Below are 72,089 nucleotides of genomic sequence, written 5' to 3'. Positions count from 1 at the left end.
CAAAGAAGAAAGTGAATGAGATAAATTTGCTTTTAGAAATACCCGAAATTTGTAATAGGCAGATTAAAATCCCCTGGGTCTATCTTTAAAATATATAAATGGGGTCCTTTAGTGAAATATTGGCTAAGCTGCCACATTGCTAGTTTCAGATGGTTTAAGTATGTTGAGAAAGTACGAGGAAGTTTGCTAAAGTGAGAAGGAGGAATGAATGGTTAGGAAGCTGTTTGCTAGCCTACATGGTCTGCCCTGTCTGCATTGACAGTGTGACCAGGGGTATGAGAGTGAATAGTTGGGATTTTTGAGAGAGAGAAAGAAGGAAAGTAAAAGGAGAGAGAGAAGAAAGAAAAGAAAGCCCCCCTTCCCTTTCCCCTTTTTCTGCTGTGGGGGAGGAGAGAGCAAACATCTAGTGTATATCTATCTTGAGATCTTCTTGTAGTGGAGTACTTTAAAATCAGGAATTATTTGTAATGTGTAAAAATTTCAAGGAAAAATACTTTTTGTGTGTGTGGTTTCTAATCATTGAACCACACTGCCTAAGTTCAGTTTTTGGCTTGAAATACAGGATAGCCATCAAACTATTTCTAGGGGCTAAGAATGTCTCAGAGTAAAAGGTGGAGGCATAGCTAATTTAGCAAAGCCTCTTTGAGATCTGTTGCATTGCAAGTGGTTAAGAAATATGCTTTTTAGGGGCAGCTAGGTGGCACAGTGGATAGAGCACCGGCCCTGGAGTCAGGAATACCTGAGTTCAGGTTTTCTATCTTATTTGTAAGCTAATTTGTTGCAATGGCAATTTGAAACTGATAACTATCATGTTCAAACCTACCGTGAGTTGTGAAATTTTTAAAAAGAGCTTTCTGGAACCCACACATTCTCCCTATAATACGCCCAGACTTCCAGTCAGGAGATCAGATGGAACATACAGGCAGGTACAAGATTGGAGAGAAATTAATAAGATAGTACTCCCCTCACACCCTGCAGTACAGAAAGCCTTCCATCTCCTTGTTGATACTGACAAAGGAATAGCACTGTGAATTTTGGCCCAGGTTTGGGGAGGATAAAAGAGGCCGGTGGCCTTTGTATATAAAACCTTGGACCCAGTAGCCCAGGGATGGCCAAACTGCATTCAAGCAGTCGTAGCCACTGCGGTTCTAGTGGAAGAAAGCAGGAAATTGACTTTTGGGGGAGGGTTAATCGTTAGTGCCCCCGCCCCCCACTAGGTGCGGGCCATCCTGAGTCAGAGGGCTGGGCGCTGGCTGACAGATACAAGGATTTTAAAATATGAGGCTATCCTGTTGGAAAAAGATGATTTAATTATGAACACAGATCCTAGTTTGAACCCTGCTGATTTCCTCTCTAGTACCCAGGATGCAGGGTCAGAGAGTGAGCATAATTGCATGGAATTAATAGATTATCAGACAAAAGCACGAGAGGACCTTCAGGAGTCCCAAAATTCCAGGGGGCATTAACCTTTTTGTGGATGGGTCCTCCCGAGTGATTGAAGGGAAAAGACACAGTGGATATTCTGTAATTGATGGGGATTTTGCCTCCGTGGTAGAGGCTGCAAGACTTCCTGATGCTTGGTCAGCCCAGACTTGTGAGTTATATGCATTGAACCGGGCATTGCAAATATTGGAAGACAAAGAGGAGCAAGCTTTTGCAAAACAAATCGGGTCAGTGTGGAAGAAAGACAAAGGCTGGGAGATGCCAGACAGGAGAGTAGTATTGCCTGCTCCTTCTATGAGAGATTTTTCAACAATTACACCAAGGGAGTCACTGGGATGTACAGGGTATGTGTGATGTGGTATTAAGAAATTGGATGTGCAAAGGGGTGTATGTCCTTGCTCGACAGGCAGTTGGAGCCTGCTTAGTGTGCAGGAAACAAATAGACAAAGTGGAAGTTTGTTATTGCAACATTGAAACAATTGGTTATTGAAGTAATATTAGAACATCTAAATAACTAGTAAGCTATGAGAAAGATCTTGCTATTTTGATCTGAATTTATTGGTGCTAAGCAATAGTTAATTGGCGCCTGAACTTGTCATGTATGACATGTTAATGAACAATAAGTAACTTATGAACTATCTTACATCACTTTAATGAGGAATCTGAAGTTTTACTCATGTTGTTAATTAATTGGAATTAGAACCTGTGCAGAAACACATGCAAATTTGTTGTCACTTTAAAGATGTTCCCATTGTTTAGGGGAATTCTGAGGACAGGATCTTATGTTTAACATCTAAACCCACTTTACTATGTGCTGTTGTGTGGGACATTTTCTAGTTTGTTCCCAGTATGCAATTTGGGATTGCTTATACTCATTGAAACCATTGCTTGTTACTGAGCATCTCAAAGCAGATTCATTTGTGTAGTGCTAACCTAGGGATGAAAAGAAAAACCTATTTAAGTGCAAGTATAGTTAATACTTCTTATCTAGGATATGTGATCCTTGAGAAGTGAATTCACTTTTAGTGCTGATTATTGAGACTTGCTATTTAAGAGGTTATAAGAATATTAACCATTATTGCTCTGAGTCTGACTCCAGTTGTGACTATCAAGGAATGGTGAACCACATGATCCATGATACCGGCAACCCTATAGGGGTTTACACGTGTGCACTGCAGGTGGAGTTCTCTTGGGAAAAGATGGGAGACCGACTGTTTGTAAAAGGCTGAGGTAGGTGTATCCTGACTCGGTTTCCCCAAATATTACAAATGGAATGTAAACTTTTCTACCCGGCTGATGTTAAATCTGGTATATTACATTGGCTGTGTACAAAACTTCTACTGGGAGTTGGGAAGTACCTTTCCCCCAGAGCTTTGTTCTTTTTCTTTTATGGCAAGTTCCTATAATCATGTCACTTGATAAGCATGAACACAATATTGTCTCTTCATCCCTAGATTAATACCGTAATATCTGGGTGAGATGTAGGTTTAAGATTCAAGCTATTTGGCTTAGAAATTCTAGTCCCTTTCAGAATCTAAACAACTAGAATGTATAAGCATTTAGCCTTGTCATCTGTCTGTTATTAGTTATGCATGTTAAAACTGAACCAGAGACATCTCAAGTCCATTTCAAGAAAATAGAGGAGGGTAAATTATAGAATGTTTTGTTATACCTATGGAGAGGTAAACTATAAATTTATTGTGTAATGTAGAAATAATATCTGTCTGTAGAGCATGTCCTGTAATACAAACATGGTTTATTATGGACAACTTATTTGACATGCACTGTTTTGAAATTAATTGGTTAAATGCCATACTAAGTCTTTTATTAGAATTGAAGTTAACTTGGTAACTCTTATGTAAGTTTGTGGTCATCTTCTTACAAAGGTATTTTGTAACCTAAGCTTTATGTGAGGATTAGATCTTAAACAATTGAATGAAAACTTTTGGAGAAATGGAGTGAAATGGATATATATGTAATTTGGAAAGATTTAAGGGTTTTGCCTTCAGTGGTATTTTGAAACATTTAGGTTATATGGCTTACATGTAGCAGGGTAGTGGTAACCCTTTTGATCTGTTGTTAATAATGTCTGTCAGATACAGAACTAGGTAAAGCTTCGAACAGCATGGGGGCATTTGTGAACAGTTGTTCGCTCTTGATGCAGGATCCTGGGGTTCCTGCATTCACTCTTTTTAGTTTGCCCCTCTTCCCTATCGTTGTCCTTTTAAATTTTTGGCCTTTGTCTCTTTAACCTCTTGAGAGTTTGTTTTATCTAGGCTCAAGGCTTTCGATTTTATGGTAGCAATTCCAGCCTATGTACCTCTTCACCATCTGGACCAGGTCTGCAAGGATTTTTGCTCCTTCTACTGCCAGCTCTATACACACATTCAGCTGAAGCAGTTACAGAAGATGAGATCTTCGCCCTCTTTTCCCTTAGCTATTGGAAGAAGGGGTGGGGAAATGTCGTGGTAGCCTGGTGGGCCTGAGTCTAGATGGGGATGCTCAGACCTAGAAGGGGTCAATTAGAGATTTCTCTTTCCTTGGATAAAGTTGGGAAACAGTTGTATTTGCTATTAAAATTTCCTTTATAAAAGATTCTAATAGGGGCATCTGAGGTCAAAGATGAAAACTGCTAAGTGAATGGACACTGGGAGCACATCACTGAAATCACAAAGAGGCTTTAAACCATGTTTGTTGTTGTAATATTGGTAGTTATTGACACCGGTTCTTTGTGTTATATCTGGGGGGTTGTTATAGAATATGTCAAGGAACAAAACCAGTCTTGAGAGGACACTATTGGATTTGTGACAAAAACTGCTTACATGTCTTCCCAAAAATTGGACAAGTATATGGTATATTGGGATAATTAATTAGACCCCAATTTTCCCCCTGAAAGATACCTATGGGACAGGATTAGGTATTCAGTTGTAAGTTTTGGAGTTCCCCTTATACTTGTCCCTGTTTAGTCCCTTGCTTTATAGGTTTGATACAACGTGCAGTTCAACAGAGGCAGCTTGACTGTGACAGGAGAAAAGGCCATGGTCTTGAAACTTCACAAAGGAGAGACTGGTGATGAGCTGGACGTGGACTGGCGGGCTGAAATCCTGTATGGCTGAAGGACTCCACGACAGTGACTCAAATCCAGAGTAGGCTCTCTGAGCATAAAAGACAAAGGCGGGAATTGTATGGGATAATTATGGATTTGAGTCAGATTGAACTCTGAGGATAGAGTCTGAAAGATACCTAGCCCCCCACCCCCCAGAATAGCTAGCCTCTCGCTTTGCCTAAAAGTTAATTGCTTGTCAAATTCTCACTGTCTCCTTTAAGTTTTACTGTTGAGATAATGGACTTGGGACAGTTCTGTAAACTTTGGGGATGGGGTCTGGGAGATATCCAGTCCCCCAGTAAGTTTTATTACTTGTTACAGTTCTACCAATTAGCACTATTTACTTTACTTCTGCTTAGTTCCCACATGCCAGCTACACCTTAGTTTATGGCCTGTAATAAAAAACTCCCCTCTCACATGTCAGAATCCCAGTCCCTGTCATGGCAGATAAGGGATTGATTTCTGCTTCCCTCTTTCTTTGACATTCCTCAGACTTTTACCCTTTCCCCTTCTCCCCTTTGTTCTTGGACATGTCTCCATACATGGATCACGAGCTGGGCACGCACCTTGGGTGAGACAGGATTGGATGTTAGATTGTGAGCTCACCCACCCTAGGTGTATGTGGGGACAGTCCTTTTCAAGATTACTATAAAAACCTAGAGGATTGGGCATATCTTTGCCAGACTTCAATGTGTAATTGGGTTTTGCCTGTCCTCATGAGGATGTAATAAATCTGTCTCTGCTTGACTTGGTGGTCTCCTAGAGTTATTTGGGTAAACTGAGGCAGTTTGTCCCAAACATACAGAATTAAAATGCAGAGTTGTAGAATTTATTATGCTTCAGATGATGCAAAAAAAGGCAGGGGTAGCAATTGTGATCTTAGACAAAGTTATGGCTAAAATTGATTTAATTAAAGGAGAAAAACAGGATAACTATCTTTTGATAAAAGGTATTATAGACAATAAAGCAATATAAATATTGAACCAAGATGGACCAAATACTGTAGCATCTAAATTTTAAAAGAAAAGTTAAATGAATTACAGGTGGTGACAGATAGTAGTACTATAATAGTGAGTGGGACTGTAGTCTTCCCCTCTCAGAATTAGATAAATGTAACAAAAAAAATAAATTAGCGGTTTGGAGCATTTTTTCATGGGTTGGGAACACTTGACACCTCTTCTTTTAACAATTCATTGCTAACCAAAAAAACAAAAAAGAAGGGGGGGCAGCTAGGTGGTGCAGTAAAGAATACTGACCTGGAGTCAGGAGGACCTGAGTTCAAATCCGGGCTCAGACACTTGACACTTACCAGCTGTGTGACCTTGAGCAAGTCATTTAACCCTCATTGCCCAACCAAAAAAAAAAAAAAGAGAGAGAAGTCATTGCTTATATCATTTGACCATTTATGTATTGGAGAATGGCTGGTAGTCGTATGCTTATTAATTGTTTATCTATCTTGGATACCAAAACCTTATTGCAGGAATTTGATACTAAGGGTTTTTTTAAATTTTATTTTCCCATTCAACCACTTTCTTATCATGGATGGTTAATGTTGTCTATGCAGAAGAAGATTTTCAGTTTCAAGTACTAAAAGTTTCCTGTTTCATTTTTGTGATGGGCTCTATGTCTTGTATGGCTAAGAATACATCTCCTACCTGTACCTGTTTATATGATCTGTTTCTCTTCTAATATATTTTTTTGTCTTGTTTTGTTTTTGTTTTTTTTAGTGAGGCAATTGGGGTTAAGTGACTTGCCCAGGGTCACACAGCTAGTAAGTATTAAGTGTCTGAGGCTGGATTTGAACTCAGGTACTCCTGAATCCAGGGCTGGTGCTCTATCCACTGCGCCACCTAGCCGCCCCTTCTAATATGTTTTTATAGCCCAAGTTTTCATATTAAGGTCACAAATCCTTAGAGAAGGGGTAGCTAGGTGGCACAGTGGATAGAGCACCAGGCCCTGGATTCCAGAGGACCTGAGTTCAAATCTGGCCTCAGACACTTGGCACTTACTAGCTGTGTGACCCTGGGCAAGTCACTTAACCCTGTGTGCCTCAGTTGCTCATCCGGAAAATGAGCTGGAGAAGGAAACTGCAAAGCACTCCACAATTTTATTCAGCCCTGTTCAATATTCCCTTCTTAATTTTATTTTTTTTGGTTGCTCTGTCATAGCCTACTCATTATGACCCTGTTTGTGGTTTCCTTGTGACAAAGTGAAATTTAGTCTCCCTGTTTCCAGAGCTAAGGCCCAACAAGCAAGCTGTGCCTTGAGCTTAGCAGGTCAACAATCCTTTTCCATAACCCTCTGGATGATCCCACCCTCTGGGCTAGTCACACAATTCACCAGGGGTTCTCTGGTCAAAGACAAACACTGGAGAAAGTCAGAACGTCCTGCCATGAATCCAACTTTCACATGCTTGTTGCCCCCTTGTTGGTAGGGCTACAATTCACTGAGCAGTCACTAGTATAAGTATTGAGATCTGCCCCACTATCTCAAGATGTGCAAGCCCCACGTGGGAGAGAGAAACAAGACTTCAGCTGCATCTGAGGTCTTTCCACATTTATTATATTCCTAAGGTCTCTCTCCAATTTGGATTTTCTGATGGTTAGCCAAACTGGAATTATTTGTGAAAGTCTTCCCACATTGATTACATTCATCAGGTTTTTCTCTAGTGTAGATTCTCTGATGTACGACAAGCAGAGAGTTCTGTGTGAAAGCCTTTCCACATTTATTACATTCATAGGGTTTCTTTCCACTTTGGATTCCCTGATATTTAAATGATTTGAGTTCTTTGTGAAAGCTTTTTCCATACTGAATACATTAATAAGGTTTCTCTCCACTGTTGACGCTCTGATGTTCAGTAAGATTGGTGTGCTGTGTGAAAGTGTTTCCAGGTACATTACATTCATAAGGTTTCTCTCCAGGGTGGATTCTCTGTTGTTTAGTAAAACTGAAGGTCATTGTGGAAGATTTTCCACATTGATTGCATTCATAAGGTTTTTCTCTAGGGAGAATTATCTTATGTAGAGCAAGCATAGAGTTTTGTTTTAAACCCTTTCCACATTGATTACATTGAAAAAGTTTCTCTCCAGTGTGGATTGTCTGCTATAGAACAAGCCTGGAGCTGCCCCTGAAGGTCTTTCCACATTGATTACATTGATAAGGTTTCTCTCTACTGTGAACTATGTGGTGTCAAGAAAGTTTGGAGTTGCATCTGAAAGTCTTTCCACATTGATTCCATTCAAAAGGTTTCTCTCCAGTGTGGATTCTCTGGTGTAGAATAAGACAAGAGCTGCACCTGAATGTCTTTCTATATTGATTGTATTCAAAAGGTTTTTCTCCAGTGTGGATTCTTTGATGTAGAGCAAGATTGGAGCTCTTTGTAAAAGTCTTTCCACACTGATTACATGCATAAGGTTCCTCTTCAGTGTGGATTCTCTGATGTTCAACGAGATTGGATCTACTAGTGAAAGCTTTTCCATGTTGATTACATTTGTAAGGGTTTTTTTTTCTGTGTGAACTGTCTGATGTTGAGAAAGTTTGAAGTTCCATCTGAACATCTTTCCACATTGATTACATTCATAAGGTTTCTCTCCAGTGTGGATTCTCTGATGTATAGCAAGCAAATAGCTCTGCATTAAAGTCTTTCCACACCGGTTACATTCATGAAGATCCTTATCAGTGTGAATTCTCTGACGGATAAGGAAGGGTGATTGTTCACTACAAGCGTTACCACATTGATGACACTGATGTTGTTCCTCTCCATTTTGAATGTTTTGATAGTAAACAAGGGATGAATGTTGACTCATGTTTTTACCACCATGATCCCTTTCACAAGGTTTCTCTCTTGTGTGGATTCTGTGAGGTACAGCAGAGATTTGTCTCCCAGTGAAGTCACAGGGACCATCACTCATGAAGCTTTCCTTGGGAGTTTCTTCCACAGGAATGCTGAGCTTTGCAGTAACGTCTCTTATTGCGGGTCTACTCTCTCCTTCTGCAAGAAACAAACAAACAATAAATAAAGAGACACATGCACACACACAGGAATTAAACTCTTCTACATTCTGTTTCTAAGTCTTTGGATTTGAATGGGCAGAACCAATTATTTGGGAATGCCAGGAGCTCACATGCCCAGGATGATGTAACTTACAAAGAGCTTCACCCATAATCCCATTGGAGCCTAACAACACACTATGTCACAGGCAGGCCCAGCATTCTTATTTCATTAAGTCAGGACATGAACTCAGATGGGCTGAGTGACCTGATCTTCAATCCAGCAGCTGATACTAGAAACCTCTGATTGGACATGCTGTGTCCAGAGTAGAAAAATTATTCCTTGAGAACATGGAAGGGGTTTTCCCTTCTTTTGTATCCCCAGGGCTCTGTCCAGTGCCTAGAATATAGTAGGTGCTTCATCAGTGTTTGTTGATTGACTGACTGGGCCCTGGGGCTGACACTAGGCCCCACAGCCTCTCCCTCAATCCCTGTCTTTGGCCAAAAAATCTCCTTTAATCCCATCCCTGTATCTGGCTCCTTCTGGCACCTTATCCTCTGTACTGAGTGCCTAATTTCTGCCATAATATCTTCCACTTTTCCCAGCAGTTTTTGTCAAATACTGAATTCCTATCCCAGAAGCTGGAGTCTTTGGGTTTATCAAACACTACATTACTAATGTCATTTACTACTGTGTCTCCTGTGCCTAGCCTATTCCATTGGTCCTCCACTCTATTTCTTAGCCAGTACCAGATAGTTTTGATGACTGCCGCTTTATAGTAGAGCTTCAGATTTGATATAGCTAATCCACATTCCTGTGCATTTTTCATTATTTACCTTGATATTCTTGACTTTTTGTTTTTCCAGATTAATTTTGTTATTATTTTTCTAGCTCTATAAAATAATTTTTAGGTAGTCTGATTGGTATGGCACTGAACAAGTACATTAATTTAGGTAGAATTGTCATTTTCATTATATTAGCTCAGCCTATCCATGAGCAGTTGATATCTTTCCAATTTTTTAGATCTGATTTGATTTGTGTGATAAGTGTTTTGTAATTGTGTTCATAGAGTTCCTGGCTTAGTCTTGGCAAGTAGACTCCCAAGTATTTTATATTATCTATCATTACTTTAAAAGGAATTTCTCTTTCTATCTCTTGCTGCTGGACTTCGTTAGTCATGTATAGAAATGCTGATGATTTATGTGGATTTATTTTATATTCTACTACTTTGCTAAAGTTGTCAATTGTTTCAAGTAATTTTTGAGTTGATTCTTAGATTCTCTAAGTATACCATCATATCATCTGCAAAGAGTGATAGTTTTGTTTCCTCCTTGCCTATTGTAATTCCTTTAATTCCTTTTTTTCTCTGATTGCTAAAGCTGTCTAGTACAATATTAAATAATAGAGGTGATAGTAGACATCCCTGTTTCACCCCAATCTTATTGGGAAGGCCTCTAACTTATCTTCATTACGTATACTGCTTGCTGATGGTTTTAGGTACATCTGCTTATTATTTTAAGGAAAGCTCCACCTATTCCTAAGCTCTCTAGTGTCTTTATTAGGAATGGGTGCTGTATTTTGTCAAAAGCTTTCTCTGCATCTATTGAGATAATCATATGATTTTGGTTAGTTTTCTTATTGATGTGTTTGATTATGTTAATAGTTTTCCTAATGTTCAACTAGCCCTGCATTCCTGGTATAAATCCCACCTAGTCAAAGTGTATTATCCTGGTGATCACTTGCTGTAATCTCCTTGCAAATAACTTATTTAAGATTTTAGCATCAATATTCATTAGGGTAATTGGTCTATAATTTTCTTCCTCTGTTTTTGCTCAGCCTGGTTTTGGTATCACCACGATATTTGTGTCATAAAACAAATTTGGTAGAATTCCTTCTTCATCTATTTTTCCAAATAATTTGTATAATATTGGAATTAATTGTTCTTTAAATGTTTGGTAGAATTCACCTGAAAACCCATCTGACCCTGGGTTTTTTTCTTAAGGAGTTCATTAATAGCTTGTTCAATTTCTTTTTCTAATATGGGCTTATTTAAGGATTTTATTTCCTCTCAGTTAGCCTGGGCAGTTTGTATTTTTGTAACTATTTATCCATTTCATTTAGATTGTCAAATTACTGGCATGGAATTGGGCAAAATAGTTCCTAATTATTGCTTTAATTTCCACTTCATTGGTGGTAAAATCACCCCTTTCATTTTTGATACTGGTGATTTGGTTTTCCTTTTTTTAATCAAATTAAACAATGGTTTGTCTATTTTATTGGTTTTTTCATAAAACCAGCTGTTAGCCTTATTGATTAATTATATAGTCTTCTTGGTTTCAATTTTATTAATTTCTCCTTTAATTTTCAGGATTTCTAATTTAGTATTTAATTGGGGATTTCTAATTTGTTCTTTTTCTAGCTTTTAAAGTTGCATGCCCAATTCATTGATCTCTTTTTCTTTTTTATTCATGTAAGCAGTTAGAGATATAAAATTTCCCCTAAGCACTGCGTTGGCTGCATCCCATAGATTTTGGTATGTTGTCTCATTATTGTCATTCTCTTGGATGAAGTTATTGTTTGTTTCTATGATTTGTTGATTGACCCACTCATTCCTTTTCTTTTTTTTTCTTTTTTTGGGCTGGACAATGAGGGTTAAGTGACTTGCCCAAGGTCACACAGCTAGTGTCAAGTGTCTGAGGCCGAATTTGATCTCAGGTCTTCCTGAATCCAGGGCCGGTGCTTTATCCACTATGCCACCTAGCTGCCCCAAACCCACCCATTCTTTAGAATGAAATTACTTAGCTTTCAATTGATTTTCAGTCTACCTTTCCATGGCTCTTTATTACATGTCATTTTTAATGCATCATGATCTGAGAAGGATGCATTTACTATTTCTGCCTTTCTACATTTGACTAGGATGTTTTTGTGCCCTAAGACATGGTCAATTTTTGAAAATGTGCCATGTACTGCTGAAAAAAAGGTATATTCCTTTCTATCCCCATTCAATTTTCTCCAGACATCTATCATGTCTAACTTTCATAGTATTCTATTCACCTCTTTCACTTCTTTCTTGTTTATTTTGTGGCTAGATTTATCTAATTTTGAGAGGGGAAGATTCAGATCCCCCACTAGTATAGTATTACTGTCTATTTCCTCTTGTAACTCATTTAACTTCTCCTCTAAGAATTTGGATGTTATACCACTTGGTGCATACATGTTTAATATTGATATTACTTCATTATCTATAGTACCTTTTAGCAAGAAGTAGTTTCTTTCCTTATCTCTTTTAATTAGATCTATTTTTGCCTTTGCTTTGTCTGAGATAAGGATTGCTTCCCCTGTTTTTTTTTACTTTACCTGAAGCATAATATATTCTGCTCCCACCTTTTACCTTTAGTCTGTGTATATCTCACTGCTTCAAATGTGTTTCTTGTAAACAGCATATTGTAGGATTTTGGTTTTTAATCCACTCTCAATTCACTTCTGTTTTATGGCAGAGTTCATCCAATTCACATTCACAGTTATTATTACTAGCTGTCTTATTCCCCTCCATTCTATTTAGCCCCTTTGTAGTTTCCCCCGTTTCTTTCACCTATTCCTCCTCACCAACGTCTTGCTTCTTACCCCTGCCTCCCACAATATGCCCTCCCTTATTATCACTCCCCTCCCTTTTCTTTAGCCTTTTCTCTCTTGCTTTTGCCCTCCATTCTGTTCCCCTCCTTTCCCCTTACCCTTTTACTTCCCTAAAGAATAGGCTTAGTTTCTTTATCCCAATGAACATATCTGTTATTCCCTCTTTGAATCAAATCTAGTGAGAGTAGGGTTGAAACGATGTTCACCCCTCCCTTCTTTCCCTCTATTGTAATAGGTTTTTTTCACCTCTTCATAATGTAATTCACCCCATTCCACCTCTCCTTTCCTCTTCTCTCCATAAACTCCCCTTTTAACCCCTTAATTTCCTTTATGTCATCACATCAAAGACAGTTTATATTTATACCCTGTAACGATTGGAATAATGCCACCTGCTGGAGAGCTACTGTAGGAAAGCTCAGCCATGAGGAGAAGGCATCTGAGGGCAAGCCTTGTGGTCAGATCCTTGGTGTCAGGAAGTGACGTTTGTTCGTGGGTATTGTCTATCAAGGCTACCAGCCAATCAACTTGAGGAGCCTCCCATTTATGGGAGGGGGACACGAAGTAGGAAGTGGATGCTGGAGGAGGGGTTCTTCCTCTTTTGGTTCCTGACCTTGCCATGTTGGGTTGGATGATAGGGTCTCTTAGAAATTGTTGGATTTTTACCTTTCTCTCTGATCCTAATGCTCTTTAATACATACTTAAACACTTAAATAGTCTTGCTAAATCTTATAATTTATTGGCGACCACTCATTAGATTTTAGATAGTATAGCTAGAATTTTAGCCCCTTACAACCCTCTGTGTATAATCCTTCTGTCTGCCCAAATACATATACAGTTCTCAAGAGTTATAAGTATTATCTTCCCGTGTAGGGATGTAAACAGTTTAACCTTATTGTGTAACTTTCCACCCCCCTCCAGTTTACCTTTTTAAACTTCTCTTGAGTCTTGTAGGTTGAGATCAAATTTTCTATTGAGATCTGGTCTTTTCATCAGGAAACCTTGAATGTCCCCAATTTCATTGAATGTCCATCTTTTCTCCTGAAAGAGAATGATCAGTTTTGCTGGGTAATAGATTCTCGTGATCCTTTAATGTTGAAGCTGCCAGGTCCTGAGCAATCCTGACTGTGACTCCATGATATTTAAATTGCTTCTTTCTGGCTGCTTGGAGTCTTTTCTCCTTCATCTGATAATTCTGGAATTTGGCTCCAATATTCCTTGGAGTTTTCATTTTGGAGTCTCTTTCAAGAGGTGATTGGTAGAGTCTTTCAATGATGATTTTATCCTCTGATTCTATAATATCAGGGCAGTTCTCCTAAATGATTTCCTGGAATATAGTGTCTAGTCTCTTTTTCTGATCATGGCTTTCAGGCAGTCCATTGATTCTCAAATTGTCTCTCCTGGATCTGTTTTCCAGGTTGGTTGTCTTTCCAATGAGGTATTTCACATTTTCTTCTCTTTTTTCATTCTTTTGATTCTGCTTGACTGATTCCTGGTGTGATAAAATAATGGGATTTAGCAGATACTGAAGGCCCCCTTGGAGATTAATCTAAACTGATTGAATTAAGTGAGAGGGACCCTTGAGGATGCTGTTAAAGCAAGGCTTGTAGAACCCCTTAAGGGCCCCTCAACCTTTGTGCTTAAGCAAGGCTTGCACAAACATGCCCCTTCCTCTTTGTTATTTTTACATTCCAACTCCTTATACATCCTGTTTTCCCAAGCCCCTGCCCCACTTGAGCAAACACCATTGTCCTGGAATTGCCACAAATGAAGTATCGCTCACATAGCCCTCTAGTATTTAAGCAACATGTAGACCCTCAATAAAATTGCCTTCTTTGCCCTCAGCAAAGAATGCCCTTCTGATCCCAGCTCTGACTCTCTCTTTGTTTTCTGTTTCTTCCTGTAGCAGCTTTCTGGTTCTGAACCTTCATAGCTGGCCTCTGAGGGAGGCCGCGGCTCGCAAGTGGCACCCGAAGAGGGACCTGGAAGCTGACCATCTAGGACCACAGCAGGTAAGACCCCCCTCCCACATAACCATGGGAATAGGTGTTAGTGTCAGGGTGAAGAGTCAGAAGTAAAATATGGGACAGGCTAATTCTCATGAGCAAGATCTTTTCACCCAGGTTCTTAAGCATATGATTAATACCAAAGGAGCTAAGGTATCACTTTCTCAGTTGTGCCATTTTCTTGATCACATCAATGCTCAGTGTCCCTGGTTCCCCCGGGGAGTCTCTGTAGACTAAGACAATTGGGAACACTTCAGTAAAAAGCTTCGTCATCACTGTCTTGCAGAAGGACCCTCTAGTATGCCCGTAGATACTTTGTCTCTTTGGAATCTTATCAGGGATTATCTAGACCCTTCTCACCCTGTATCTAAAGATCTTCCACTCAGTCCCAATTCCCTTGCTCCCTCGAAAGAACTTTCTCCTGGAGATGCCAGACCAAAAGTAAAAACTGCTACGCTGGAGGTTCAGCCTCTGTGCACACCTTGGGATCCTCTAAAGATCTATCCTTCTCTCGCCCTACATCAGACCACACTCCCTTCTCCTCCTGAAACTGGAGAACCTCCGGCTGACCCATCAGCCCCTAATCTGATTGACCTTCCAAATTCCCCGGAGGATTTTCCTCCTCCCCCGCAGGAGCCGCTTCCTCCTATCAGGCTGAATTAGGCCAAGAAGCAGTCCAAAATCATCCTCCCATCATTACTTCTCCTGCAACAGGCCCCTCTATCGTGAAACCACCCCCTTCAAGCCACACTTTAGGGATCACACTTACCCTACACGCCAGCGTCCAGTTATTTACCCCCAGCCCGCTCCCCCTGATCATCCCCAAAGATAAAAATTCAACATTTGGCCCAAGAAATAAAGGATGAAACTGACCCCATTTCCACCTTGTGTCAGCTTCTTACAAAGAGCTCACACCAGAGTCCTCTGCATACCCAGTCTCCCCTGTCCAGCAAGCTTTTTGTCACCCCGACTATGCAGGCGAGTTTCACACTTCTAACCTTTCTGCATATCCGGTCACCGAGCAAACTGACCCACAAGGGAACATTATAAGAGCCCACACTCCAGTCCCATTTAAAACGCTTAGAGAACTAAAAACTGCTCCGGTGCAGTCTGGACCCACCGCTAGGAAATGAGGCCTTGCCCCCTGAAGACTGGAGGACTACTGCCAAGGCCTCCCTTACAGGAGGAGACTGTCTTCTCTGGAAATCAGAATATCTAGAAAGAGCTAAAGCACAGGCGGAGAGAAATAGGAGAGCCAATAACGGTATAACTTATACTTACAGGAGAAGGACGTTATGCAGAACCTATCAGGCTATGACAGCCAGGCTTATCGGCAAATCAACATCCTAGCCACCCGAGCCTGGAGAAAGCTCCCTACTGCTAATAAAACAGTGGAGCTCAGCAAAATAAGACAAGGTCCAGAGGAGCCTTACCAGGATCTTGTATCCCGGCTCCTCCAGACCGTATCTCAGCTAATGCAAGATCCTGAAGCCGGAACCCTTGTGGTGAAGCTGCTGGCTTATGAAAATGCCAATTTTGCATGTCAAGCTGCCATCCAACCATTTAGGCATCAATATTCCTTAGAAGACTATAGAAAGCTCTGTGCTGACATAGGCCCAGCTTGCATGCAGGGAGCCGCTTTTGCGGCGGCTGCACAAGAAATGGGACTGTTTCCAGCACAGGTTGCCTCTGGGCCATGTTATAGATGCGGAAAAAAGGGACATTTTGCTCGAGAATGTACCAGTATCCAGGGAGCCCCTCAAGCCAATAAGACTAGAGAATTTAGTGGCAGACCTCAGACGAATTGCCCCCGCTGTTGTAGGGGAAAACATTGGGCCGATGAATGTGAGTCTAGAACCGATATCGCTGGAAAGCCTTTAGCCCCTCTGTGAGGAAACTTGAGGCGGGCCGGCCTCAGCCCCGCCGAACAACTGGGGCAGTGTCAAATCTCTTATCCCAGTATCCCAGTTATTCCCGAGCCACTCCTAGAAGTGCAGGACTAGATCCATGTTCCACCATATATATTGTACTCACACCTGAACTGCCCCCACAAAGAATCCCACCCAGGGTGAAGGGACCCCGTCCCCCTGGGCATTTTGGATTACCGGTGGGTAGAAGTTCTTTGTCCATCAAAGACCTCATGGTATTTCCTGGGATCATAGATTCTGATTATACAGGAGAAATACAGGCCATTGCCCAATCCCTTAAGTGTAGTTCCTATCTTACCTCAGACCAGATTTGCTCAGCTCCTCATCATCCCTTACAACTCCGTAGGGTGCCCCATAAAAGAGGACCCCAGAGGACAGGGAGAATTTGGCTCCTCCAACGTCTATTGGACCACAGAAGTCAGAAAAGAAAGGCCTATGTTAGAACTGGAAATAAATGGGAAAAGGTTTGAAGGACACATAGATACTGGAGCAGATATCTCTGTTATCTCTCACAAATGTTGGCCAAAAGGCTGGCCTGTCAAGGACTCTACCATTACATTAGAAGGTGTAGGAAGCGTTAAAGCCCCTCTGCAAAGTGCCCAGGTTCTCACCTGGGTATCATCTACATCTCAGAGCCACTTTCAACCACACATCACACCTGATTTGCCCCTCAATTTATGGGTAGAGACATAGTATTACCGATGAAGTGCCTGAGTATTACAGATGAAGTACCTGAGTATTACAGAAGTACCTGAGCATTACAGATGAAGTGCCTGAGTATTACAGACGAAGTGCCTGAGTATTACAGATGAAGTACCTGAGCATTACAGATGAAGTGCCTGAGTATTACAGATGAAGTGCCTGAGTATTACAGATGAGTACCTGAGCATTACAGATGAAGTGCCTGAGTATTACAGATGAAGTACCTGAGTATTACAGATGAAGTACCTGAGTATTAGAGATGAAGTGCCTGAGTATTAGAGATGAAGTGCCTGAGTATTAGCGATGCACGTACCTGAGTATTACAGATGAAGTGCCTGAGTATTAGCGATGCACATACCTGAGTATTACAGATGAAGTGCCTGAGTATTACAGATGAAGTGCCTGAGTATTACCGATGCACGTACCTGAGTATTACAGATGAAGTGCCTGAGTATTACAGATGCACGTGCCTGAGTATTACAGATGAAGTGCCTGAGTATTATAGATGAAGTGCCTGAGGATTACAGATGAAGTACCTGAGCATTACAGATGAAGTACCTGAGTATTACAGAAGTACCTGAGCATTACAGATGAAGTGCCTGAGTATTACAGACGAAGTGCCTGAGTATTACAGATGAAGTACCTGAGCATTACAGATGAAGTGCCTGAGTATTAGCGATGCACATACCTGAGTATTACAGATGAAGTGCCTGAGTATGAGCGATGCACGTACCTGAGTATTACAGATGAAGTGCCTGAGTATTAGCGATGCACGTACCTGAGTATTACAGAAGAAGTACCTGAGCATTACAGATGAAGTGCCTGAGTATTAAAGATGAAGTGCCTGAGTATTACAGATGAAGTGCCTGAGTATTACCGATGCACGTACCTGAGTATTACAGATGAAGTGCCTGAGTATTACCGATGCACATACCTGAGTATTACAGATGAAGTGCCTGAGTATTACAGATGCACGTGCCTGAGTATTACAGATGAAGTGCCTGAGTATTACAGATGCACGTACCTGAGTATTACAGATGAGTACCTGAGTATTACAGATGAAGTGCCTGAGTATTACAGATGAAGTACCTGAGTATTACAGATGAAGTGCCTGAGTATTACCAATGCACGTACCTGAGTATTACAGATGAAGTGCCTGAGTATTACAGATGCACGTACCTAAGAATTATACGACTTTCCCCTCTGAGGACCACTGACCAAAGCTTCTCCCCCTCAACATGCAGACAAAATCACCTGGAAAACTACTCAACCTGTTTGCGTGGATCAGTGGCCCCTTCCTTTAGAGAAGCTGGAAACTATTCAGAGTTTAGTTAATGAACAATTGCAGGCAAGCCTTAGAGAGCCCTCCACGTCCCCTTGGAATACCCCTATCTTTACAATAAAAAAGAAGTCTGGAAAGGGGCGTCTCCTGCAGGATTTTAGAGCTGTTAATTAATGCATGGAGATTATGGGTCCTCTCCAACTGGGCATTCCCAGTCCTTCTGCCATTCCTCTAGATTATAAAATAATAGTTATTGATTTGAAAGATTGTTTCTTTACCATTCCCTTACACCCCAAGAACTGTAAATACTTTGTCTTCAGCTTCCCATCTCACAATTTTTTTTTGTTTTAGTGGGGCAATTGGGGTTAAGTGACTTGCCCAGGGTCACACAGCTAGTAAGTGTTAAGTGTCTGAGGCCAGATTTGGACTCAGGTACTCCTGAATCCAGGGCCAGTGCTCCATCCACTGCACCACCTAGCTGCTCCCCATCTCCCAATTTTAAAAAACCTATGGAGCAATATCAGTGGAAATGAGGAAGAGCTCACACTGACAGAGAGAGGTCAGAGTGAGGAGCAGAGGAAGACAAAGACCTAGATCACTATTGATCAGAGAAATGCAAATTAAAAGCAGTCTGAGGTATCACCTCACACCTATCAGCGACAAACAACAAAAATGGAAAATACTGGAGTTGGAGCGGATATGTGAAAGCTGGGACTCTAATCCACTGTGGGTAGAGTTGTGAGGAGATCCAACCATTCTGGAGAGGGATTTGGAACTATGCCCAAAGGGCTTTAGAACTGTGCATACCCTTTGATCCAACAATATCACTTCTGGGTTTGTATCCCAAAGACATCCCCAAAAAGAGAAAAAGACCTATTGATACAAATATATATATATATATATATATTTCTAGCAGCTCTTTTTGTGGTGGCTAGGAGGGGAATGGCTAAACCATCTGTGGTACATGATGGTGATGGAATATTATTGTGCTATGAGAAATGACAAGCAGGATGTTTTCAGAAAAGCTTGGAAAGACTTGTATGAACTGATGCATAGTGAAGTGAGAAGAGCCTAAAGAACACTGCGCAGAGATGGCAATATTGTTTGATGAAGAACTTTGAAAGACTTAAGAATTTCCAATACAATTATCTAAGGCAATCCCAAAGCACTATTCATGAAACATACTATCCACCTCCAAAGAAAGAACTCATGTTGATGAAACACAGACAGAAGCATGAAATTTTCACTTCCTTTTATTCAAGTTTTCCTGTACAAAATGAGTAATGTGGTCTTATTTTCCATAATTGTACATGTATAACCCATATCTGATTGCTTACCACCTCAGGGTGGGGTGAGAGTAGGGAGGGAAGGATGAAAATTGGAATTCAGAACTATAAATAAAAATTGTTTTTATTTTTAAAAAAAGAGAGGGCAAAGAGACAGTGACCCAGCATGGCCAAGAATTTTAAAATTTACTTTCATTCATTCATTCATTCATTCATTCATTCATTCATTCATTCATTTGTGCATTCCTTTGCTTGCTTGCTTATCTATCTATCTGTCTGTCTATCTGTCTCTCTCTCTGTCTGCCAGCCTGTCTGTTCATACAAAATCATAAATGATTTTCAAGTTACACGTAAAGGCAGTTTTCAACATTTGTTTTCTTTTTTTTTCTTTTTTCTTTTTTCTTTCTTTCGTTTTTTCATTTTTTGGTGGGGCAATGAGGGTTAAATAACTTGTCCAGGGTCACACAACTATTAAGTATCAAGGGACTGAGGCTGGATTTGAACTCAGGTCCTCCTGAATCCAGGGCTGGTGCGCCACCTAGCTGCCCTTTCAACATTTGTTTTCATAAGATTTTGAGTTCCAAATTTTTCTCCCTCTCTCCCTTCCTTCCCCCCTTCCCAAGACAGAAAGCAATTTGATACAGGTTATATATGTACAATCACATTAAACATATTTCTGCAGGTGGCTAAGGCCTGATTTACTGGCAGAGATGACTTTCAGTCAGTCTGGAGCTGCAGCTGTACCCTGACAGTCTTTCTGCTCTGAAGGAGGAGGAGCCGAGTCTGGGAGGGAGGTGGTGGAGGCCCTGGAGAGGAGGAGCCCTCAGAGGTGACCAGCAAGGTGGGTGGTGCCCCAGGTGGAGTTTGAGCACAGGGGTGGAGATTGGAGGCCTGGGAGGAGTTTAAGGCAGGAGAAGGGATCATTGGAGTGAAGGCTTTGTAAGTGAGGAAGGGCAGGGCTTAGGAAGGGGAGGCAGTCAGAGTGCTTGAGTTCTGGTCCTGGGTGTGATTGGAGGAAAGGGTTCATCATGAGGACCTCAGGGGCTGGATTGGGAGGTGCTCTTGGGACTAGGAAGAGCCTTCCTGAGTGGGTTGATGGGAAGCTGGAAGTCTTTGAGCTGAGATCCCTCTGCCTTCCACATGCCCCCTTTGTGCTTGCAGATCCCAGGTAGGTCGGAGCCAGGGCCCCCACACACACCCTGGCTTTTGCTGGCTGTCCTTGCCATTGGGTCTCATTCTCCAGGTCTGCCAGAAGCACGCCTCCCTCCCAGGCCTGGCTACTCGACCAGCTCCCCCATATCTGTTCTAGACTCCCCATCACTTTCTCAATATCCTCGCGGACCCTCCTGAGATTTCCCATTGGGTCCCACTTTTCCAAACTTCAGCCTTTGCCCTTAGGGACCAGGTGTCCTGCTCAGGCCTTCCCAGCAGGACTCAGGTGTCCTTTCTCCCTGACCCCACTTCCTGAACAGATTCAGTTGTTCTGCCCTCAGACCGGCCCCCATCAGGATCCACAAGTCCCACCTTCCTGTTCCCAGGCCCCTCCTTGGATGCAGGAGCCAAAGCTCTTTCCTGGCTCCCTTTATCTGAATTCCTGGCTCTTTGGCTGGTTCCCCTGAGGCATCCAAAGCCTGAGGACTAATAGAGGGACCCAGGAGACCTCAGGACAGAGTCGTCCTGCTTTCCCAGGCTCAGCTGGGCACAATAGTCCTGTCCCTCCAGTGTCCCTGACCTCCCTGAGCTATACCACCCAGCCCCTCCCTCGGCCCCACTGCCCCCACCCTCCCGTTTCCCTGCCCCCACTTCTCTCAGGGCTCTCAGGTGCCCTACAAGGGGCTGAAGCCCAGACAAGTTTTCCCTCCCAGTCTCAGACTTCCTCTGGTCATTCCCTGGCAGATCCATTCCAGAGCCCTCCCTGTCAACTTTCCCTAGCTTCCCCGCCCACCTCCACCAAGCCCTTTATTGTCTAGATGATGCCTGTGTGTTAGCTGGGGAGAGTGGATGCTGGGAGGGCAGAATACCAGTTGGATGGAGAGCTGGGACTCAGGGCCATTGAGGCTCTGACTGGTCTCATCCCATCTAGGGGTGGACTCCTGCCTACCTGGTATCTGCAGAAGGGAGTGTTTGGGGGGACCTAGGGAGAGTAAGAGAGGGGAGGGACTTGTCTTCCTTTTCAGACCATCTTCATTTGCAAGCCTGACCCTCCCAGCTCCTGCCTTCCCTCCATAGGCTGCAGCATCTCCCCTGTAGGCCAGGCCTCGGCCTTTGTAAAGCTTAGGAGATCTCACCCAATGTAAATCCCCAAAGGCCAGCCTCCTGCCTTGGAGGAGAAAGGAAAGACCTCTCCCCCTCTGGGATTCTTCTCCCTCCCCAGCTCAGTCTGCAGAGGACATAGGACTGACCCAAGTGCAGACTCCAATGTGGGAGAGGAATTCGAAGTTTTGTATAAGTTAGTGCAGATAGCAGTACCCCAGACTATGAGCCCAGAGGCAGAGATTATGGGGTGGGGGAGATGGGCTTTTCTGTGCTGAGCCAAAGAAGTGGGGAGGGGCTTTCCAGGTGTCTCCCTACTGTGTCATGGGTATTAAAAAGGCATAGATTTAAAACGTTCCATCTGGTAGTAAGAGCTTTGCTGTTTGCTACCTTGGGGGGCCATAAAGGGTCGGGGAAGCTGGTCCCTGAGGTGGATAAGAACTAGGGAGAAGATGGGGGACCTTTATAAAATGGAGTCACTTTGCTAACTTTGCTCCCCACACAGGATTGAGAGAGAATGGCTCCTGGGAGCAGCAGACCCCCAGCCAAGGTGAGTGCGGCCCATCCCCAGCCATGACCAACATCAGTAATCCAGGCCATTTCCTTAGACTTGGGAGATTGTCTGCAAAGCTGGCAATTCCTTACTTATGCATCATTTCTTTACACAAACAGGCAGGAAATTGAATACAGTAACCACCCTGCCCTGCTCTCATCTTCCTTATTTTAAGCAGAATCATTGGGACCCTGGTGTCTTGAGCATTGCCCTCCCCACCTACCCACCCATGCTGCCCTCTCCTGTTTGTTTTGAAGGTTCCCCTCTTTACAAGTGACTGACCAGGGTGACCACTTCACTCATTAGTCTCTATTACCTAGGGACTATGTCATTGATGTGTTTGATTATGTTGGTTTTCCTAATATTGAACCATCCTGGCATTCCTGGTATAAATCCCACCCATTCGTAGAGTATAATCCTTGTGATAAATTGCTGTACTCTCTTTGCTAATATTTTATTTAAAATGTTTTATCAATATTAATTAGGGAATGTTCTTTCTCTGGTTTGGCTCTTCCTGGTTTAGGTATCAGTACCACATATGTGTCATAAAAAGAATTCACTAGAACTCCTATTTTTTCAAGTTGTTTACATAGCTTAGGAATTAATAATTATTTAAATGTTAAGGATTCACCTGTAAATCCATCTGGCCCTGCAGATTTTTTCTTAGGTACTTCTTTGATTGCTTGTTCAATTGCTTTTTCTAAATTGGGGTTATTTAAGCATTTTATTTCCTCTTCTGTTAATCTGGGCAATTTATATTTTGGGGAATATTCATTCATTTCCTTTAGATTGTCAGATACGCTGGCATGCAGTTGGGCAAATTAGCTCCTAATTATTACTTTAATTTCCTCTTAATTGATGGTGATTTTACCCTTTTCACTTTTGATACTGGTAATTTGGTTTCCTTACCATTATTTAATTAAGTTAACCAAAAGATTATAATTTTATTTGTTTTCTTTCATAATACTATCTCTAGTTCTATTATTGCTTTCAATTTTGTTACTCTCCTTTGATTTTCAGAATTCCAATTTGGTATTTAATTGGGGATTTGTAATTGTTCTTTTCCTAGCTTGTTTAGTTGCATGCCCAGTACACTGATCTCTTTCTGTATTCATGGAAGCATTTAGAGATATGAAATTTCCTCAAGCAACTGCTTTAGCTGCATTCTATAAGTTTTGGTTTGTTCTCTCATTGTCTTTCTCTTTGATGAAATTGATTGCTTCTATGATTTGTTGTTTAACCCATTCATTCTTTAGTTTCCAATTTATTTTTAGTCTATCTTTCCATGACCCTTTATGTACATGCTTTTTATTGTATCATGACCTGAAAAGGATGCATTTATTATTTCTGCTTTTCTGCATTTGACTGTGAGATTTATATGCTCTAATACATGGTCAATTTTTGTGTAGGTGCCATGTACCATCGTGAAAAAGGTATATTCCTTACTATCCCCATTCAGCTAAGAGCCTCCTGCTGCCTTTCTCAGACACCTTCTGTGCTGTGAACAACTACCCTTCTACCCCAGTGAAACAGACCTTTCCTCAAGTCCTTCTAAATTATCCTAAGCTGGAAGATTGTTTCGCCCCGTCTTTGTGTAGGTTCTGTAACTCCAGAATCTGTTTAGAGGCTTGATTTAATATTATCTCTGAGGGAAACTGGGGAGAGAGAGCTCAGACAACTTCCTGGCTTCTCTTTGCCATCTTGGCTCCCTCCTGTCCCTTTCCCAACTCTTGTGCTTTGGTGCTGGTGTTGCTCATGTCCTTCTGCCTCAGGTCACACAAGCCTTCTAAAGTTTCTCTGAATCGCTGTCCTTTTCCAGTTCTTGGATAAAGTCAATAAGCATTTTAGAAAGACCCTAGCTATGCGAATCTCAAATTTCTAGTATAGAAACCTCTGAGGACATCTCACTGTTTTTGTGTTTCTAGGTCCTACCAAGGCACCATGACTAAATGATGGAAGGCATCTCTACTGCTCCAAAGAGGCCACTGGGATTCTCATCCCTGCCTCTGTTGTTCCCGGGCACAAGACTAGCTTAACCTCATGCCATGATACTATAGAAATTTGTCTTCCTGGTGCTATAATTTGTTCTACCCTGGGCAGGGTGCCATGTACTGCAGAGACCATAAGCATGGCAAGGAGAAGAGGAAGGCCTGAGAGACTTGTTAGTGTGTCAGGGGCTTCAGACAGTTTCTTGGCAATGTTGATGCTGCTCTAGGCCAGAGCAGGTCCTGGGTTGACCAGAGCAGGGAGTAATGGATGGAACCACTGACTTAAGCCAATACTCACTTTAGATGTTAAACAAAAACCAGGCATTCCATTTCACAAGGAAAAAGAGGTTTATCCAAGTATAGCATTAAAAGGACATTCCATGAGGATACTGGAGTTCTTTCACTTGACTAGAAAAGTTTCCCCTCACTTCCATGTAGGCGCTCATCTGGTTAGCAGAGCAAGGTGTGGCAATGGGCCTTTCTGGGAAATCTGTTGTCTGAAGGACCCTGACTTCCCGTGGGTAGATTTTTATGCCTTTAGGTTGCCAGGCAGCCACATTCATTTGTCCAGAGACCCTCAAACTACTGCTTGAAGGGAAGCACATGGAGTTCTAGGTGTATGTTTAGATCATTTATTTCTCAAAGAAACTAGAAAAATTTTTCTGATGGATTAGCTCAAACAAAACCGAAGTTAATTAAAGATTGCTTTTTTTAAAGCAATAAGGGGACCCTCCTTTCTGCATTGTTGTTCAGTGATTTCAGTCATATTCAACACATAATAAACCTATTTGGTGGTTTGTGGTATTTTTTGGTGGGGGTGGGAAAGGGGGTGGTTTGCAAGGCAGTTGTTGTTGTGACTTGCCAAGGGTCACACAGCAAGTAAGTTTCTGAGGCCACATTTGAACACATAAAGTTGAATCTTCTTGAATCCAAGCCCAGTGCTCTATCAACTGTGTCACTTAGCTAGTCCTTTTCCATCCTCGTTACTCTTATTACTAAGTAACTTTATAATTAAGAAATATCTGCTGGGGCAGCTAGGTGGCCCAGTGGTTAGAGCACCGGCCCTGGATTCAGGAGGACCTGAGTTCAAATCCGGCATCAGATACTTGACACTTACTAGTTGTGTGACCCTTGGCAAGTCACTTAACCCCAATTGCCTCACAAAAAAAAAAAGAAAGAAAGAAATATCGGCTATAGACAAATGAGCACAATCATAAAGCAAAGGCATAAACTCTTTTGCCTATACTATAGCATACCCAGAGTGACCTCAAGTCCTCAATGTGATAACAGATAAAGCTCCTTCACTTTGCTGGAAACCATCTCACACCACTCAGTGCAGTCCAGATTCTGATGAATATCTCTTTAGAATCTTATTCCTTCTTTCAAACACAGAAGACTATTTCAGCCATTCAGGAACATGTGTTTTAAAACTTTATTGTCTACTAAGTGATGAAATTAAATGTTTTTTCCCCCAGAATGCAGTGTACCTGCCAGCTTCTTACAGACGTTTCTTTAGAATATATAATTTTTTTATCAGTTCTGGATAAGTAAGAAATTTCCCATCACCCTTTCTCTTTCTCCTCCACAGGTGCTCCTTCCTCACAGATAGTACACAAACTTTCTCCTTGACTGCAAAGAGAGACAAAATTCTTAGTAAAATATTTCTCACCTTTATTCCAACTGACGATAAAAATGCTTTTCTTAAAGTTGCATCAGGCTCTGACTGACTGGTTTCAAAGGTTGATTCTGACAGTCATAAAGGGTTTGACCTTTGAGAAAATCCCTTGTCTGTGCTTCAGCTTCCTCTCTCTAGTTCTGAAGTGTCTTTCAGCTCTTTGTCCTCTGACTTCTGATGATTTAGGAGTCAGTGACATTCAAGGATGTGGCTGTGGACTTCACCCAGGAGGAGTGGGGGCTCTTGGACCCCCCTCAGAAGGAGCTGTACAAGGAGGTCATGCTGGAGAATGCCTGGAATCTGCTCTCCCTGGGTAAGAACACTTTCCCTGCAATCAAAGGGAATATCCTTATTCCCTCCTGTGCAGGCTTTGGAGCATCTATGACTTATCAGAGAGGGAAGAGTGCTGGTCTCCTGTGTCCCAGAGACAGGCTCCTTCTGCTTTCTGGTTCTCCTATAGAAAGTCTTTGCATTGTGTGATGGGAACCTGAGGGTTTCCTTGGTTGCTATTGAAGCTGCCCCTTAGCAGTCCTAGGTAGCTTCAGGTTAAAGATCAAATCCATGTGGAAGCATCTCAGACATGGAACTAATGTCAGAGGTGACTTAGTCTAACCTCTCCCTGGACATGAGTTTTATCTGCCAAGTCTCTGCAAACTGCCCAGGCAGCTTTTCCTTGACCCCCCCTTCCTTTTGGGAGGGGTCTAGTGTTTGGAGTATTCTTCTCTTCAACAAGCATACACTGGTCACTCCCAGCTCTGGTTTGTGGCCAGTGTAGCAGGTGTGTCCTTCAGCTTCCTTCTTACTGCCCTAACATTCCAGCAGAGACGGTTGGAAAGAAAGGGAAGGGAGGAAGCATTTCTATGCACCTGCTACTTGCCAGGGGCTTTCTCTCCAATATTGTGGTACTTCAGCCTCCCAATAATCTTCCAGGTTCAGTGATCTTATTATTATCCCCCTTAGTCAGTTGAGGAAATTGAACCAATCAGGTTAATTGAATTGACCAGGGGCACCCAGCTGGTAACCGTCTGAGGCCAGCTTTAAGTCCAGGCATTCCTGACTCCAGGCCCAGGGCTCTCTCCACTGCTGCTCTATCAGCTGCCTCTAATGTCTAGAGAAGGGAATCTGAGCAATGAGTCCATCCTTCTAGGAAGAAGGTGTCCTGAGACCATGATGTTCCTCCCAGCCTCTCCCCAAAGTTCCCTAAAATAAAGGCTATGGAAACGATCCTTCAGGCATCCTGGGACCTCTCCTGTGGTCCTTGCTTGTATGCCCCTGTCTTTGGCAGGAAGACGAGACTGGAGGAGAAATAGAATTTGGACCAACTAGGGCTTCTGGAGTTTGCCAGCAGGAGACTCTCCCCTGGAGAGGCAAACACCCCCTGAATGAACAGCCCCCAAGGTTTACAAAGGTTTCAGGGAGTGAGGAGCAGGGTCGAGGGACAGGCCAAAAGCTCAGTCATCAAGGTCCTTGTAGCTGGGGCTGAAGGCTGCTCTGGCACCATGTTAACCCTCTTACCCAGTTTTGGGGTTAGGGGTTTCTGAGAGAATGGAAGATGACAGAAGGGGGCAGGGGGTTTGGCTGGTTCTCAGGACAAGTTGACCAAGAGGATAACGTGGCACATCCTGTTTTGGGTGACTTGCTTTATAAGCACTGAGGGGTGAATACAGACTCATGTCTGAAAATAATGGAGTGATTCTCAAAATGGAGCAGCTGTGTATCCACCCCCTTTCCCTAGAGAGAAGCAAATCCCCAGGTTCTCTCCATGCTCATCCCCAACTGGTTTTCCCTGCCCAGGGCTTCCCGTTCCCAGAGAAGATGTGATCTCTTATTTTGAGCAAAGGGAAGCACCGTGGATGCTGGAGCAGGAAGGCCTGAGGCGCTGCTGTGCAGGTGAGTGAGGTGACAGCAGGTATAGGAGACTCGTGATGACAAGAGGCTTCAATGTGTTATGGTGAAGCAAGCACTCAATTTGGGGGCAGGAAGACTTGCCTTGGATTTCTTTGTCAGACATTTTTAGCAGTGCCTTCCTGGGCCAGTCCCTTGAACCCCCAAGCCTCAGGTTTCCCATCTGTACAATGAGGGGGTTGGACTTCATGGCCTTTCAACTCCCTTCCAGGGATCAAGCTGTGATCCTATAGGAAGTCACTGTTTGTAATTTGGGGCATGAACCTCTCCTGAAAGTGTAAAGGGGCTAAGGCTTTTCAGTTTGAGCTCTTTCTTAGGCCTTCAAGTCAGCAAACACAGAAGGGCCTGCTGCATGCCAGGCCCTAAGCACTGGGGTCCTAAAGAGATGCCAGGGCTGTCCCCATCTCCCATGGAGCTCACAGCCTGGTGGGGCAAACAACTCAACAACAACTATGTAAGAGCCCACTATGGACAGGACAAGTTGGAGCTGGTCAAGAGAGGGAAGGCCCGGGGCAGCTAGGTGGCGCAGTGGATAGAGCACCAGCCCTGGAGTCAGGAGGACCTGAGTTCAAGTCCGGCCTCAGACACTTAACACTTACTAGCTGTGTGACTCTGGGCAAGTCACTTAACCCCAATTGCCTCACTTAAAAAAAAAAAAAAGAGAGGGAAGGCCCTAAAGTGAAGGAGGGCTGGGAAAGGCTGAGTGTGGCAGGGGGCTCTAGCTAGGGCTTCTGGGAAGGCAGGGTGGGCCTTCTAGCCAACAGGGAGGGGAGGAAAACCCAGGGTGTCAGGAAGTAGAGTATCCAGTTCACAGAACAGAAGGGAGGCCCTCCCCACTGGAGTCTAGCATATCTGGGGGAAATAGGGTGAAAGAAGCTGGAGGAGTAGCAGAGGGGTAGGGGATGAAGTGCCTTAGCAGCCCCAGAGGGGTTTATATGGGATCCCTTTGCTGGGCAGCCACTGGGGGTTGTCCAGTAGGTGGTGACTTGGTCAGGTGAGAGCTTTAGGAAGATGAACTTGACAACTGGGGGGAGGAATGACTGGACTGGGGGGAGATGAGGCAACCAGACCCACCAGCAGGCCCTTAAGGACCTCAGGTGTGAGGTGAGTGGCACTTGGACCCAGACAGGGACAGTTTGGGGAGAGAAGGGGCTGCCTTGGAGACATGGTACACAGCTGGGATCACAGGACGTTGGAACAGATTGAACATGGGGGTCGGGAGTGTGACTGTGGGGGTCCAGGCATTCAGGCAGTTACTTTGTGAGCCTGGGCTCTGGGGAGGATGCCTCAGAGATCATTAGGAATGTAGCAGGAAGGAGGGTAGGGGGAAAGAGGCTGAGATTCCTTTTGGGTAGAGGAGAAGCAAAAGATGGATGACAGGATGGAAGGAGAGAATTTGCACCATTTAAAGGGATTTGCTTCAGCGAGCAGAAAGATGATCTTGTTTTCTGCTGCTGTGGTCAAAGAGGAAAAGGAGAATCTGATGTGAGATGAGGAGGAGGAGATAGCTCTTGGTAAAGGTCCAGTTTTGTCAGTGAAATAAGAGGCCAAATTCTCAGGTGAGAAGGTGGGGGAGGGGTGGAAGCCAGCCATAAGGGAGCTTTGGGGAGGATTGCAAAGATCTGGAAAAGCTGCTAGGGTGAGTGGCATAGGGCATCAGGGAGATGGCAGAGCATTGCCAAGCCACAGTGGGGACTACAGTGGATCCTGCCAACCTTTGCCCAATTGCCCAATAAAGGTTTGACAAACAACAGACAAACAAAAAATATCCCACACTTATTCAGTCATTTTTCAGTCTTTTCCCACTCTTCATGACCCCATTAGGGTTTTGGGGGCAGAGATCCTGGAGTGGTGGACCATTTCCTTCTTTACCTCATTTGACATGTGAGTAAACTGAGGCAAATAGAGTTGTCACTTGCCTGTGGTCCCACAGCTATTAAGTGTCTGAGGCCAGAGTTGAACTCAGGAAGTTGGGTCTTTCTGACTTCAGGCCTACCAAATAGTTAGCTTTTACATAGCACCTACTCTGTGCCATGTAATAGATAAACATTATCTCATCTGATCTTCATAACTCTAGGAGCTAGGCACTATTATTATGTTCATTTTACAGATGAAGAAACTGAGGCAAAGAGAAGGCTTGGATCAGGGTCACAGTACTGGCAAGCTTATAACGAGAGATTTTCACAACATGACTAATGTGGAAACTTGTTTAACATGATTGTACATGTATAACCTATACCAGATTGCTTGCTCTTTAAAGGAGGGAGCAAGAGAGGGAGGGAAGCAAATTTGAAACTGAAAACCTTAGAAAAATGAATGTTGAAAAACATCTTTACATACAATAAGAAAAAAGACTATGAAATGCAATCAACCTTCAAATGTGACCTTTTCAAATGGTTGATTCTACCCATTGAAGTTTGTAGACTTTTCTCTTTGCCTATGGGAAGAAAAATATAAATCACTTTATGTTCTGCCAGTAGGGTGAAGGGGATATAATTATGTATATGTGACTGTATGAACATTTATTTGTTTCTTTTAGGAGAGATCATGCTTGAAATGAAAGTGACTCCTGCAGAGATAGGCCTTCCTGTGAAAGAAACTCACCAGCAAACATGCATAAATAATGATCCCTCTCACTTTGATAGGAGAGAAATCTGTGCTGTAACACATCAGAGAATTCACACTGTGGAGAAACCTTTTGAATGTAATCAGTGTCTAAAGACTTTCACAAGGAGGTCAACTCTTGTTAGACATCAGAGAATCCACACTGGAGAAAAAACATTTGAATGTAATCAGTGTGGAAAGACTTTCACATCGAAGTCACATCTTGTTCACCATCAGAGAATCCACAGTGGAGAGAAACCATTTGAATGTAATCATTGTGAAAAGACTTTCACATGGAAGTCAGCTCTTGTTACCCATCAGAGAATCCATACTGGAGAGAAACCATTTGAATGTCATCAGTGTGGAAAGACTTTCACATGGAGGTCAGATTTTGTTAAACATCAGAGAATCCACACAGGAGAGAAACCTTTTGAATGTAATCAATGTGGAAAGACTTTCACATGGAGGCCCCACCTTGTTACCCATCAGAGAATCCACACTCAAGAGAAACCTTTTGAGTGTAATCAATGTGGAAAGACTTTCAGATTGAGGTCCCACCTTGTTAACCATCAGAGAATCCACACTGGAGAGAAACCTTTTGAATGTAATCAATGTGGAAAAACTTTCAGATTGAAGTCCCATCTTGTTAGACATCAGAGAATTCACACTGGAGAGAAACCTTTTGAATGTAATCAATGTGGAAAGCCTTTCAGATTGAGGTCCCATCTTGTTAAACATCAGAGAATCCACACTGGAGAGAAGCCTTTTGAATGTAATCAATGTGAGCAGACTTTCACATGGAAGTTAGCTCTTGTAAAACATCAGAGAATCCACGGTGGAGAGAAACCTTTTGGATGTGATCAATGTGGAAAGACTTTCACATGGAGGTGCCGTCTTGTTAGACATCAGAGCATCCACACTGGAGAGAAACCTTTTGAATGTAATCAGTGTGGAAAGACTTTCACATGGAGGTCCCATCTTGTTAAACATCAGAGAACCCACACAGGAGAGAAACCTTTTGAATGTAATCAATGTGGAAAGGCTTTCACATGGAAGTCAAATCTTTTTAAACATCAGAGAATCCACACTGGAGAGAAACCTTTTGAATGTAATCAATGTGAGCAGACTTTCACACGGAAGTTAGCTCTTGTAAAACATCAGAGAATTCACAGTGGAGAGAAACCTTTTGAATGTAAGCAATGTGGAAAGACTTTCACATGGAGGTGCCGTCTTGTTAGACATCAGAGAATCCACACTGGAGAGAAACCTTTCGGATGTAATCAATGTGGAAAGACTTTCACATGGACATCAGATCTTGTTCAACATCAGAGAATCCACACAGGAGAGAAACCTTTTGAATGTAATCAATGTGGAAAGGCTTTCACATGGAAGTCAAATTTTTTTATACATCAGAGAATCCATACTGGAGAGAAACCTTTTGAATGTAATCAATGTGGTAAAGCCTTCATCGTAAAGTCAGCCCTTGTTTCTCATCAGAGAATTCATAGGAAATAGGAATCTTATATAACTGACATGAATGAGGAAAGGCCTTGAAATGGAGTACGGGGGGGCAGCTAGGCGACGCAGTGGATAGAGCACTGGTCCTGGATTCAGGAAGACCTGAGTTCAAATCTGGCCTCAGACACTTGACACTTACTAGCTGTGTGACCCTGGGCAAGTCACTTAACCCTCATTGCCCTCCAAAAAAAAAAAGAAATTGAGTACAGAACTTCTTTGACTCCACAAGATTCACTCTGGTTATACGCCATCTATGAACTTTGTGTGGGAAGCCTTTCAGCCAGAGATTGTCTCTTATCTACTCATTAGAGGATTCAAACTAGAAAGAAGCCTTATGCATGTGCTCATGTGGGATATGCTTTTTTTTTTCTGGAACATTGAGGTTGCTGGTAGAGGTCATTTTTTTTGCCTGATTATAAAGGAAAGGTGAAATAAAAGAAAGTAATGCATGCCGAACCTCCAGTTTACAACACAGGCCATGGCAAGGCACCTCCAGGAGTTTTCTCCTGATTAAGGTCTGAACTGTGACTTGTAAGGTGAATATTCCTTTTCAGCTTCCAACTCAAACCTGGAACTCTCGATGTTAGTTAAGTTTTTGTCTCATGAAGAAACTAGAGTGCTCATTAGAAGATAGTTAAAACAAGCTATTTCTAAAACATAGGGATTCCTCAGTTTGGGCATATAAAATTCAAATTATTTAACCTGGCTAAGCCATCTTGTAGATCTGTTACCTTGCAAAAGGCTAAGAAACATTGTTTAAATGATTAGAATTGATTAAAGATAATGACAAACTAAATGGTCCTAATGGAGCTTCTTACTTTGGTCTAAATTAGGTCAAATCAGGAAAAGGTAAAAAGAAAGGAAGCTTCAAGGAGCTAGAAATTCTTTGGAATAATTTTATGTGTGTCTGTGTCTCTTACATGTGCTTATGTTTCTGTCAAAAATGTGATTTTGTGCTTGGAATTTAGAAGGAAACTCATTTAATTGTTTGATAAAACTACCCCCATGTTGTGGCTAGGTTAAGGGAATGGGGGTAGGGCAGAAAGAAACTTGCTGCACTAACAATATTTTGAAAACTACTTAGAAAGCTGAATGTGGCATTAAAATACTAATTTAAGAATTTGTTTCCAACTAGAAAAAAAAGAAAGAAAAAGAAAAGGGTCATTTCAGTGATTATAGAAAGGTAGATTTACTATAAAAGTTTCCCTGGCTTGTTTTTTTAAAGCTGACAGTATCACCAACAAAGGAAGAGTTTATATCAGTAAGAAAAAAAAAGAAATTTGGGGGATTCATTCAAACTAAAATCAAGTAAAATCTGTTATACTGCCATTTCAAAAAAATCTTTTATGGTCACATAATTTAAAAAAAAAATACACAGGGGGGCAGCTAGATGGCACAGTGGATAGAGCGCTGGCCCTGGATTCAGGAATACCTGAGTTCAAATCCAGCCTCAGACACTTAACACTTACTAGCTGTGTGACCCTGAGCAAGTCACTTAACCCCAATTGCCTTACTAAAAAACAAAACAAAACAGAACAAAACAAAAATACACAGGAAGGGCAGCTAGGTGGCTCAGTGGATAGAGCACTGGCCCTGGATTCAGGAGGACCTGAGTTCAAATCCAGCCTCAGACACTTAACCCTTACTAGCTGTGTGACCCTGAGCAAGTCACTTAACCCAAATTGACCCACCAAAAAAAAAAAATACACAGGAAAATATGAAATGCTTGTGATAAATGGTTCTTCGGTAAATTAACACTAAAATTAAATTGTCAATTGAGGTTCTGTAGGATTTCATTTGGAAAATTGATTCAGGTGCTATTGATTCAATTCTGATCTCATTTTAAGTTAAATTTATTATGATAGTCTATCAGAAACCTGTACATTTAAGCTGTTATCTCAGTTATGTGATTAATAGTATGTAAAAGAAAAGGGCTATAGTAGAGATATTGTCAGAATGTGGATTCTTTAAAAATATAATAACCCTCCAGTTTACAAAACAAATAAACAAAAAAGGAGGCAATAAGTTCATGAACTGCAGGATTGTGTGAAAGAAGACATCTGGATGACCTCAAATAAAACGTCATGTGATCAATTTTATATTTTGTAATACTCTTATTAATGTTAAGTTCATATTCATTTAGATTTCCCTAGTTTGAATTTCATTGTCTTTTATTCTTCCATGTATATTTTCTTCTATTCATTCATCTATCTAATTTAGGAAGATGCAAGATGGTTTTGGTTTCATAATACAATGTTAATTCTAGCAGTATTGTGCTCCCATATTCTGAGTTGTTTGGTTTTGTTATTTTTTTTTCTCTCAACTGATTATTTGATCAAACTCTATAAAGCATTTCCCTGGCAAATTGGTTGCCATGGCAAGTGTAAATTGATTCTAGAAGTATTATTTTTGATAAGCATATTTTAAAAAAAAGAGGGGAACATTTGTAAGTTTTCTTTTTTCAAAAAAAAAGTTTTCTTTGAGATTGTGTCGTGTTTTAAATTGTGTTTAAATATGTTCCAATTTTTCACAAAAGTACTTGTATACTTAGTAAAAAAAAGGTATTATTTGAAATTGTTGCATAATTGTATATTATATTATGAATCAAGGTACATTCACATTTTTTGCAATCATTTATTATCCTCAATTTTTATTTGGGTTTTTTTGGTTTTGGGTTGTTTTTTTTTTTGGTTTTGTGGGGTAATGGGGGTTAAGTGACTTGCCCAGGGTCACACAGCTAGTAAGTGTCAAGTGTCTGAGGCTGGATTTGAACTCAGGTCCTCCTGAATCCAGGGCCAGTGCTCTATCCACTGCGCCACCTAGCTGCCCTCCTATTCTCAATTTTTAAATCCATATGAAATTTGGATTATGGGAACTTATCATTTAAGACATTAATTGCCTTCATTCTGAGTTATCAGATGCTAGTTGTTCAAGATGCCATCCAATAGAAAGAGGAATACTTGCAAGAGCAGACACTGAACTGTCACATGAGGGGAGACATGCATGAAGTCAAGGTATGGCTGAGGGAATGGCTTTTGACAAATGTTGAGATTGGTTTCTCTTGGTTTAATTTTATTTTTTTCCCCACAATACTGTACAGATGGCTGGAAGTTTTGATCCCACCCATCTCATTCTTCACCTGGCTTCTATGTCCCCTCCTATATGCCTGATGCCATGAACATCTTAATCCCATGCATCTGATTAAGTCTGACTCAGTTTCCTCCAATATGTTCGGTGGCATGGACATATATTCCATCCACCTATTTTAAGTGGGCAGTATATATTGCTCAAGTGTGGGAATGCTCATATCCCATCATTTCTCTGTTCTTTTATGGTAACACCCATAATTATCTCAGGTGTCATGATAAATACAGTGTTGGATTTGGCCTTGACACCTGTTACCAATTATATTAGATTTTTAAATTTCTCATAATGGTGTGAGGATAATTAGGCAGATGATGCAAAAAGTGATGAAACAAAGATAAAAATTCTTTTTAAAAAATTAATATCACAGGGGCAGCTAGGTGGCGCAGTGGATAGAGCACTGGTCCTGGAGTCAGGAGTACCTGAGTTCAAATCCGGCCTCAGACATTTAACACTTAACTAGCTGTGTGACCCTGGGCAAGTCAAGTAATGCCAACTGCCTCACTAATAATAAATAAATAAATAAAAATTAATATCACAGCAATTATCTTCCCAATTTACCCTCCACTAGGGGGGACTATAGTAATATTAAGTTTTAAAGACTGTTTCAATTTTTGTTTTATTATATGTTTCATGTATAACAAATAAGATTCTGAATTCCCTTAGACATGTTTTTGAGAACTTTCATTGTTTGGTTTGATTATTGACAAAGCTATTTTAAAGTTGTGTTAAGCTCAATTTTGTAGGAAAGATTCCTGCCTTATTTCCAGTGTCCACACATTAATCCCTGAAAAGACTTCCATTCCATGACTACACTCAGAGGACATCTGAAAAAAGACTTTCAGAGACTTTAAATGAACAATTTTGTTTTGTTTTTCTTTTTTTTTCCTCTGTTATTATATACATCATTTGTAACATGTACTCTCTGCAGAGGTCCTCCCTTTGCAGGCCAATGTCAAAGCACCAGTTCATGAGGGATTGCCCCTCTGGACAAAACTTTCCTCTCTCCCTTTTCTATATTGTTATTAACATATTTTTAGTTAGCATAGGGTATTATATTCTGTTATTTTTGACCGTTTCATCAAGGATACACCCCGTTTCTTGAAGAAACAAAGCAGGGACTGTAATGATTGGAATGATGCCACCTGCTGGAGACTTACTGCAGGAAAGCTCCACCATGAGGAGAAGGTCTCTGAGGGCAATACCATGTGTCTTTTCTTTGGTGTCAGGAAGTGATGTTTGCTTGTGGGAGGAAGAAGGGGGAGGCTGGCGCTTTGACTCTCTCTCTTTCCTGAGGACTCCAGTGGAGAAGGGAGATAGAAATGCACTCTCCCCTTAATAGATAGATGAATCTAGGCCTTTCTCTCTCTCTTTACCAAATTCTTATTCTCCTTAATAAATGCTTAAAAGTCTAACTCTTGCCAAAGCTTATAATTTATTGGTGACCACTCATTAGATATTTTAGACAGTATAGCTAGAATTTTAGCCCCTTACAAATGGTGGTCGGGTTTTGCCCCCAAAAAAGACTAGCTTCAAGTGTTCAAAGGCCCTTTACAGAGCTCTTTAGACTAATCCAAAGAAAGGTGCCTTCTTTAGCTGTTAGTTTAATTGGCATTAATAAGGGCCTAGCACTTCCCTTGTTAGAGAGGTTATAGGGAAGGGGCTGAGTTTGTGGAACTAGTCCATGTCCTGGGACTTTTCTTTTCCAACAGGCCAAAGAGAAGGAGAATAGTGGTGGTGGTGGTGGGGGGGGGGGGTTGTGGTACTCAAGGAGACTCTCAGGTCTTGTCAAAGAAGCATCAGGCTCAAAGGCAAAGAATTAAGGCAGACACAATGGAGTGACTTATGTCTTCCCCCAAATCCACTTTTGACCATCTTCACAATAACTCTTCGAGGTAGGTGCTCTTATTATCTATACTTCACAGTTCAGAAAACTGAGTCAAACAGAGGCTAATGACTCACCAGGGTCACATAGCTGGTAAGTGAAGCTCGATTTGAACTCAGATCTTCATGATTTTCTACCATTTCATAGTTCCAACATTGTATTAGTGCCCATCTTTCCACATCCCCAAGATTGTTGTCTTTCTTTTTTTTTTCAGGGCAATGAGGGTTAAGTGACTTGCCCAGGTTCACTCAGCTAGTAACTATCAAGTGCCTGAGGCTAGATTTGAACTCAGATCCTCCTGAATCCAGGGTCAGTGCTTTATCCACTGGGCCACCTAGCAGCCCGAATGTTACCATTTTTGTCATTTTTTCAATCGGTAGAGTATGAGATAAAACATGTGGTAAAAAGTTTTTAACAGTCGGTTAGTGAATATGGAAAGACGCTAGTTTTTAAAGGACCACCCTTTCAGGGAGGAGAGCGATGGCTGTGCATGGGCTACACATGCCAGCCCGGCTGCTAAGCACTCCACTTCCAGGGTGCGAGCTTAAAAGGCAAGGAGAGAACGGAAGTAGTAGGTCTTTTCAGCTCTCCTGTTCGCTGACTGCGCTGCTCAGACAGGTGCTGACTGGAGTTCAACTCGGCCCGGCTCGCCATTAGCAGCACGTTCTTGATGTGGCTCTCAGGTCCTCCTGAATCCAGGGCCCATGCTCTATCCACTTCACCAGGTGCCCTGGATTCAGGAGGACCTGAGTTCAAATCTGGCCTCAGACATTTAACACTTACTAGCTGTGTGACCCTGGGCAAGTCACTTAACCCCCATTGTCCCCACACACACACACACAAAGAATTAATTGTTTATATCCTTTGACCATTTATGTATTGGGGGATGGCTGGTAGTGTTATGTTTATTAGTTGTTTATCTATCTTGGATACCGAAACCTTATTGCAGGAATTTGATACCAAGGTTTTTTGTTTTTGTTTTCCCATTCAACCACTTTCATATCATGGATGGGTAATGTTGTCTGTGCAGAAAAAGATTTTCAGTTTCAAGTACTCAAAGTTTCCTCTTTTATTTTTGTAATAGCTTCTGTGTCTTGTATGGCTAAGAATACGTCTCCTTCATGTACCTCTGTATATGATCTGTTTCTCTTCTAATTTGTTTTTTATAGCCCAAACTTTCATATTAAGGTCATAAATCCTTAGAGAAGGGGCAGCTAGGTGGCCCAGTGCATAAAGGCCCAGGCCTGGAGTGGGGAATATCTAAGTCCAAATCTGACCTAATCATTACTGATTAGAGAATGCAAATTAAAACTTCTCTGAGTTACCACCTCACAGGTATCCAATTGTCCACTATGACAAAAAAGGAAAATGATAAATGTTGGAGAAGATGTGGGAAAATTGGAACACTATTGCACTGTTGGTGGAGGTGTGAAATGATTCAACCTTTTTTTAGAGAAATTTGGAACCATGCCCAAGAGGCTATAAAACTGTGCATACCCTTTGACCCAGCAATACCTACTAGATTTATGTCCCAAAGAGATCATAAGAAAGGGAAAAGTCACCACAAATACAAAAATATTTATAGCTGCTCATTTTGTGGTGGTAAAGAATTGGAAATTGAGGGGATGCCCAGCAATTGTGGGGAATGGCTAAACAAATTGTGGTATGTGTATGCATATAGTGAGATACTATTGTGCCAGAAGAAGGGATAAGCAGTTGGATTTCAGAAATACCTGGAAAAACTTACATGAACTGATACTGGGTGAAATGAGCTGAACCAAGAGCACATTGTACATGGTAACAGCAACACTGTGTGATGATCTACTTTGATAGATTTAGCTCTTCTCAGCAATTCATTGATCTAAGATAATGCCAAAAGCCTATAAGGAATTAATTGTGATTTGAGGTTTCCATCACCCCATCTTTGGCTAACATTAGCAACCCTGGCACATGCCTGTGCCTGCTGACCTCATGCTGAACACCTGCATGCCTACATGGGCCTGGCCAAATTATAAAAGAAATAACAAGAAGCAGGTAAAAACTTTTTGGTTTCATGTTGTAAGGAATTAATTGTGATTTGGTGTTTCCATCACCCCATCTTTGCTTCATTATGGTCAGACTGAAAAGATGTAATCTTGAAAAGCTTAAGAGAAGATGGGTGTGTACTTGAAGAGATTATAGAACAGAACATTTATTGAGTCAAAGTATCAAACAAAGTACCTAAGCCCCACCTAGGAGTTCCCCAATGCCCACATGTGCCTGGCCAAATTATAATGGGGACAGCCCAGGGGGTATGTTAAATCAACTGGAGACTTAGCAGGGCTAAGAACCTCCCTTCGGGGGGGGGGGAGAGAGAGAGAGAGAGAGAGAGAGAGAGAGAGAGAGAGAGAGAGAGAGAGAGAGAGAGAGAGAGAGAAGCTGGGGTTCTTTGACCTTTGGATCGAACCAGGAGACACTGCACAGCTGATTCTCCTTAGAACTACAGATTCCAGGTGGTGGTGAGTTTGTGTTATTGAAGCAAGGCGACTCTTTAGGCTAGCTGAGCTGAAAGAAAGTTTAGGGTTTGAGTCAGTTTTTGTTCAGAGAGAAACTGCTTTGAGTAGCTGAGGAAGCAGAGCTTATTCCATGTACCTCTGGGCCTTTTTACCCTAGAGATTTAGATTCTAACCATCTGGGAAGTGGGTCATATTTTTCCCTTTTTCTATCATCTTTCTCATTGTCCCTGGCTTTATTAACTTCACTTGTGTTGTAAATTTTGTTCCTATTAATAAAACCTGATTTGTTTGTGGAAAAGAGGCTGTTAATCTCCTTTCTTATTAGTCTGGGAGAAATAGCTAAAAATGGCAATTTGGAAGGGAGGAAACTTTGCACCTAGAGGTCTCTCATTATTTTATGAACCCCAATATTACGGCAAGTTGCCCAATTAACTCTCTCCATACTAAATTTGGCCAAAATAAGGTGCAATCCTCTTTTTTATTTTCATGCGTTTTTGAAATGCTTGTTTTATTCCATAAGTTAAAAATAAAATTAAAAGTATTCTTTTTAAAAATGAGGATACTTGAAAGGGGAAAAAGACTGAGGAAGAAGATGAGTAAAAAGGATTGATACATGGAAAGGGGTTAGCCTGAGGGAGCATCTGAAATTTAGTAAGCATCATTTCATAGCAAGCAAGTTTCATCTGAAGCCAAGGTCAAAGAAGCTATGTGATTTCTAGGAGATGGGAAGGATCAACTAGTTCTTGATAAAGGTCCAACCTTTTCAGGGAAACATGAGTCACATTTCTCTGCTAAGGTGAGTTGGGAGTGGAGAGTGGGAGCAAGCTATAAGGGAGCTTTGGGGACCAATGACAAGATTTGGAAAAGCTGCTGTGGTCAATGAGATAGGGAGTCATTCATATTGTTGTTCAGTAATTTCAGTTGTTTCTGACTCTTCATGACCCCATGTGGGTTTTTATTGCCAAAGATACAGGAGTAGTTTGCATTTTCTTCTTTAGCTCATTTTGTAGGTGAAGTAACTAAGGCAAAGAGACTTAATTGACTTGCCCACTCAGAGAAATAATGTCAGTTCAGAGGTTACATAGGATTTCTATGCTATTACATCGACATTTTGAAATTAACAGCATGGGTTTATTTCCTTTTTTGTTTGTTTGTTTTGTTGTTTGTTTTTGGGGTTTTTGGTGAGGCAATTGGGGTTAAGTGACTTGCCCAGGGTCACATTGATAGTAAATGTTAAGTGTCTGAGGCTAAATTTGAACTCAGGTCTTCCTGAATCCAGGGCCAGTGCTTTATACACTGCGCCACCTAGCTGCCCCAGTATGGGTTTATTTTCCTTTTTATTTTTTCTGAGGCAATTGGGGTCAAATGACTTGCCCAGGGTCACACAGCTAGTAAGTGTTAAGTGGGGGGGGGCAGCTTTAAAACTCATAGATCCAATCTTGTTGAACATCAGAGAATCCACACTGGAGAGAAACCTTATGAATGTAATCAGTGTGGAAAGACTTTTACAAAGAGCTCCAATCTTGTTCTACATCAAAGAATACACACTGTAGAAAAACCTTTTGGATGTAATCAATGTAGAAAGACATTCTGGTGCAGCTCCTGTCTTGTTCTATACCAGAGAATCCACACTGGAGAGAAACCTTATGAATGTACTCAGTGTGGAAACACTTTTAGATGCAATACCAAGATTTCTTGACATCAGACAGTCCACACAGGAGGGAAACCTTAAGGATGTAATCAATGTAGAAAGGCTTTCATTCATAGATCCAATCTTGTTGAACATTGGAGAATTCACACTGGAGAGAAACCTTTTGAATGGAATCAATATGGAAAGACTTTCAGATGCAACTCCAAACTTTCTTGACATCACATAAGTCCACAGTAGAGAGAAACCTTATCAATGTAATCAATGTGGAAAGACTTTCAGGGGCAGCTCCAGGCTTGTTCTATAGCAGACAATCCACACTGGAAAGAAACTTTTTCAATGTAATCAATGTGGAAAGGGTTTCAAACAAAACTCTATGCTTGCTCTACATAAGGTAATCCTCCCTAGAGAAAAACCTTATGAATGCAATCAATGTGGAAAATCTTCCACAACGACCTTCAGTTTTACTAAACAACAGAGAATCCACCCTGGAGAGAAACCTTATGAATGTAATGTACCTGGAAACACTTTCACACAGCACACCAATCTTACTGAACACCAGAGCGTCAACAGTGGAGAGAAACCTTATTAATGTATTCAGTGTGGAAAAAGCTTTCACAAAGAACTCAAATCATTTAAATATCAGGGAATCCAAAGTGGAAAGAAACCCTATGAATGTAATAAATGTGGAAAGGCTTTCACACAGAACTCTCTGCTTGTCGTACATCAGAGAATCTACACTAGAGAAAAACCTGATGAATGTAATCAATGTGGGAAGACTTTCACAAATAATTCCAGTTTGACTAAACATCAGAAAATCCAAATTGGAGAGAGACCTTAGGAATATAATCAACGTGGAAAGACCTCAGATGCAGGTGAAGTCTTGTTCTAAATCAGTGAATCCACACTGGAGAGAAACTTTATGAATGTAATCAATGTGGAAAGACTTTCAGACACAACTCCAAACTTTCTTGACATGAGACAGACCACACTAGAGAGAAACCTTATGAATGGAATCAATGTGGAAAGACTTCCAGATGCAACTCCAGACTTTCTTGACATGTGACAGCCCACACTGGAGGGAAACATTGTGAATGTAATCAGTGTGGAAAGACCTTCAGATGCAGCTCCAGTCTTGTTCTACATCAGAGAATCCACACTGGCAAGAGCCTTTATGAATGTAGTCAATGTAGAAAGACTTTCACACAGAACACGATACTTGCTGTACATCACAGAATGCACACTGGAGAGAAACCTTATATATGTGATCAAGGTGGAAAGGCTTTCACACAGAACACTATGCTTACTGTACATCAGAAATTCCACACTGGAGTAAAACCTCATGAATATTATCAATGTGGAAAGACTTTCAGATGTACCTCCAGTCTTTTTCTACATCAGAGAATCCACTGGAGAGAAACTTTATGAATGTGATCAATGTGGAAAGACTTTCACATGCAATGCCAAACTTTCTTGACATCAGACAGTCCATACTGGTGAGAAACATTATGAATGTAATCAATGTGGAAAGACTTTAATATAGAACTATTTGCTTGATTATACATCAGAGAATCCTCACTGGAGAGAAACCTTGTAAATGTAATGAATCTGGAAAGGCTTTTACACACAACTCTATACTTACCGTATATAAGAGAATACACACTGGAGAAAAACTTCATAAATGGAATCAATATGGAAAGGCATTTATACAGCTTTCAACTCTTCTTAAACATCAAGGAATCCATGCTGGAGAGAGACCTTATGAATGTAACCAATGTGGAAAGGCTTTACTAATAGTATTACAAATACTAATAGTTTCCTTTTTGTCATTTTTGCTAATTTTGAAGGCAGGACAAGAAATGGTAAGATTATTTTGATAGGACTTTCTCTTATTCTTGGTGCCTTGGAATACTTTTTTTCATGTAGTCTTTCATATTTGTTGGTATGATTATAAACTCTCTGTCCTTTCAGTCCTCAGCTATTGGCAATAGATCTTGATAGACATTGCTATTAATTATTTCCGATTTCTTGGATATAATGACCTTTATTATTTATTTTTCACATAACATGATACAATGTTCATACTATGATATTAAAACCTTTGAAAATTTTAACTTATAATTATCTTTTATACATTTTTATTTAGTATATATTTTACATTAAGAATTCTAATCATAGTTTTGAAAGTTATCTGAATATATTTTCTCATGATTTTTAAAATCATTTTTTACTCAGCAGAAATTCTCTTTACTCCTCATGCCTGTCTTTTATTTCAGAAGGAAAGGAACTGAGCAAATCAGTTAAACTCTCTGGGGAGGTAGAGCCAAGATGGCAGAGAGAAGCCAGGAAATTACTTGAACTCTTCCAAGTTTCCCTCAAAACAACATGAAATCAAGTCTACAAACAGATTCTGTAAAGAACCCACAAAAAGATAGAGAGACACACTCTTCCAACTTGAGATAATTTAGAAGACTTCAGGAAAGGCTGGTATCACTTGGGGAAAAAAGGGGGAAACAGCACAGAGGGGATCTGGGCAAGTCAGGAGGCTCTTGGCCACGGCAGAGATCAGCAACTGAAGCCGCTTGGTCCTGGCTCAGCAGGCTGGTGGTGAAGCAGGCTAGTTGTGAGACCTCCCCAGCCCTGGCTGAGAAGGCAAACTGTCAGTTAGAGAACCACCTTTACCACAGGTGCAACCATCCCAGCACAGGGAGCCAGTCTAGGATGGTGAGGAATCCACAAACCACAGAGGCCTCAGAACAGAAAGCCAGTGACCAGACCCCTATACCCCAGCACAAGAAGCTTGCAACAATGGCCCCTGTGCCCCAGGAGCAGACCTCAACTTTACAAGTAAAATACAAATAAATAAATAAATAAGCCACAACATGAGTAAGAATCAGAAAAGGGCCCTTACCATTGAGAGCGTCTGTGTCTATAGGGAACACCAAAACACAAATTCATATCAAGACAATACTGTAAAAATGTCTACATGTGAAGCCTCAAGGGGGTAGATGAATTTGTCTCAAGACCAAAAAGCCTTCCTGGAAGAGTTCAAAAAGGATTTTAAAAAATCAAATGAGAGAGGTAGGAAAAAGTAGGAAAAGAAATGAGAGAAATGAGAGTTATACAAAGAAAACTATGAAAAAAGAGTCAACAACTTGGAGAAGGAAGCACAAAAATTGAATGAACAAAACAATTTCTTAAAAAATACAATTAGACAGGGGCAGCTAGGTGGTGCAGTGGATAAAGCAATGGCCCTGGATTCAAGAGTACCTGAGTTTAAATCCAGCCTCAAACACTTGACACTTACTAGCTGTGTGACCCTGGGCAAGTCACTTAACCCTCGTTGTCCTGCAAAAAAAGAAATATATATATATATATATATATATATATATATATGCAATTGGCCAAACTGGGGGAGGGGGAGTTGAAAATTTGTCAAATGGAAAAGGAGATGCAAAAGCTTACTAAAGAAAATAACGCCTTAAAAATTTGAATTGGGTAGATCGCGGCTAATGACTTTGTGAGACACCAATAATCAAACAGAATCAAAAGAATGAAAAAAATAGAAGAAAATGTGATATGCCCCATAAGAACACTAGAACAAAAGGAAAAAAGAAAGTGAGAAATGGCATACTTTAGTTTGTATTCAATCAATATCAGTTCTTTCTTGGAGGTGTATAATATACTTCATCCTTAGTCCTTTGGAATTGTTTTGGATCATTGTTTTGCTGAGAATAGCTGTCATTCATAGTTCTTCATTGAACAATATTGCCCTTACTGTGTACAAGATTCTCCTGGTTCCATTCACTTCACTATATATCAGTACAGGTAAATCTGTCCAGGTTTTCTGAAATTATCCTGCTTGTCATTTCTTATAGCCCAATAATATTCCATTACAATCATATACCACAGCTTCTTTTTTGTTTGTTTGTTTGTTTGTTTTGCAGGGCAATGGGGGTTAAGTGACTTGCCCAGGGTCACACAGCTAGTAAGTGTAAAGTGTCTGAGGCCGGATTTGAACTCAGGTACTCCTGAATCCAGGGCTGGTGCTTTATCCACTGCGCCACCTAGCTGCCCCCTTACCACAGCTTCTTTAGCCATTCCCCAATGGATGGGCATCCCTTTGATTCCCTATTCTTATCTACCACAAAAAGATTTCCTATAAATATTTTTGTAGAAACAGGTTTTTTTCCCTTTTTTCAGATATCTTTGAGATATAAACCTAGGAGGGGTATGGCAGAAACAGTTTTATAGCCCTGATAGGTATGAGGTGGTACCACAAAGTTTTAATTTGCATTTCTCTGATCAATAGTGATTTAGAGCATTTTTTCATATGACTATACATACCTTTGATTTTTTTGCAAACTGTCTGTTCATATACTTGACCATTTATCAGTTCTGGAATGACTTGTGTTTTTATAAATTTGATTCAGTTGTCTATGTAGATGAGAAATGAGACCTTTGTCAGAGACACTTATTGCAAATTTTTTCCTAGTTTTCTCCTTTCTGTTGTGAGAAAACAATTATTAATAAGCAATTTCTTGGGGAACTCAGAAATCCCTTTCTCAGTGTTCCCCCCCCCCCCCCCCGGTCATCTCCACCGCTGCCACTTCAGAAAGTCCAGTTCTAGAGAAATTTCATCAAATCTAATCTGAGACAAACCCAAGGGAACAAAAGGAATGGAGATAAATTCTTTTGTATAGGATGAATGGAGTTTTCCTTAAGCAACTTGAGTGAGGGTCTTTTGCATTTTTTCCTGATATCATATCTAGAGTTCATTTTAATGTATAGCACCTTCAAGTCCTGTAAACCAATGGAATTGAATGATACTAACCAATTACCTTTGATCAATGTATAATGATCTGCCTCTATCAAAAGAGGATTTTTTTAAAAAGCCCTTGGAAGATGCCACAAAAGGTCTTCTGGGTATTGAAGGTATTCTGGGTACTCCAGGGCTTCTGGGCTTCTGAGGCATCTTCTGAGCTTCTCTTGGTTTACGGGGCCACATGGTCTCTGTATCTCTCGGGTCTCTTAGAGATCAACTCTTATGGGGCTTCTCTCCTGCTCACATAAAGTGGCATGCTGAAGCTCTCTCCCTGCTTTCTTTACCATGCAACCTGACACCATGAGAAGTTAGGTAGTTGTGGTCAATCCTTTACTGGTATAAGATTGATAAATTAATATATGCTTACCCACAACCAATAGCAGTAGCAATATCAATTTTTAAAAACATAGCTTATAATTTTGGTTGCATTGGTTTTGTGCAAAAAACTTTTGACTTTCATATGATCAAAATGATCTACTTTACATTTTGTAATGCTCTCTATATCTTTTTTGGTCCTCAGTTCTTCCTTCCCTTATCCATAAATCTGACAGATAAACTATTCCATGCTCTCTTAAGTTGCTTGAGTTATCACCCTTGATGTCTAAATCCTTTACCCATTTTGAACTTATTTTGGCATTCCCATCCAATTTCCTCCAGAGATCAATCATATCTAACTTTTCAAGAATTTTATTCATTTCCTGAACTTCTTTCTTGTTTATTTTTTGGTTAGATTTATCCAGTTCTGAGAGGGGAAGTTTAAGGTTCCCCACTAGGATAGTTTATTATCTATTTCCTCCTGTAACGCAATCAACTTCTCCTTCAAAAATTTAAATGCTATACCATTTGGTGCCTATCTGTTAAGTATTGATATGACTTCATTGTCTACCTTTCAGCAAGATTTAGTTTCCTTCTTCATCTTTTAAAACTAGTTCTATTTTTTGCTTTCGCTTTGTCTGAAATCATGATTGCTACCCCTGCTTTCTTTGCTTTAGCTGAAGCATAATAGATTCTATTTCAGTCCCTTATGCATTCCCTGTGTGTATCTCTCTGCTTTAAATGGGATTCTTGTAAACAATATATTGTAGGATTTTGGTTTTTAATCCATTCTGCTATCCACTTCCATTTAATGGGTGAGTTCATTCCATTCACATTTATAGTTATGATGACTATTTCTCTCCATTCTATTTTTTTCATTTTGAAAAAGTAATTGTTTATTATGATAAAAATAAACTGTTGACTGAAAACACATGAATAGTACAAGATATTAGACTGTGGTTGGAAAGAAGCTAAAATTTTTTTTAAAAAAATAGGACATTTGGGGCAGCTAGGTGGCACAGTGGATAGAGCACTGGCCCTGGAGTCAGGAGGACCTGAGTTCAAATCCGGCCTCAGACACTTAACACTTACTAGCTGTGTGACCCTGGGCAAGTCACTTAACCCCAATTGCCTCACTAAAAAAAGAAATAGGACATTCCAGAGCAAACAGCATCCCTTTAGTTGGGTAAGCTGGCATGCAAACAATCCACCAAAACACAACAGAAGAAAGGAAAACCATTCTCTTTCATCAGACAGAACCCTTCCATACCTCCCCAACCTAAGCTTCTCCCATAAGGGAATGCAGTTGTTGAATTTTATTGACATTTTGCTATCTTTTCAATACTCCATGCTATTTTTCACCTGTTTATTCCCCCCCACACACACACACACACTTTGACTCCTGACCTTTTCCCTTCTCACAAGTGTTTTACTTATGATGATTTCCTTACCCAATATCCCCTCCCTTGTATCAGTTCCCTCTCCCCCTTCTTATCCCCTTTTTAAACTTCCTTATAGGGTAAGATAGATTTCTATATCCAACAGAGTGTGTTTTGTATTCCCTCTTTGAGCTAACTTCAATGAGAGTAAGGTTGAATCTTTGCCCATACCCCAATCTTCTCCTCCATTATGATAATTCTTTCATGCCTCTTTTTCAACCATTCAATTTTTCCCCTCCTTTCATGCAGTTTCTTTTCACCCCTTTATTTTGTTTTCTGGGGTGTCGTTCCATCAATGTCACCTTATCAATATACCTTTTGTCTACATATAGTCCTTCTAATCTTATAATAAAGTTGTTAAAACTTACAAATATTACCTTCCATATCACGTTATGACCACATCCTCTCTCTACATATACTCCTAATTGCTCTAATAATTTTTCTTATAATAAAGTTTTTTTTCCTTAGGGTCATAAATAAACGACCAGGGGAAATTGTTTTTTATTAGTCACAACATGAAATATTACATGAACTCGCATATCAGAACCAAACTGGGGTAAAGAGTACAGCTGCAACTTATACTTCTTCTCTAACAATTCCAAGGGAACTATTTTTTTGTTTTTGGACAAGGGTTTCTTGATGTTAGGGATGACATGCCAAGTACTCAAGTCTAGGATGATACAGAAAAGCAGCATTAAGCTTTTTGCACCGTGATAACAGGTAGTTATTAAGGCTCACTGTCAGAGCCATGGAATTACAAGCTATACCCTGACACCAACAGCAACACTTGGTCAGTCAAGCCCTGGGAGTGATTTTCATGCCTCGATGTTTTCTTCTTCACTAGATGCTAACAACCAACTTTTGGCCTTGTTGTGTGCGAGATGGCTACACTTTGGTCACCTAAGTGTTTGCTCCCACCACCATAAAAAGAGGACACTGTAGAAAGCTTCTAAAATCACAGCAAGTTTGCAGGAATGGTTTTAGAACAGTTAGGCTTTCCCCTCTGGTAAAAAACCAGCTAAAGCAGGTAGACAAATGGGTTTTTTCCCAGCCATTTTACCCATTGTGTTTAGCAACTGCCACCCCACGAGGGAGCAAATACTTTAGGAATGCAGCTTCAACAACTCCTATCTTCATAATTTAAAAAGAAAACAGGCCTTCCCTTCACTGACTCAAAATTCCCTTCCCTCTCCCTTAGGGACCCCTGGGGAAGGTGATCTGAATATATAATTTTCTTTAGATGTACGATTTTATCAGTAGAATGAACCCAGAAAACAAGAGCAGAGATACAATTCAGAGAAAGAGTTTTGAGCTCTGTTCCACAAACAGGGAAGCTTCTTCCTCTTAAGTTGACGAAGGCAAGAACAGTTCATTGAAAGAAGTGATGAGGTTGAAATAGGACTTCTCATCATCCGTTAATCCCGCATTGCCAGGTCTCACTACCACGGCCACCTGGACGTCAGCCTCTTCTGCCGCGTTGGCCTCTCGCGTAATGTCTGTCAGAAACAGGATGTTGTTGGGGGAGCAGCCGATGCTCGTCGCAATTCTCCTGTAACTTTCACTCTCTATTTTATGTCCAATCTTAGTATCAAAATGGCCATCAAAAAGCTTGAGAATGTCTCCTTCTGTTGAATAGCCAAAGAGCAGCTTCTGTGCCTCAACACTACCTGAAGAATAAATATACACCTTCATGCCGGCTTGTCTCCATTTCCTGATTGAGGGAACCACGTCCTCAAAGAATTTGACCTTCACTGTCCCATCGGCGAAGGCGGCCCGCCATATGTGGCCCTGCAGCTGCTTCAGGGCGGGGGTCTTCCTATCCAGGGACATCTGCCAGTACACGTTGTCCACCACGGCCTGGATCATCTGTTCTGTGTCATCGGCGCCATGCTCCGATCTGGGGGGGATCAGCACAACGCCCTCCAAGTGGGAATCCTCTTCTGCCTGTTTTCTCAGCAGACTCACATCCTGTTGACACTCCTCTTCTCCCCAGTGCATGTGCAGATAATCTTTAACATTCTTGCGAATGTAGGAAAATAACGTGTCCTTCACGAAAGCAATCGGGGTAGTGGTACCTTCGATATCCAACAGGATCACGGTCACCTCCCGGGGCACCGAGAGAACCACCATGGCTCCGCCCCGGCTGCTGCGGCTGCGGCTGCGGCGTGGCATAAAGTTTTTAAGACTTGCAAATATTATCTTATCTTGTAGAAATAGAAACAGTTTAACCTTTTTGAAATTTTTAGTTTTTCTTTCTTGTTTCTTTTTTACCTTTTTATGTTCCTCTTGACTCTTATATTTGGAGGTCAAAGTTTTTATTCAACTCTGGCCTTTTAATCAGAAATGCTTTAAAGCCCTCTATTTCATTAAATGTCCATTTTTTCCTCTTAAAGAATATATTCAGGGGCAGCTAGGTGGCGCAGTGGATAAAGCACCGGCCCTGGATTCTGGAGGACCTGAGTTCAGATCCAGCCTCAGACACTTGACACTTGCTGGCTGTGTGACCCTGGGCAAGTCAATTAACCCCCATTGCCCCACAAAAAAAAAAAAAAAAAGAATATATTCAGGGGCAATTAGGTGGTGCAGTGGATAAAGCACCAGCCCTGGATTCAGGAGTACCTGAGTTCAAATCCAGCCTCAGACTCTTGACACTTAGTAGCTGTGTGACCTTGGGCAAGTCACTTAACCCTCATTTCCAAGCCCCCCACCCCCAAAAAAGAATATATTCAATTTTGCTGGGTTGGTGATTCTTGGTTGTAAGCCTAACTCCTTTGTCTTCCAGTATATTATATTCCAAGCCCTGTGATTCTTTAATATGGAAGCTGCCAAATTCTGTGTAATTCTGACTGTAACTTGATGGTATTTGAATTGTTTCTTTTTGCCTGCTGGCAATTCTTTTTCCTTGATCTTTGAGCTTTGTAATTTGGCAATCATATTCCCTGGAGTTTTCATTTTGGAATCTCTTACAGGTGGTGATTGATGAATTCTTTCAATTTCTATTTTGCCATCTGGTTCTAATATTTCAGGGCAGTTTTCTTTGATAATTTCTTGAAACATATAGTCCAGGCTTTTTTTTTTTTTTGGTCATGGCTTTCAGGTAGTCCTGTAACGCGATTGGAATGACGCCACCTGCTGGAGACTTACTGTAGAAGAGTTTCACCCATGAAGCGAAGGTCTTTGAGGGCAAGACCAGGAGTCTTTTCTTTGGCGTCACTTCCTGACACGGGCTAGTGGGAGGAGGAAGGAAGAGACTGGCGCTGAGTCTTGCGCTTTTTCCTCTGGACTCTGGTGGAGAAGGGAGCTAAAAATGTGCTCTCCCTTTAATAGATAGAAATCTAGGCCTTTCTCTCTCTCTTTACCAAATTCTTATTCTCCTTAATAAATGCTTAAAAGTCTAACTCTTGCTAAAGCTTATAATTTATTGGCGACCACTCATTAGATATTTTAGACAGTTTAGCTAGAATTTTAACCCTTAACAGTCCAATAATTCTTATATTATTTCTCCTGGATCTATTTTCTAGGTCAGTTGTTTTTTCCAATGAGAAATTTCACATTTTCTTCTATTTAAAAAAATTTGTATTGTATCTTAGTGTTTCATACAGTCATTAGTTTCCATTTGTTCAGTTCTAATTTTTAAAGAATTTATTTTCTTCAGTGACTTTTTGTACTTCCTTTTCCGTTTGGCTAAATCTGTTTTTTCAGGGAGCTATTTTCCTCAGTAAATTTTTGTATTTCTTTTTCATCATTCTCTTGTATTACTTTTATTTCTTTCCCTCAATTTTCTTCTACTTCTCTAAGTTGCCTTTTAAAGTCCTTTTTAAGTTCTTCCAGGAATTTTTTTGGGGCCTGAGACCAATCTGCATTTTATTTTGAAGTTTCACCTGTACCCATTTTTTACTATTGTCCTCTATATTTATGCCTTGATTTTCCCTATCACTGTAGTAACTATCAATACCCAAGCTTTTTTGTTGTTGTTGTTTTGCTCATTTTTGTGCCTTGATGTTTTGTTTTTTTTTTTTTTTTTTGGTGAGGCAATTGGGGTTAAGTGACTTGCCCAGGGTCACACAGCTAGTAAGTGTTAAGTGTCTGAGGCCGGATTTGAACTCAGGTACTCCTGACTCCAGGGCCGGTGCTCTATCCACTGCGCCACCTAGCCGCCCCCTTGATGTTTTTATTCAGGTTGGACTCTATTCCTAAGTTGTCCCAAGTTTTTGTGCTAAGGCTCTGGGTCTTAGTGGTGGCATTACTGGGCTTCAGGGTTTAGCCACTTGCTTTTGCTGTGTTGCTAAAGTTAACACAATCTTTCTGGTGGCTGGCCCTTGGCAAGTAATTTTTTTTCCAATATGCCCAAGTGTGTGTGGGGAAGTCCTGTTGCTGGGTTACTATGCTAACTAGTCACTCTGGTAGCAGGCCCTGGAAGGGTGATTTTGTTCTGATCTGCTGAGCATTGGAGTCCCTGTTGCTGGTTTGCCCTGGAAATAGTCTTTCTGCTGGGAGCTCACAGGGGTGGCAACTTGCTGTTGACCAGTCTTGGTCAAGGCTTCACTACTGGTCAGCAGTGAAATCAACCCCTCCCTGGTGGTCTGAGCTAGCTTTGGGGTGCCTGGTGAGGGTTGCTGCTCTGCTGCCCAGACTGTTCACCTGCCCAGGGAGCTGCTGGTTTGCAGGTGGGTGAAGCCTCACTGGTGGATTGTCCCAGGCTTAGAGCCCTACTTCAGGCCACCTGCTGCTGCTGCTATTGCTTCTGGACCTCACTTCCCTCCTACCCAGCTAAGAGAGACCTTTCCTGCTGGGCTGGTATGCCACTTCCCGGTTCCTGGAATCATTCAGAGGCAGTTTTGTGCCAGTTTGGAGGGGAAATTTGGGAGAGCTCCAGTAGATTGTTTCCTTACTTGGCCATCTTGGCATAGGAAGTCTGAAATGCTTTCTCTTTAAAATGATTATTTGGGGGGGGGGGCAGCTAGGTGATACAGTGTATAAAGCACTGGCCCTAGATTCAGGAGGACCTGAGTTCAAGTCTGGCCTCACACACTTGACACTTACTAGTTGTGTGACCCTGGGCAAGTCACAACACCAATTGACTTGCAAACCACCCCCTTGTATCCCCAACCCCCCTAAAAATGGAATAGGTTCATTAAGTGTTGAATATGACTGAAATCACTGAATAACAACAACGGAGAAAGGAGGGTTCCCTTATTTCTTTTTTTTCTTTGCAGGGCAATGAGGGTTAAGTGACTTGCCCAGAGTCACACAACTAGTAAGTGTCGAATGTCTGAGGTCAGATTTGAACTCAGGTCCTCCTGAATCCAGAGCTGGTGCTTTATCCACTGCACCACCTAGCTGCCCCGGTTCCCTTATTTCTTTCTTTTTTTTTGTGGGGCTATGGGGGTTAAGTGACTTGCCCAGGGTCACACAGCTAGTAAGCATCAAGCATCTGAGGCTAGATTTGAACTCAGGTACTCCTGAATCTAGAGCCGGTGCTTTATCCACTGTGCCACCTAGCTGCCCCTTCCCTTATTTCTTTAAAAAAAAAATCAATATTTATTTAACTTTGGTTTTGTTTGAGCTAATCCATCAGAAAAATTTTTCTAGTTCTTTCGGAAATAAATGATTTAACATACACCCAGAACTCCATGTGCTTCCCTTCAAGCAGTAGTCTGAGGGCCTCTGGACAAATGAGTGTGGCTGCCTGGCAACCTAAAGGCATAAAAATCAACCCACAGGAAATCAGGGTCCTTCAGACAGCAGATTTCCCAGAATGGTACATTGATTCACCTTGCTTTGCTAATCAGATGAGCCCCTACATGGAAGTGAGGGGAGCCTTTTCTAGTCAAGTTAAAGAACTCCAGTATCCTCATTGAATGTCCTTTTAATGCTATACTTGTATAAACCTCCTTTTCCTTGTTAAATGGAATGCTTGATTTTTGCTTAACACCTAAATTGAGTATTGGCTTGAGTCAGTCGGTAATAATAATAATAATAATAATGTACTCTTTGAGAAAAGGACAAAGGACCTTTTAATTTCTCTTTATTACCAAAAGGACACTCCATCAGTCAGGCTTTTGTCCTGATTAAGGAGTGTGAGTGAGATTTTCCCCACTCCTTAGTTGTAAGAGATTTAATTATGGTAATAATCAGTATATCCCCTAAAAATTGTGATTTACTATATTTAGATATTTTATTTTATTTTATTAGTAGATTAAGTCATTTCTAGCCATCATCTATTACATCACAGTAGTAAGTGTTTAGCAATTATAGTTTGCAGATCAACTCATTCCCTACTAATAGCAAGCAAGTGCCTAATAGCTAATCTGGATGATCAACCTATGACTGCAAATTGAGAGAAGATTGTCTAAATTTAGTAAACCCTATGGGGGTATAAAACCCTGTTGAGCCCCAAGCTCAGGGTGTTTCACATCCTACCCCTGTCTGACTGGCTTTATTGTGAGACTGGTACCCTCTCTCAATAAACCTATTTTATTCAGCTTGGAGACTTTGCTGTTTCTTTCCTTCATCAGACTTGGAAATTTTTGCGACAATTTTGGTGACCCCAACGCGATCCTGCAGAAATTCTGTCCTTCAGGTCCCTACTTTTCAACTCAGGACTCTGTCTGAGCTTAACCCTGGGGAAATTTTCCCTTGGTCCCTTCTTAAAGGAGAGAGACCTCCTCCAAAAAGTTTCTGTCCACATACTTTGAATACTTATCAACTAGAGAATGTATAAATGTGGCTCAGTTCTCTATATTCTGGAGAAATGAGCCCTTCATTAGAGAAAATTTATCCATGTAAAAATTCCAGCCCCTCCCCCCTAGTTTCCTAATTTTATTTCACATTTATCTGCATTTTGTTTTCTTTGCATACCATCTTTGGAAATTGATGTAATCAAAATGACCTGTTGTAGCTTCTGCAAACCTTGATCTCTTCTTTGGTCAAGGACTCTTCTAATTAATTTCCTCCAAGTCAGAAATAAAATCTTATCTACATGAAAACACAAAGAGGATTCTTTTTTTTCTTTTTTAGTTTTTATTTCATTCATTCATTCATAATTGTCTCCAAGTTACATGTAAAAAAAGAAATATTTCCACTGATTTTTAAAAATTTTGTGTTCCAAATTTTCTTCCTCCCTCCCTACCCCATGAAATCAAGCATTTCAATATAAGTTATACATATGCAATCATGCAAAACATTTCCACATTGGTCAGGTTGTAAAAGAAAACAAAATACCTTTAGAAAGAGGAACTAAAAAAAAGTTATGCTTCAATCTGTATTCAGATACTGTCAGTTCTTTATTTGTAAATGGACTGCATTTTTCATAAGTTCTTCTGATAGCATTCTGCTCATCTTTCACAGTTACTATTGATAACAGCATTGCCCTCCATCCTATTCCCTCCCTATGATATTTACTCTATTTTCTATCTTCTTTCACCATATCCCTCTTCAAAAGTGTTGTTGTTGTTGTTTTCTAGCAACAAACATTATTTTATTTTCCAGTTACATGTAAGGGTAGTTTTCAACATTCATTTTCATAAGATTTAGAGTTCCAAATTTTTCTCCCTCCCTCTCTCCCTTTCCTCCCCCCTCCACAAAATCCCAATCAGATTATATATGTATAATCCACAAGTGTTCTTTTCAGGGGTGAAACATGGATGTCCACTATCACCTCTATTATTTAATATTGTACTTGAAATGTTAGCTTTAGCAATCAGAGAAGAAAAAGGAATTAAAGGAATTAGAATAGGCAAGGAGGAAACAAAACTATCACTCTTTGCAGATGATATGATGGTATACATAGAGAATCCTAGAGAATCAACTCAAAAATTACTTGAAACAATGAACAACTTTAGCAAAGTAGCAGGATATAAAACAAATACACATAAATCTTCAGCATTTCTATACATGACCAACAAAGCCCAGCAGCAAGAGATAGAAAGAGAAATTCCATTTAAAGTAACAGCAGACTATAAAATACTTGGGAGTCTACTTGCCAAGACAAACCCAGGAACTCTATGAACACAATTACCAAACACTTTTCACACAAATCAAATCAGATCTAAATAATTGGAAAGATATCAATTGCTCATGGATAGGCTGAGCTAATATAATAAAAATGACAATTCTACCTAAATTAATTTACTTATTCAGTGCCATACCAATCAGACTACCTAAAAATTATTTTACAGAGCTAGAGAAAATAATAACAAAATTCATCTGGAAAAACAAAAGGTCAAGAATATCAAGGGAAATAATGAAAAATAATGCACAGGAAGGTGGGTTAGCTGTACCAAATCTGAAGCTCTACTCTAAAGCAGCAGTCATCAAAACTGTTTGGCACTGGCTAAGAAATAGAGAAGACAATCAATGGAATAGGCTAGGCACAGAAGACACAGTAGTAAATGACATTAATAATGTACTGTTTGATAAACCCAAAGACTCCAGCTTCTGGGATAGGAATTCAGTATTTGACAAAAACTGCTGGGAAAACTGGAAGATAGTATGGCAGAAATTAGGCATAGACCAACATCTTACACCTTATACTAAAATAAGGTCAAAATGGGTACATGATTTAGACATAAAAGGTGATTCCATAGCTAAATTAGGAAAGGAAGGAATAGTTTACCTTTCAGATCTCTGGAAAGGAGAACAGTTCATGACCAAACAAGAGATAGAGAATATTATGAAATGCAAAATGGATGGTTTTGATTACATTAAATTAAAAAGGTTTTGTACAAACAAGCAATGCATCCAAAATTAGAAGGGAGAGAGAAACCTAGGAAATAATTTTTATAGCCAGTACTTCTGATAAAGGCCTTATTTCTAAAATATATAGGGAATTAAATCAAATTTATAAGAATCCAAATCATTTCCCAATTGAGAAATGGTCAAAGGACATGAACAGGCAGTTTTCTGATGAAGAAATCAAAGCTATCTGCAGCCATATGACAAAAGCTCTAAATCACTATTGATTAGAGAAATGCAAATTAAAACAAATCTAAGATACCACCTGACACCTATCAGATTGGATAATATCACAAAAAAGGAAAATAATAAATGTTGGAGAAGCTGGGGGAAAATTGGAACACTAATGCATTGTTGGTGGAGCTATGAACTGATCCAACCATTCTGGAGAGCAATTTGGAATTATGCCCAAAGGGCTATAAAGCTGTGCATACCCTTTGACCCAGAAATACCACTATTGGGTCTCTTTCCCAAAGAGATCATAAAAAAGGGAAAAGGACCCACAAATATTTATAGCTGCTCTTTTTGTGGTGGCAAGGAATTAGAAATTGAGGGGCTGCCCATCAATTGGGGAATGGCTGAACAAGTTGTGGTATATGAATGTAATGGAATTCTATTGTGCTGTAAGAAATGATGAGCAGGTGGAGTTCAGAGAAACCTGGAAGGACTTGCATGAACTGATACTCAGTAAGATGAACAGAACCAGGAGAACATTGTACATAGTATCAACAGCATTGTGTGTTGGTCAACTGTGATAGACTTGATTCTTCTCAGCAATACAAGGATACAAGATAGTTTCAAAGGAATCATGATGGAAAAGACTCTCCAAACCCAGAAAAAAATAGAACTGTGGAATATGGATGCAGATTCAATCATACTATGTCTTTTGTTTTTTGGTGTTGTTGTTTTTCTTTTTTAGAGGTTTTTCCTTTTTGTTCTGATTCCTCTCTTATAATATGACTAATGCAGAACTATGTTTAATGTTATTGTACATATATAACCTATATCAGATTTATTGCTATCTTGGGGAGGGAGGGAAAAATTTGACACTAGAAATATTATAAAAACAAATGTTGAAAACTAAAAAAAGAAATATCTCGACTGCTCAAAAAATTTTTTTAAATAAAGTTTAAAAAAAGATGTGCTATAAAGCAGTAATTATCAAAACAATCTGGTAATGGCTAAGAAATAGTGAGGTAGATCAGTAGAATAGAATAGATAGAAACAACACTATGGCAAATGACTATAGAAACTGTAGGGGCCAAATTTTAATTGGGGAGTGTTAGCTAGGCGGTTCGCCACAATATTGGGGCAACGAAGGAGACCAACAGCATCCCTCAAAAACAGAACAGGGTTTATTAACAAGATTGAACTTAAAAACACAGGCAAGATCAGTAGAATTAAGGGAAAGGGGAAAAAATGGCAGAAGGGAAATGATACGACCTGAATAACACCATGACCCAGGGATCAGCTGAGAACACATGGCTGCATCCTGTCACTTTCCAGCTTCAAGCTAGAATGGCAAAACTCCTCCCTTCTCCTTCCCAGCAGACCCCAGGCCAACCATACATAGCCCCAAGCCAATTGGCTGGCTGCCCTGACTGACAGTCACATGACTGCTCTCATTGGGCTTCCAGTCATTATAATTTTGCCAGGCCCATGTAGGCATTGGTGAGTGGTGATTATGTGAGGTGCCAGTGCCATAGTGATGGCTACAACCAGTGGGTGGAGAACTGTGACATTGCAGAGGCATGGCACCTGAGCCCCAGGCCAGTGCATGCACCAGGGTTTTTTAAAAATTCTAGCCAAAAGATGGGGTCATAAAACCTCAAATAACAATTAATCCTTTACAGTCCCCCCTTTGTTTCATCAAGAAACACTGGGTGTTTCCTTGATGGAACAATAAATAATAAAAAATAAATTAAAAAACAACAGATCATAACCTATGCTAACAAACACTATACTAATAACAGTATAGGAAAGGGAAAATACATATTACAGATGATACATATAGTAACAGAAGGAACAACAAAAACCAAAAATGTTCATTTAGAGTCATTGAAATCTTGTCTTCGTTGAATGTTAAGATGCCATCGGGGGGCAGCTAGGTGGCGCAGTGGATAGAGCACTGACCCTGGAGTCAGGAGTACCTGAGTTCAAATCCAGCCTCGGACACTTAACACTTAACTAGCTGTGTGACCCTGGGCAAGTCACTTAATCCCCATTGCCTGCAAAAAAAACAAAAAAGATGCCATCGGGGGACTGGATCCTGGTCTGGATTCTGGATTCTGGTTGTCTCTGCATACTTTTACTTCTTTAGCTGTTGAACTGCTGGATTTCCACTAATCTTTAGTATAGCATTGTCAGTGATCAAATTAAACAGCGAGAATTCTTCAAAATATAACTCATATAGAACAAATTTAAACTTGATACATACAGCATATTACACTCCCCCCTTTGGAGGATACTTATACCCAAATGCAATACAGAGTTGAGGCATTTATGATGCCAATAACACTTTTTTTACCACCATATGTTTGGATCAAGGCCAAATTTGGTATTGTGTTTGTGATGACACCTGAAAATATCATGGGAAGGTTACCATACCACAGCTTGTGGTTCTGTAGTCATCCAGTAATTGTGTTAGGCCTCAGGTAGATGTATTCTGACCATGCTACCAGACTGAGTGAAAAAGCCAAGTTAAGGTAAACCAGGTGCATGTGTTAGGGCTAACATGACACCAGACCATTTTTGGAGTGAGAGAGGAAGAAACTGGACTATGTCCAGCAATTGTGCTCTACATAGATGATATCATAAGCAAACTATGGACTTCCTGAATGTATTTGGCTGTTCTCTCATCCTCCATCAGGGTATGTTACATGTACCTGTCTTTCCTCCTGTTGTACATATATTCTCTCCAGGGCCTGCATCGTGGAGTTGAACCATCTCCGTCAACCTCAGTGTAAGAGCAATTAGTCTCTGAAATGGTAAGTTTCCATAAATCATAAATCTCATATTAATTTCACCAGATAATATGGTGCTAAAAATGCATACTACACTGCATAACTTAGGATATACTTGAAATATATGTATATATATATATATATATAAAATCCCAAACCATACCCAGAGTATACATAGTCACAATAACATACAAGTGATAAATGAATGTAAATGGCTGATATTATTAAATATTATTACAGAATCTTCATTAAGCAAGTAAACTGGGGCAGCTAGGTGGCGCAGTGGATAGAGCACTGGCCCTGGAGTCAGGAGTACCTGGGTTCAAATCCGGCCTCAGACACTTGACACTAGCTGTGTGACCCTGGACAAGTCACTTAACCCCCATTGCCCCCCCCCAAAAAAAAGCAAGTAAACCACATCATCTTGTCCATGAATTCTCTATCTAGTACAATGACAATAACAAGATACTTGAAATGATAAACAATTTATTAAAAGGAAATAAAACAGGGGGCAGCTAGGTGGCGCAGTGGATAAAGCACCAGCCCTGGATTCAGGAGTACCTGAGTTCAAATCCGGCCTCAGACACTTGACACTTACTAGCTGTGTGACCTTGGGCAAGTCACTTAACCCCCATTGCCCCGCCCCCAAAAAATAAATAAATAAAAAAGGAAATAAAACATCAGCGAGACTCAATGTGTTCACTGTCTTATAAATCAAGCAATAATGTTCAATAACCCTCTCTAGAAGACAGAGCCATGTGCTCTTGGTGGAGAAGTTCTTCACCTGTAGGAGGAAAAGCTTGTTTAAGAGCTTATATTGCTAGAATTTGGGGTACACCACATTTTTTAAACTGGTTCCCCAATTCTCTGTATGCCAAAGTGGCAGGGGTTTTTGAATCATCACTGATTCTTCTAATGCTGTCATAATGACCATTATGGTACAAAATATGGAGTTCTTTACCATCGGCTTTGTCTGTGCCACGAATCTGCCATAGTGGTTTATTCAACTAGTGAATGATTACATTCAGTTGGTTATGTTTGGCAAAGGCTACAATGGCATCGCTCCCAGCACAAGTACCAGCTTTTTTCAAATCAGCAACATATTCTTCAAAGGGAATATCTGTTTCTATAAAAGACCCAAAGTCTTCTTTATGACTGAGCATATAATTAGCAGTTTCTTGTGTTTGAGATGGTTTCTCAAATGACCTTCTAACTGGTCTCTGAGGGCTCTGAAAAGGCAATTTCCATCTCCTGATACCTTACAGAGTTTGAGTCCCAGGGTTTGCAATTGAGTGTTAATGCTTGCAAATTGCAACTGTCTATTACCCCTGGGTTCCATTTGGTTTCTTTGCTCTTTAGGAGCTGGTTGAGTTTTATCTGAAATTACTTTACCTACAATTGGTGCGGGCTTCACGTGTGAACAATGAATCCAAGATTCTTTTTCTCCAATTTTAATAGCAATAAGAAAATTGTCAATGCTACCTGAAAAGGTCCCTCCCAAATGGGATGGGTCCCACTGGTCCGCTGAAAATTCTGAAAATATACATTGTCTCCAGGACTTAAATCATGCAAGGAAAAATCTAAAGGACCAGCTTGCACAGCATCTCCTGCTTCATGGAGTTCATGTATCCTAGTTTGTAGTTCCTGTATATAGGAAACAACAGAAGTATCACCTCCCACCAGTGATGTATAGACTGGGGAAAAAGTTTTAGCTTGGATAGGAGGGTGACCAAAAAGCATCTCATAAGGAGATATGTGGAGTTCACCTCTTGGTCTACTGCACAGATAGAATAATGCCAAGGGTAGAACATCAGGCCATTTCAAATGGGTTTCAGTACATAATTTGCTAATCATGCTCTTAAGCTCTTTATTCATATGTTCAACTTGGCCTGAGCTTTGAGGGTGGTAAGGAGTATGAAATCTAGGAGTTACTCCCAAGAAAGAATAAATCTGGGAGAGAAATGAATCTGTAAAATGTGTACCTCTATCAGAGTCAATGCATGCTGGTGGCCCAAAGTGGGGAACAATCTCTTTAAGGAGAGCTTTGGCCACAAAGCCAGCAGTTGCTTGTGGGGCAGGAAAAGCCTCCACCCATTGAGTGAGCTAGTCAACAATAACAAGGCAAAAATTTATATTGTCCCGCTTTGGGCATAGAAATAAAGTCAATTTGTAGACGTTCAAAAGGTGTATATGCCAAAGGGCATCCTCCATATGCTTTAGCATGGAAGGCATGTTGATTGTAAGATTGACATGTGGAGCAGCCTGAGGAGATTCGAGATGCTATATTAGTCATACCTGGTGCTAACCAGGTCCTTCTAACCAAGTCCACAATGCCTTGTGTGCCAAAATGGCCTTTCTTGTGAATAGGCATACCTGGTGATAGAATTTCCAGGGGAGAAGTGGTTTTCCTTCCAAAGACATCCAGACTCCATTGATCTGTTTAGCCTTGAATCTCTTTTTCCACCTTTCTACTTCAGAATCATCATAAGTTAGGTGGAGAGAAACATCCTCAGAAGGGGATAGGTTAAATACATGTTCAGGGGCTTCTAAAGCAGCAAGCTTAGCTGCTGAATCAGCTCATCCATTCCCCTTTGAAACAGGATCATTATTCCCTGTGTGGGCAGGGCAACGTACAATGGCTAGAGAAGAGGGAAGTTTCAGGGCAGATAGAAGGTCCTTGATAAGGTCTCCATTAGCAATAATTTTGCCAGAGGATGTTAGAAAGCCCTTCTGTAGCCAAAGCATGCCTACAGCATGGCATATACCAAAGGCATGTCTGGAGTCGGTATAAATGGTAGCGCTCTTCCCTTTGGCTATGTTACAGGCTTGTGTAAGAGCCACAAGTTCAGCAGCTTATGCACTAAAATGTGAAGGTAGAGAAGCTGCCCAGATAATATCATAATCAGAAACTACAACAACCCTTAATGAAATGGGTCCCATCTGTCATAAACAAAGAACTGTCTGCATAGAGGACAATATCAGGGTTCTCTAAAGGTGTATGCAAAATATCATCACTGGGTTTCTCAGCCATATTAACTAAAGAGGCACAGTCATGCAATGGCTCCCCCAAAAGTGGTAAGTTAGGGAGCAGTGTTGTTGGGTTAAGGACTGTACAGCATTTTATTTATTTATTTTTATTTTAGTGAAGCAATTGGGGTTAAGTGACTTGCCCAGGGTCACACAGCTAGTAAGTGTTAAGTGTCTGAGGCCAGATTTGAACTCAGATACTCCTGACTCCAGGGCCGGTGCTCTATCCACTGTGCCATCTAGCTGCCCTTATACAGCATTTTAAAGTGATATTCTCATGACCTAGCAGGGTTACTACATACTTAGCCAGTCTTTGATCTGAAAAGGCTTGTTTTCTATGGTGTAGTAAGAGGACCTCTACTTCGTGGGGACATCGTATTGTGAGAGAATTACCTAGGACCAAATCAGAGGCTTTTTCTACCACAAGGGCTGTAGCCACCACTGCCCTGAGGCAGGGTGGCACTCCAGAGGCCACAGAATCTAGTTGGCTGGAATAATATGCTATTGGATGCTGGACAGGTCCTAATTGAGTCAGGACCCCAGAAGCCACTCCCTTCTGTTCATGTACAAAAAGAGTAGAAGACACTGTAGTCTGGGAGTCCTAGTGCAGGTGTTATAACAATGCCCACTTCAATTATGTTATAGCTGAGAGATGCTGGGAATCCAGCTGCAAAGGTTCTGGGACAGAATTTTTGGTTAGAGCTATAAGAGGCTTAGTAATTTCACCAAAAGAGGGTATCTATTATCTGCAATACCCAACTGCTCCCAGAATGGCCCTTAACTGCTTCTTAGTAGAGGGAGTAGCAAGTTGTTGAATAGCCTCGACTCGCTTAGGAGAGACAGAGTGAGTTTCAGTAGCCAGGATGAAGCCCAAATATTCTATCTGAGGTAAGCACCATTGCACCTTTGACTTTGTGAGATTTAAAATTGGACATAAGAGCATTAAACTCCCCCTTTAACTTTTCCCTTCTATATCTCCCAGACCACTAAGAAAAAGAAGCCTCTGAGCTTTAATCAGTAAGGGATTCGCTTTTATTGTTTGGGAATTAATTAGATAACAAAAAGGTGATACCAATTAGGGAAATAGGAAAGTAGAAATACAAATGAATAATCTTAGATCTAAGCTTAGTCTATATTCCATTATAAAACTCACCGAATCCCAAAACTGCCTTCCAGGCCGAGAACCAGAGCCGACCACCAAATGCATGCACTGCCACTGCTAAACTGAGAAGCCAGAGTGAGAGAGCGACCCGATTTCCATTCCACCCTCAGTTTTTAAACTGCCATCCCAGAAGCACGGCATGCTTGGCCAGCTCTCCAGGCAGCAGCGGGTGCACGGCTGTTCATCATGGTCTCCTCTCCAAAAGGGCAGTCCTTCAAAAGCTGCTTCAGTAGCATGCGCTCAACTCTCTCTCTTTTTTTATTCTGAATAGAATTTTATTTTCCAAAATATATGTAAAAACAAAATTTTAACATCAATTTTTTAAAAACTTTGTCTTCCAACTTCTCTTCTCCCCTCCATTCCCACCCCCCACCCACAAGAACTCAATCAATTCAAAATAAGTTATACATGAGTAGTCATGGAAAAATTCCCATATTAGCTAGTTGTGAGAGAAAACAGTCAAAAAAACCCAAAACTTCAGATTAAGGAATTATCAAAGAGGAAATGAAAAAAAATTTTTAATGTGTTTCCATCTGTTTTCAGATACTATCAGTTCTTTCTCTGCAGATGGGCTGCAATCTTCATAAGTCCCTCAGAGTTACATTGGATCATTGCCTTGCTGAAAACAACCACATGCTTCCCAGCAGATCATCCCCCACTATTGCTGTTATTTTGTATACAGTACATTTCACTCTGCTTCAGCTCATGTAGGTCTCTCCAGGTTTTCCTGATAGCATCCTGTTCATCACAACCTCTATATCAACCTTAAGCTTGACAGAGAATCTTCTTCACAAAAACCCAGCAAAGTAGGTACCATACATTTTGCCATTATAGTCAATCATCATAACTATTTTCCTCCATCCCACTCCCTTCCCATGACATTTACTCTATCTTCTTTTTATCTATTCCTCCTCAGAGGTGCCTTACTTCTGACTATCCTCTCCCTTGCTCTGCATTCCCTTTTTTCACCTTTCTTTCCTTCTCTTCCCCTCCTATTTTCCTGCAGGGTTAAATAGATTGCTCCTCCCAATTGGGTATGAAAGCTATTCCCTCCATGAGCCCACTCCAATGAGATCAGGGTCCCTGAGCTAATTCTGTGTTCTAAGTTTTTCTTCCTCCCTCCCTCCTCAACCCTCCTAATGAGATCAAGCAATTCAATATGTCATACTGGTGCAGTCATGCAGAACATCTTCATCTTCCTTGAAAGTGTTTTGCTTTTTACTGCTCTCTCCCCCAATCTGCCCTTTCCTCCTTCCCTTCTCTCCCCCCCCCCCTTTTCTTCCTCCCTCCCCCCAGGGCAAAAGCGTATTACCATACCTACTTGAGTATGTATGTTAGTCCTTCTTTGAGACAATTCTGATGATATTAAGGTTCGCTCACTCCCCAACTCCTTCCCCCTCTTCTCCTCCCCTCCATAAGCTTTCTTCTTGTTTCCTTCATGTGAAATACCTCTCCCCAGACCATCTCTCCCCTTCTCCCTCCCACAGTTTATTCCTCCTACACCTCACCCCTATTTTAATGATGTCATCATGGATTAGCTAGGTGGCACAGTGGACAAAGCACCAGCCCTGGACCCTGGAGGCCCCCCAAGCCCACATCCAGCCCCAGACATAAGACACCCCTCCCCATCTGCCCTACAAAGAACAAAACATAAACGCTTTACAGATATCATCTCTTCATATTCAGTTCAGCCCTATCTTCTGTGAATTTCTTGTGCAGAATTTTTGTTTTGTTTTCTTTTTTGGTGAGGCAACCAAGGCCAAGCAACTTGCCCAGGGTCACACAGCCATCAATTGTCAAGTGTCCAAGGTCACACCTGAACCCAGGTTCTCCTGAGTCCAAGGCTGGCGCTCCGTCCACTGCACCACCCAGCTGCCCCTGAATTTCTTACTGAGATGGTTCTTATGATTTCAAAGTATTATCTTCCCATGTAGGAATGTAAACAGTTTGATCTTTTAATATCCCTCATGAAGTCTTTTTCCTGTTTACCTTTTTATGCTTCTCCAGGATCTTGTATTTGAAAGTCAAATTTTCTATTCAGTTCAGGTCTTTTCATCACAAATGCTTGAAAGACCTCTTTCTCATTGAAATCCCATTTTTGCCTCTGAAAAATTATACTCAGCTTTGCTGGGTATGTGATTTTTGGCTGAAGTCCCAGTTCCTTTGCCCTCTGGAATATCATATTCCATGCCCTTCAGTCCTTTAATGTAGAAGCTGCTAGATCTTGCTTTATCCTTATTGGAGCTCCACAGTATTTGAATTCATTTTTTCTAGCTGCTTGCAGTATTTTCTCCTTGACCTGGGAGTTCTGGAATTTGGCTATAATATTCCTGGAGGTTTTCCTTTTGGGATCTCTTTCAGGATGAGATAGGTGGATTCTTTCAATTTCTATTTTAGCTTCTGCTTCTAGAATATCAGGGTAATTTTCCTTCACAATCTCTTGGAGGATAGTGTCTAAGCTTTTGTTTTGGTCATGGTTTTCAGGTAGTCCAATGATTTTCAAATTATCTCTCCTAGATTTATTTTCTAGGTCAGCTGTTTTTCCAAGGAGATATTTCACACTGCCCTCTATTTTTTCATTCAATTGGATTTGCTTTACTGTGTCTTGGTTTCTGAAAAAGTCACTAGCTTCCATTTGTTCAATCCTAATTCTTAGGCAGTTATTTTCCTCAGACAGTTTTTTAATCTCCTTTTCCATTTGGCTTTTCAAACTGTTGACTTTTTTCTCATGATTCTCCTTCATCGCTCTCATTTCCCTTTCCATTCTTTCCTCCTTTTCTCTACATCTTCTATTTCTCCTACTTTCTCTTCAAAGTCCCTTTTGAGAGCTTCCATGGCCTGAGACCAGTTCCTATTTTTCTTGGAAGCTTTGGATGTTGGAGCTTTGACCCTCTTATTATCTTCTTCTTCTGAGGTTGTATTGTGGTCTACCTTACCCCCAAAGAAGTTTTCAATGGTCTTCTGCTTTCTCTGCCTACTCATCCTGGTTTACTATTTCTTGACTTTTAACTCCTTCTTTAAGTGTTCTGCTGCTTCCAGAACACACTGTTCAAGCTACAGCATGGCCTGGGGGATGGTTGGGCTTCTTCTTAGCCTGCCTGGCCTCGCATTCATTTGATTTTAAACTCTCCACTGGGGGTGGGGGTGGGGCTGCTTCTCGGCTCCACTCCTGTTCTAAGCTTCAGAGGGTCCCAGGTGTTTTGGGTTGAGGGGGGGCAGGCTTTAATCTCACCTGGCCTGTTCTCAGGTCCGGAGATAACCTCAGGCCTATTTACTAAGAAACCAACCAGCCAAGCTTTCTGTGGTGTAGTTCTCAGCTTCCGATGAGACTGCTCCCCTGCTCCCCTCCCCAACCTGGGTCTCCCACTGCTCAGGATTTCTTCCTGGTTGCCTGCTGGGGTGGGACAGTCGAATCCTTCCCCTCAATCCACTGGTACCCCTGCACTTACATCCTCCCCCCCCCCCCGCCCCCAGGCCAGCCATTCAGTCTGACTGCGCACTCGGTTCCAGAAGACGCCGGTGCTGCAGCTGATTCAGAGGCACTGGGGCAAATTCCTCTGGCGGGTGTCTGGTGTGTTGACCCGATTGTGGGGTTAGGCTTTATTCGTGGCCCAGCACGGCCCCCTGAAATCTATCTATAGCTGGAGAAAACTCTCAGCCCATATTTTTGTGTATTTTTCTGTCCCAAGGGTTCTTTTATTGCTATTTTTGGGGTTATTGTATCAGGAGCCCTGTGAGCTTAATGTCTTTCCTCTGCACCCCCCCCCCCCCCCAACTCTCAAATGACTAAGCTAAAACTTCTGGTTTTTTTTACCACAACTTAAGAGACCTTGTGGCCTCTCTTGTATAGTTCTAATAATAAATGGCAGCTGTCTTCCTAACAGGTGTCAGCATCAGGGGAGTCTAAAAGTAAATCATCAACATACTGCACTAAAGTGGAACCTTTAAAATAGAGGCCAGGTCCTGTTGTAAAATTTGAGAAAATAATGTAGGACTGTCTACAAATCCCTGTGGGAGTCTAGTCCATGTCCACTGTGTATTTTTCCAGGTAAAGGAAATAAATACTGGAAGTTCTCATGCACTGGTATAGAGAAAAAGGGCAGAGCAGAGGTCTACCACTGTGAAGCATGTAGCTTCACATGGGATTGAAGAAACTATGGTGGTGAGACTAGGGACTATAGCATGTCTAGGAATAACATAATAACAGAAAAGGAAAATGATAAATGTTGAAGAAGATGAGGAATTAACTCAACATAAGTGTTCTAGGTATAAGGTTCTTAGGTTTCTGTGTCCTTTTTTTTGTTCCCTCATCAAGGGAATACATTTGGGGGGGGAGGGGCAGGCAACGAGGGTTAAGTGACTTGCCCAGGGTCACACAGCCAATAAGTGTCAAGTGTCTAAATCCAGATTTGAACTCAGGTCCTCCTGAATCCAAGGCCAGTGCTTTATCCACTGCACCACCTAGCTGCCCCAGGAATACATTTTTTAATCCTTTCTTTTTAAACCTCTCTTAAAAATATCTTTTTAGTTAGTTCCCCTTAAAATTAATCATTCCCTTACTCTTATTGGTCAGTTGTTTCCAACTCTTTGTGACCACGTTTGGGGATTTTCTTGGCAGAGACATTGGAGTGCTTTGCCATTTCCTTTTCCAGATCATTTTACAAGAACTGAGGCAAACAGGGTGAAATGCCTTGCCCATGGTCACAGTGAGTCAGTGTCTGAGACCAGATCTGCACTCATAAAGTTGAGTCTTCCTTATTCCAAGCCCAGAGCTCTATTCACTGAGCAACCTAGCTGTTCCATCCCTTACTTTAGTCTCCCTTTTATCTTTTTTCACTTTCCCTCCTATTTCTGTTGAATGAAATGTTTCTCTGTCCCTAACTCTGTGTATGTGTGTGTGTTTTTTCTTTCCTCCTTTGATCAGTTTGGATGGAAGTAAGGCTCATGTGTCCCCCACTCCTCAGCTCTATTTCATTGGTTGTACTGATTTCTACTTGCATAACCCAATTATATGAGTAAATTTCCTCATCCTTCCCCTTTCCCTTTGGTGTATTCCTTTCTCTCCCTTTCCAGGGAGCCTCAACATTAAAGCCATCCAACATTGAAAGTCTAGACATTAAAACATAACAGAAGCATTGCTATCTCCTCTGCCTAATTCAACTCCCTGTATGACCCCTGGTGATGACAGAGCTCTGAGGAGATGGATGTATCATCTCTCCTATAGTGGAATGTAGGAAGAAGTTAATAACTGTTTAGTCCTTTATGACTGTTCTTTTGTGTTTACCTGTTAAGAATTTTCTTGACTTCTTTGTATTTCAAAGTTTTTCTCCAGCTCTGATCTTTTCTTTAGGAAAATGAAAATTCTCTATTCCATTGAAGATTCATTTATCCTCCTGTAGGATTATGCTCAGTTTTACTGGTTAAGTTATTTTTGGTAGTAAACCTATGTCCTTTGTGTTCCAAAATATCTGTTCTGTTCCTTTAAAGTGGAGGCTGCTAAAGTTTGTGATGCTGACTGTGGCTCCTTGATACTTCATTTTTTTCCTTTCTACCTGCCTCGCAGTATATTTTTCTTTGACCTGGGAGTTCAGAATTTTGGCAGTCAATGTTCTTGGAAGGTTTCATTTCAGGGTCTCATTCAGGAGATGACCAATCGATTTTTTTGAGTTCCACTTTGCCCTCTGGTTCTAAGATATCTGGGCAGTTTTCTCTTATGATTTCTTGAAATATAATGTCTAGGCTCATTTTTTGGTCATGGTTTTCAGGTAGTCCAGTGCTTTTCAAATTATCTCTCCTTGATCTATTTTCCATATCAGGTTTCTCTTCTGTTTTGGGCTATGATATCTTATGTAATGGCTTTGTATATGCCAGGTTCCTCAAAATAGACAGACCTACTTATAGGAGTAGACGTATTCCCCCACTATGTTGGTAGAAGCAGCCTCTTTCCAATCAATCAAGAAGCATTTATTAAGCACCTACTGTGCCGGGCACTGTGGTAAACAGCATTTCCTTTGGCTGCATAGCCTACATCTTAAAAGCTACCAGACTGGGACAATCAGAGGGGATGAAGGTCTTGTTTTCCCACTGCTTAAGCACCATGACCTTCACCTCCTCTTCTGTTACAGTGGAATAAAGACACTGAATGACATTCAGACAATGTTTTATTTAACAGTGCATGCAGTTGCAGAAATAAATTGGGTCCTAGCATCTTGGTAGCACCAAGTACCCAGAAACTTGGTTTCTACACAGCTAATAGACAAAGGTGAGTGAAAAAACAAACAGGATTTAGGGAATGAGATATTGATAAAGGGAACTGGGAGATACTAAGGTGATAGAGTAGTTTTGTGACATCCCTTAAGTCAGTTGACAGTTGGGAGAGGGAGTAATCTTCCAAAATCAGGTAATTTACAAGAGGTTGAAATAAATTCACAAAATTGTGGATAAAAGGCAAAGTGGAGCTACTTATGCTATTTTTAACTTAATGAATCCTTCCCAATGCCCCATTGATCCTGAAATTCTCAACCCCCAGGATCTTCTGGATGGAATGATAGTCTTGCCTTAAAAGGCATCAAAGGGATGAGGTGAGAAAACATCTGGCCATCAGGGATATGCAACACTTAGAATGACAAAGAGTATAAGCAGAGTCACATACATCCCTTAAGGAGACAAACCTTGTTAAATAGACTTTATAGGGAACTCCATAGGAGAGCCACATGGTACAATCTCCTAACTTTGCTTTTCCAGTAACTAGTTCACCTGGTGAAAACCAGCTCAAGCCTTATGGTTTTGATCCTACAAACAACAGAGCTATAAGAATAATGCCCATAATTCACCTAAAACTTGAGAGAATTTAAGCTTTCATATACCACTGTTTGTACTGAACTTTGTATCTGATAGGAACAATGCCATCAAAGGCTGAAAGAAGAATCTTAAAAAGAATCCATGAGGACCTGACTTGGAACATAAGCCCTCCTGTTTCTTAAAATTATGAGATAAAGATTTCAGATATTTTGGTTGACTGATGAGATGAGAAGCCAAACTGCAGCTGAGAGAAAGTGGAGGCATCTATTGTAGATGGCCTTCTCCAGGAATTCTGCCATAAAATGCAAGAACAATATGGGATAGTAGTTACTGGGAATGAATGGATCAAATGAGGATTTTTTGAGGATGGGGGTGGGGAGGACTGAGCATGTTTGTAGATGATAGGGAAGCAGCTGCAGACATGGAAAGATTAAAGATAAAGAGTTGGATTGACACGGGGCAATCTGCTAGAGGAGAGATTAGGATTACTTGTGTAGGTAGAGGGGTTGGGTTTAGCAGAAGGCATTCAGATGATGTGAGATAAGGAGGGCAAAAGGGGTGTTTTCACCAAGTGGCTTTTCTTTTTCTGAGGCAAGGTTCTCAGCCAAGAGGGTGGGAAGATAGGAAGGCATGGAAGTTTGAAGAGGAGTAAAAAGGTCTGGGAAAACTGCTATGTGGAATGGAATAGTGATTTAATTAAGGAGGTACAAAAGGATTGCCTTGCTGAATAAGGGCCCAGTTGAGGTAATGTAAGATAAATTTGTAGTGGACCCAGTCTGGATAGTTGCATGATTTTCTCTACCTTACTTCGGGAGTACATGTGTAGGAATGAAGGCAGTGAATGGTGGGAGTGATCTAAGGCTAAGGTTTGACAGGGCATAATCAGCTATATGATAAATGGGCAAGAGACTCAAGGGCACCATAGAGTTGAACTGGTTCACCAAGGGGTTAAGATGAGAAAAGGAGACTGTAAATAGTGCAGGGGTAATAAACTTGGAGAAAACTAGTGGGAGGGATTGAGGAATTGGAGGTCACTATGTGGAAGATTAGGCTTTGGTATTGAAAGTCAGAGAATAGACATATCAGATGAGGGAATTTCAAAGTTCATATACATGGAAATGATGCATTTGGGGGTGATGTCACAATCAAGGGTATGGCCATCTTTGTGTGTGGCTGAGGTGGGGTAGAGCAGTATATCAAGGGAAATAAAATTGAGGAACTAGAAGGTTTGTGTATTTGAGGGAGTAGCAATATGTATGTTGAAGAGTCTTAGTAGGAGGGCAGGAGTTGATGAAGAAAGATTGTGAACCAGGCACATAACTGAGGAAGGAATTACATCCTGGAAGTCTGCAGGTATTGCTTGGGTGTTAGATATTAACTGCATTATCTACTGAATCTCTATTTCAACCTTTCCCTTCATCATTTCCTACAGTCCCCTAAAGCTTCTCTTTTTTTTTTTTTAACAATGACACTGACCTATTTTTATTAATTATTGCATGCAAGTGATTAGTGGAAAACGTATAGATACACAAACATAAGGAATAGACTCGTACAAGTATGCTTTACTGTCATGCCAACTCTCTTGTTTCAAGCTCTCAAGATCCCTGCCTCTCGTGCAGGAAAGGATCATTTAGGAAGCAATCTCCACCAATGAGAAGAGTTCCATACACATTTACATTCTATTGAGCAGGTTAGGGAGAAGTTGTCTAAAGACAACAATAAAGCTTCTCTTCTTCAAAGACTACAGGAGTTATTTTCCCTTCATTGTTTACCATAGAC

The 72,089-nt window shown here is 41.0% G+C and overlaps 2 protein-coding genes across 2 annotated transcripts; one reads left to right on the top strand and one right to left on the bottom strand.

The window, feature by feature from the left end:
• Positions 1 to 30,535: 30,535 nt before the first annotated feature.
• Positions 30,536 to 31,867, top strand: LOC122748456 (zinc finger protein 665-like; the record flags this gene model as incomplete). Its single annotated transcript, XM_043994088.1, has 2 exons — positions 30,536 to 31,071; positions 31,240 to 31,867. Coding segments are annotated over 2 exons (1,164 nt in total), but the record flags the coding sequence as incomplete, so codon positions are not given.
• Positions 31,868 to 48,949: 17,082 nt separating this feature from the next.
• On the bottom strand, positions 48,950 to 49,771 carry LOC122750929 (enolase-phosphatase E1-like). Its single transcript, XM_043997807.1, has one exon. It carries the CDS (start codon positions 49,749 to 49,751, stop codon positions 48,966 to 48,968), a length of 786 nt encoding a protein of 261 aa, XP_043853742.1. The 5' UTR covers positions 49,752 to 49,771; the 3' UTR covers positions 48,950 to 48,965.
• Between the last annotated feature and the right edge of the window lie 22,318 nt (positions 49,772 to 72,089).

This window comes from Dromiciops gliroides, chromosome 3, assembly GCF_019393635.1.
Source record: "Dromiciops gliroides isolate mDroGli1 chromosome 3, mDroGli1.pri, whole genome shotgun sequence".
Classification (NCBI taxonomy): Eukaryota; Metazoa; Chordata; class Mammalia; order Microbiotheria; family Microbiotheriidae; genus Dromiciops; species Dromiciops gliroides.
This window is presented reverse-complemented; position numbering and strand designations above follow the sequence as displayed.

Excerpts from the sequence above, each read along its gene's own strand:
- LOC122750929 (XM_043997807.1), bottom strand. The coding sequence starts at position 49,751 with ATGGTGGTTCTCTCGGTGCCCCGGGAGGTGACCGTGATCCTGTTGGAT.